We start from the raw sequence: 50,880 nt of genomic DNA, 5'->3' as shown, positions 1-50,880 counted from the left end.
AGCCCCCGAGGCCCGTAGTAAGCCTAACTGTTCATTAACCCAACTCAAAGGCCCATTTGGGCCCAATATCAAGAAATCAACCGGACAGAGTCCGGCCATAAAATGGACCTTTCAACGGGGAGTTTTTTACTCACCCGACCTGTAAACACGTTATATCATCAATTGGGGAGCTCAGCTCACCCTCCACATACTCATAACATCATAAAAATAAATGGCATAGCATATTAAGTTTATAAGTCCAAAATAATAATTTAGTTTACAGACCCAAATCAAATAAACATTTCTAACACATGCGGAAATTCTAAGATTTAACAAGTTTATACAAACATTAATAATCGACCTGCGAGGAAAAAAGCAGGTTAACCTTAAAAATATCCTCCTGTGGCCTGGAAAAATATTGAACAGGAGTGAGCGTTCGACTCAGAGAGTAAAATATCAATTTTAACCATAATCTCTATAACTATCTAAAACTAATGCACCCTGTAGAGTGAAATGCAACATCAACAACATTTTCACATCATAACATCAAAAAGGTAATTTGGAGCACTCACGCACCCTGTAACATCAATCATAATATATGGGAGCTGATCCCCTATATAGCCCTCTTAAATCCAACCTGGTGCCAGCGAAGAACTCAAGCCGGACTTTCGCTTAATAAACCAAATCGGGGGTCTCAGCGAAGAACTCAAGCCGTGACTACCCCCCGAAGGATCGGGTCCCAGCGAAGAACTCAAGCCGTGACTACCCGTCCTGTCCATAGTCCACACCACATCACACGCACGCCAACGCACGCACACTGCTCCAAATTACCATAACAACATCCATGGCACGTTAACAGTTATGAATGCAACATAAATCGTGCCTAGAGTTTAACTACATAAATATGAATATAAGTGATGCATGGGCATGCTTGAACATATAATAATATCGAAATTACAATTAAAATTAATATTTTACTCACAGACTTGACGATGGTCACTGAGGCGGCTGGGCGGAGGAAGAAGGCTGTCCCGGCTCACCTGACAATTTTATTACAATCATTTAATAAATTTGACTCCATACAAACAAGGAAAAAGACCAAATACGTCCTAAGTCGTGCCGAAAATCCGGCAGAGTCTCCCCTATACCTAGGACCTACCCAACCTGCAAAAAGGGCTTAAAACACACTTCTATATCCACAATCCACATATCCACAACTCAATCCACACGCCCCTCCCGCCCATCAAATCAATCATCCATCACAATATGTAAAATTTCAATTTAGTCCTTATAATTGATTATTTTTGCAAAACCGCTCAAATAAGCCCTAAAAATTATAAAACTCGCTCATGGTCCTTAGAAATATTACTAAGCTATTGCAAAAAGAATCGTAATTTTCTAAGCTACCACGAATATTTTATGGATTTTTAATCCTATTTAAACACTAGAAAATTACGAAAAAGTAAGGTTCGGGTTTACCTTTGCCGATTCCGACTTCGGGAACGCGCTCGGATGCCTGACAATGGTGGGGTAGCCAAAACCTCGATCCAATTCGGAGACTTTTCCGGTAGTGCATGCGGCGGAAATTCGCATCCGGACAACTGTCGAATTTCCGCGAATTGAGGATACCTACACGTAGCCCAATAATAATATATAAAAAAATCAGGGGTGTTACATTCTTCCCCCCTTAAAAAAAATTCGTCCTCGAATTTTACACAAGGCAGAATAAAGTACATGATTACACATTGAATAGATAAGGGTACTTGCTACGCATGTCCCGTTCGACTCCAGTGCACTCTTCCGATTGTGGCTCCTCCACAAAACCTTAACCATAGGGATCTGCTTTTGATCTTAGCTGTCTCACTTGGTAGTCCACTATGGCTACAGTTGCTCCTCAAATGTCAAGATCTCTTTTAGAACTATTACATCTGGTTGTAGTATATGAGAAGAATCTGGAATGTATTTTCTGAGCATGGAGATGTGAAACACGGGATGAACGTGAGAAAGGTTGGGTGGTAGCTCCAACCGGTAGGCAACTGCTCCAACTCTATCCGTAACCTCAAAAGGTCCAATATAGCGAGGTGCCAACTTGCCCTTCTTTCCAAATCTCATGACTCCCTTCATTGGAGAAACCTTCAGGAATACATAGTCGCCCACTGCAAACTCCACATCCCTCCGTCTGGGTGCGCATAACTCTTACGCCTCGAAAGTTGTTTTGCTCCTGATTAAAGGAACTACCTCTGAAGTGTACTGCACTAGGTCTACATCATGCACCTTCGCTTCCCCCATTTCCGTCCAACACAGAGGAGACCTACACTTCCTTCCATATAGTGCCTCATAGGGTGCCATCCCTATGCTGGAATGGTAACTGTTGTTGTAGGCAAACTCCACCAAAGCTAGCTGCTCATCCCATTGACCTCCAAAATCCAAAACACTCATGCGAAGCATGTCTTCCAGTGTTTGGATTGTCCTTTCGGACTGTCCATCTGTCTGAGGGTGGAAAGCCGTACTGAAGTTCAACTGTGTGCCAAGTGCCTCCTGTAACTTTCTCCAAAACCGAGAAGTGAACTGGGGCCCTCTGTCAGATATTATGGAAGCAGGAACTCCATGCAATCTGACTATTTCTCGAATGTAGAGCCGGGCATACTGTGCCACAGAGTATGTAGTCTTTACAGGCAAGAAGTGAGCTGATTTGGTTAGACGGTCTACAATTACCCATATCGAATCATATCCTCGCGTGGTACGAGGCAACCCAGTCACAAAATCCATAGTAATCATTTCCCACTTCCATTCTGGGATAGGGAGCTCTTGCAGCTTCCCTGACGGTCTCTGGTGTTCAAACTTCACCTTCTGACAAGTTAAGCACTTGGACACAAAGTCTGCTATGTCTTTCTTCATGCCATTCCACCAGTAATTATCTTTCACATCATGGTACATTTTGGTGGAACCTGGGTGGACATTGTACAGTGTATAGTGTGCCTCTCGCATGATTTCATTCCTGAGGTTGTCCACATTGGGCACACATATCCTAGAACCTTGCACTAGGGCGCCATCATTGGCAAATCCAAACTCACCACCTTCACCTTGCTGTACTCTTTCTATGATCTTCATTAATTGTTGGTCTCTGCGTTGGGAAACTCTAACTCTATCTCGCAAGTCTGGCCTCACTGAAAAATGAGCCAATAAGACCCCCTCATCTGAAAGATCTAGGATTAAACCTTGATCCATCAACTCATGTACTTCCTGAATCAACGGTCTCTTCTCTGCTGAAATGTGCGCCAAATCGCGGAAGATTTCTCGCTTAAAGCATCCGCTACTACATTGGCCTTCCTGTGGTGGTACCGATGGTGCAATCATAGTCTTCCAGAAGCTTCATCCATCTCCTCTGTCTCAAGTTTAAATCCCTCTGTTGGAAGATGTACTTCAAACTCTTATAGTCGGTGTATATCTCGCACACTTCACCATACAGGTAGTGTCTCCAGATTTTTAGTGCAAAGACTATAGCCGCCATTTCGAAATCATGGGTGGAATAGTTCTGCTCATGCCTCTTCAGCTGCCTTGAAGCATAAGCCACTACTTTTCCATTCCGCATCAAAACACACCCTAGGCCAACTCTGAAGGCGTCACAGTACACGGTGTATCCTTCACCGCTCATAGGTAGTGTTAACACAGGGGTAGTGGTTAGACACTCCTTATCCTCATCATTATAACTGACTCTATCGAGCTCTCTTCCTGTCCTTTGCATCTTATCCACTTCCCTTTTCCTATTTTTGGTATTGTTGGTATCTTTTCAACCTGCTGTACTTATTCCTTAATTTTAGTCCTATCTCATCCTTACACCTTTTCCTTCAAAGATGTCTATCCCATCATCAACTTTCTTTTTATTTCTTAGTCTTATCTTGATTACTAGTTCCATTACTTCGGGGATTCTAACCTTACGATTTTCTCCTACCAGCACATTCTTCACCTTTTGTAACACTTATAATTAACCATAGAAAATTCATTTTTGTAACCCCTTTCCCAACTTAACTATCAGAACATTATCATTCCCTACCAGCCTAAGTAGGAAATTGCTCATCCTGGATGGATAGGAGCTCCAGAAACTATAAGTTCCATCTGAACTAACACGGCTGTGGGAAATGTGTGTCATGCCTTAATTCTAAATAAGATACTTCACGTATTTATTCTCCTTAATATAATCACATATACTGCCCACAACTTTCCAAACTTCAACCTCAAATTACCCATTAGCAATAATTTCATCTATTGAAACTCATCCACAATTAGTATTTCCTCCAGCTCATAGTTTAAAACAGTTGCAAGCCTTAGTAGCTAACTCAATTTAACTCCTGTCATTACTCTGTTCGTCCTTTCATACTTAATACTAGGTATGCACTTACTGTCATTCTCATATCAGGAAATTATGTATGAATTTGTGCCTACCAAACTCTCAATAACTAGGTCTCCTTGACTCAGTTTCTGTTCCTTATATAACCTTCTAGAACCAAAAGCACAAGCTAAACTTGAAAAGAAAGAAAATATCCTCTTATATTCAACTACACCCGATTGTCATATTATAACGTTTCACCTAAGTTTCTTGGTCTTTCTCTCCAAATTTCATCATCTCCTAGCACAATTATGCTCTACCTATAAGGTATCATCTGCATGAACCCTTTACCGTACCATTTTCCTTCTTGACATAATATTTTATAATTTATTAACTTTACTTATACTCGACCTATGATTCATATCTATCATCGTTTTTATTGTGCCCTTAACTTTTGTTGATTCCTGAAAGATTTCTCTCACTAATAAATTCTTCCAACACTAATTCCACCCTTATCTAGGGTCATTAATTTGATCCTTGAACTTTCTAGTGATTTATAACCATCCAGACTTGTCACTTTTCGTTCTACCCCTACTATTGTCCTATCGTTATTGCTTCACTACAAAGTGATTCTGTTGATCACACTAAAAATGTTTGCCTGACATTCATAACGAACCTCTAATTACCTTCTTACTATCTCAAAAGTCTAACCTAAAACCTATGTGTCATTATCTATCATTCTTTTCCTCTCATCATACCTATTTGATCCCTTAGACTGACTTTTATTCAACTTACTGCTTACTAACTTCTCTTTCTCTACCTATTTAGGTAGTCCGCAATACCATCGCACACCTTCTAACATTTACTCATTATTATTGTATTTCATACCTCCATCACTTTTCTCACTAATGTGGTCCCATTTTGGGTTTTCCATCCTTGTCATTCTCCTTGCCAAGAATAACACTTAGCCTATCCTATATCTTAACTTTGTTCCTTTTATTATACGCTCTTTAGGTTGTCCTTTCATTTATTTCCTTTGTCTTACCCAAAATATAACTTGACTATTCTATCCCTGGTTCCATTCTTCTTCCTAACATAATAATTTGTACTTGCTAACTATATCTTTCAGAGTTTCTATCGCGTTATCATATGCCTGTGCTACTCAGATTTGGCCCTTTGACCACTCTAGCTAGTACTTCCACTAGCATTTAGATTATATTGCATCTGCAATCAATTGTCCAAACTTTCATTCTGCACTTTCTTTATCCATTGGCCTTCTGTGATTTATCTTCACTAATTTATTACTCTTAACACTATTATAATTAGATTATACTATTGTTTTGAATAATTTGAAATTAGAAAGGAACTCAGCAAATTACAGTCATACTTTTATTGTATGATCTCTATTCTTATCCTTTAGCTTACATAATACCCTTACTACCTCGAGAACTAATTTTGCAGTAATTTTATTATTATTATTATTATTATTATTATTATTATTATTATTATTATTATTATTATTATTATTATTATTATTATTATTTTCCATGTTTACTCAACTAGCCAAAACTTAAGATTCCGGGCACCCAAACCTGTCATCCAATTCAAAGGATTTACATCCATCATGATCTGATTATATATGATTCCTATAATGGAACTTGTATCCTCTCCAGGATACCCGAGCCAACTACTCTCTACCACACTCTACAGTCCCATCTGGGACACTATTCCATATCATTATCAATAATAACCTTTGATCCATTCTCAAAAGATAGGACTATATCCTAACTTGCTGCAACAAAGGTACTACATCTACCACCTTGCTAGAACCATGTCAAGTTAATGACTCTTTTATCATATCATAGCTCTATAAATCATCAATTCATAGTTTCGACCTTCTCTAGGTAGTAGAGTTGTACTTTATTCCATACTGATACACACAAGGTATACTATTCTCACTCTATAAGTGTCACCTTTACTTTGCAACTAGTCCGAAACCTCTGGTCTGATGGCAACTCTTGATGTAACTCTAGCTCATGCTGGGGTAACTGAGTTACTGACTCTAGTTATCACCCAACTGTGACCTTTCAATATTCTAACTCTAGACTCTTAACCAGGAGTTCCCAACTCCTCTGCAAATATAGAACTCTGTTCTGGCATTACTGTACCAAAACAGAAGCCATCTCAAACACCCTCATTATGGAGCACCACGGGGATGCACGCAGCTCTACACAATAATCTCATGTCGATCAGAATCTGCGACTACAGAGCGGACATCAAGAACATTGTATAGTTACTACGATACGTCTGCGGACTAGGTCTCCTAATTTCTTATCTCTCCGAATCTTCTATTATCACAAACTTATTCGACAGTGGTCATCTACCGATGACCGCCAAGAGTGGTATCCTCATCCTTATCTAGGCAACTGTACTTTTAAGACTCACTTTTATGTACTCGTGCCTTACACGAAATGGGCACACCATTTAAACCCATACTGACAAAAATATAACATTTCTTGGAGTACGTATCCTCATGATAGACCTCACATGTCTACTAACTCTATTTCACATTTCTGTGTACTCCACGAAAATCAAGACACTAACTGAGGTAATCTTATATTTCCCGAGGTATAACGTAGAATCTAGAAACAAAGAATTACAGGAAAAGACGAAACAGAATCCTATACTCCGCATGTGACTCCTAGTAGACTCTTTCCAACACTTAGATAATTTTTCCCTATGAATCTGGAGCCTAAGCTCTGGGCCAGTCTAAAGCCCCCGAGGCCCGTAGTAAGCCTAATTGTTCATTAACCCAACTCAAAGGCCCATTTGGGCCCAATATCAAGAAATCAACCGGACAGAGTCCGGCCATAAAATGGACCTTTCAACGGGGAGTTTTTTACTCACCCGACCTGTAAACACGTTATATCATCAATTGGGGAGCTCAGCTCACCCTCCACATACTCATAACATCATAAAAATAAATGGCATAGCATATTAAGTTTATAAGTCCAAAATAATAATTTAGTTTACAGACCCAAATCAAATAAACATTTCTAACACATGCGGAAATTCTAAGATTTAACAAGTTTATACAAACATTAATAATCGACCTGCGAGGGAGAAAGCAGGTTAACCTTAAAAATATCCTCCTGTGGCCTGGAAAAATATTGAACAGGAGTGAGCGTTCGACTCAGAGAGTAAAATATCAATTTTAACCATAATCTCTATAACTATCTAAAACTAATGCACCCTGTAGAGTGAAATGCAACATCAACAACATTTTCACATCATAACATCAAAAAGGTAATTTGGAGCACTCACGCACCCTGTAACATCAATCATAATATATGGGAGCTGATCCCCTATACAGCCCTCTTAAATCCAACCTAGTGCCAGCGAAGAACTCAAGCCGGACTTTCGCTTAATAAACCAAATCGGGGGTCCCAGCGAAGAACTCAAGCCGTGACTACCCCCCGAAGGATCGGGTCCCAGCGAAGAACTCAAGCCGTGACTACCCGTCCTGTCCATAGTCCACACCACATCACACGCACGCCAATGCACGCACACTGCTCCAAATTACCATAACAACATCCATGGCACGTTAACAGTTATGAATGCAACATAAATCGTGCCTAGAGTTTAACTACATAAATATGAATATAAGTGATGCATGGGCATGCTTGAACATATAATAATATCGAAATTATAATTAAAATTAATATTTTACTCACAGACTTGACGGTGGTCACTGAGGCGGCTGGGCGGAGGAAGAAGGCTGTCCCGGCTCACCTGACAATTTTATTACAATCATTTAATAAATTTGACTCCATACAAATAAGGAAAAAGACCAAATACGTCCTAAGTCGTGCCGAAAATCCGGCAGAGTCTCCCCTATACCTAGGACCTACCCAACCTGTAAAAAGGGCTTAAAACACACTTCTATATCCACAATCCACATATCCACAACTCAATCACGTCACACAGCCCCTCTTGGGCCCATCAAATCAATCATCCATCACAATATGTAAAATTTCAATTTAGTCCTTATAATTGATCATTTTTGCAAAAAATGCTCAAATAAGCCCTAAAAATTATAAAACTCTGCCCCGCGGTCCTTAGAAATATTACTAAGCTATTGCAAAAAGAATCGTAATTTTCTAAGCTACCACGAATATTTTATGGATTTTTAATCCTATTTAAACACTAGAAAATTACGAAAAAGCAAGGTTCGGGTTTACCTTTGCCGATTCCTACTTCGGGAACGCGCTCGAGATGCCTGACAATGGTGGGGTAGCCAAAACCTCGATCCAATTCGGAGACTTTTCTGGTAGCTGGTCTGTCTGGCCGGAAATTCACAGATCCGGACAACTGTCGAATTTCCGCGAATTGAGGATACCTACATGTAGCCCAATAATAATATATAAAAAAAATCAGGGGTGTTACATATGGCTTCTCTAATTGTCTTAGATGTGGTTCTAATCCCCTTAATTGTCCGGACAGACACCGGTTACCGAAACAGTAAAATATACCAGGCTATACAAATAGGGGTGTTACAATTCTCCCCCCCTTAAAATAAATTTCGTCTCGAAATTTTACCTGGTATCAATCTCTGAACAGCTGTGGGTGCTGTCTCCTCATGTCTTCTTCTCGTTCCCAAGTAGCTTCCTGGCCCGAATGATGGCTCCATAGCACTTTTACCAACGGTATCTGTTTGTTCCGTAGCTGCTTCACCTTATAAGCCAGAATCACTATGGGTTCTTCCTCATATGTGAGGTATGGATTCACTTCAATTTCTTCTACTGGTAGTACATGAGATGGGTCTGATCGATACCTCCTCAACATAGACACATGAAAAACATTATGTATCTTCTCTAACTCTGGAGGTAGTGCCAAACGATATGCCAAAGGACCCACTCTTTCCAGAACCTCATAAGGCCCAATGAAACGAGGACTCAGTTTCCCCTTTCTGCCGAATCTCATAATTCTCTTCCAAGGAGAAACTTTGAGGAAAACTTTCTCACCCACTACATACTCAATATCTCCTCTTCATATTAATGTAGGACTTCTGACGGTCTGATGCAGTCTTAAGTCGATCTCTGATCACTCTGATATTTTCCTCAGTCTGCTGAACAATTTCGGGCCCAATCAACTTCCTTTCACCTACCTCATCCCCACATAGGGAAGTTCTGCATTTTCTGCCATACAAAGCTCATATGGAGGCATTCCAATGCTTGATTGGTAGCTGTTTTTGTAAGCAAACTCAATCAAAGGCAAGTGTGTATCCCAACTACCCTCAAATTTAACCACACAAGCTGGTAGCATGTCCTCCAAGATCTGAATTATCCTCTCAGACTGGCCATCTGTCTGCGGGTAGAATGTCGTACTGAAATTCAATCTAGTTCCTAGGGCTCTCTGAAGACTACCCCAGAATCTTCAGATCAATGTAGGACTTATGACGGTCTGATGCAGTCTTAAGTCGATCTCTGATCACTCTGATATTTTCCTCAGTCTGCTGAACAATTTCAGGCCCAATCAACTTCCTTTCACCTACCTCATCCCCACATAGGGAAGTTCTGCATTTTCTGCCATACAAAGCTTCATATGGAGGCATTCCAATGCTTGATTGGTAGCTGTTGTTGTAAGCAAACTCAATCAAAGGCAAGTGTGTATCCCAACTGCCCTTAAATTCAACCACACAAGCCGGTAGCATGTCCTCCAAAATCTGAATTATCCTCTCAGACTGGCCATCTGTCTGTGGGTAGAATGCCGTACTGAAATTTAATCTAGTTCCTAGGGCTCTCTGAAGACTACCCCAGAATCTAGAAGTGAACCTAGGATCTCTGTCTGATACGATGGATACTGGCACTCCATGCAGTCTCACAATCTCATCAATGTACAACTTGGCCAATCTTTCTAAAATGTAGTCCATCCGGACTGGCAGAAAATGAGCAGACTTGGTCAGTCTGTCAACAATGACCCATACTGCATCATGACTCTTCTGTGTCCTTGGAAGTCCCATTACAAAATCCATTGTTATTCTTTCCCATTTCCATTCTAGTACTGGTAGTGGATGTAACAACCCAGTGGGTACTTGATACTCTACCTTTACTTGCTGACAAGTTAGGCATTTGGAAACAAATTCTGCCACATCTCTTTTCATACCCATCCACCAGTAATGCTCCTTTATCCCTCTATACATTTTTGTGCCACCAGGGTGCATGGCAAAAGGAGACTCATGTGCTTCTTTCAAAATGATCTGCCTCAAATCTGCCTCAAATCAACATCATTAGGAACACACATTCTTCACTGGTGTAGCAATAGACCATCATCTCTTATTGAGAATTCTGGTTTCTTGCCCTGTCGAACTTCTTCCATCAGCTTCTTATACTTCTAATCATTCTGAGCAACCATTCTAATCTGATCAATCAACACTGGCTGTACATGCCATGCAACTGCTATCTACCCATCATCATTAATCTCTAAGCTGGCATGTAATGATCTAAACTCATGTACCAAAGACAAAGGAGTAACCCATAGACTTGCCATAGTCTTGCGACTTAAGGCATCAACTACAACATTAGCTTTCCCTGGCTGATAGTCTATTAGACAATCATAGTCTTTTATCAACTCTAACCATCTCCTCTGTCTTAAATTCAGCTCTTTCTGGATGCCCAAATACTTCAAACTCTTATGATCTATGTAGATGTAACACTTTTCCCCATATAAATAGTGTCTCCAGATCTTAAGAGCAAACACAATAGCTGCAAGCTCCAAGTCATGTGTTGGATAATTCCTCCCATGCGGTTTTAGCTGGCGTGATGCATAGGCAATGACATTTCGATCTTGCATCAATACACAGCCTAACCCATTGTGAGAAGCATCACTATATACTGTATATTCTTTACCCGGAGTAGGTAAAGTCAGGACTGGAGCTTCAGTCAAACATCTCTTCAATTCATCAAAACTCTGCTGGCATTTGTCCGTCCACTGAAATTTCACATCTTTTCTAAACAGCTTGGTCAATGGAGATGCCAACATGGAGAATCCCTTCACAAATCTACGGTAGTATCCAGCTAAACCCAGAAAACTGCGAATCTCTGTGATAATTCTGGGTGGCCTCCAATTAAGGACAGCTTCAATTTTACTAAGATCTACCTTGATACCCTCTTCTGATACTACATGCCCCAAGAAAGATATTTCCTTCAGCCAAAATTCACACTTCGACAATTTGGCATATAGTTGTTTCTCCCTCAAAGTCTGCAGTACAATCCGCAAATGTCTATCATGCTCTTTTGCATTCCTCGAATAGACCAATATATCATCTATGAATACCACAACAAACGGGTTGAGGTATGGTCTGAAGATAGTGTTCATCAGATCCATAAAAGCAGCCGGAGCATTAGTTAACCCGAATGGCATGACTAGGAATTCATAATGGCCATAGCGGGTTCTGAAGGCAGTTTTAGGAATACTCTACTCTTGTACTTTCAGCTAATAATAACCTGATCTCAGGTTAATTTTGGAGAACACAGCTGCACCCCTCAACTGATCAAACAAGTCATCAATACGGGGCAATGGATATCTGTTCTTTATTGTCACCTTATTCAACTGTCTATAATCAATACACAAGCGGAGAGTGCCATCCTTCTTCTTTACAAACAATACTGGCGCTCCCCAAGGTGACACACTAGGGCGGATAAAGCCCTTATCAAGTAATTCTTGCAACTGTACTTTCAACTCTTTCAATTCTGCAGGTGCCATTCTACATGGCGTTATGGAGATTGGGTCCACACCAGGCATAACATTAATCTCAAACTGCACCTCTCTTTCTAAAGGTAATTCTGGTAATTCATCAGGAAATACATCTAGAAAATCACATACAGTAGGGATGTCCTTTAGTGCTGGACTCTCCACTTGGGTGTCTATCACATGTGCCAAGTATGCTTCACACCCCTTTCTGATCATTCTTCTGGCTAGTGCAGCCGAAATGATGTTTGATGGCAGTAAATGCCTCTCCCCGTGTATTACCACATCACCGTACAGAGGGAGACCAAAAGTGACTGTCTTCAGTCTACAGTCAATTATGGCGTGTTGCCTGGCTAACCAATCCATGCCCAAGATAATATCATACTCTCTGAAGGGCATTTCAATCAAGTCTGACAGGAACACATGTCCTTGGATCACCAAAGGACAGTCTCTATAAATTCTGTTGACTCGGACCTCTTGTCCTAACGGACTAGTTACTAGCACTTCAAAACCCATTTGCACACATAAAACAATAAGTGAACTGACTATGCTAGCACTAACATATGAATGGGTTGAACCCAGATCAAACAACGCAAATACATCTTGATCAGAGATAGAGAATGTACCGGCTACAACATCAGAAGTCTCAGCCTCTTCTCGCTGTCTCATTGAATAAACCCTGACCGAAGCACTCCCTTGTGCCGACTGACCAATTGTGCCCTGACTGCCTGAAGCAGTGCCTCTACCTCTGCCTCTTCCTCTGCCAACAGATTATGAACCTCTAGGAGCAGGACTCTGAATAGATCCCTCAGCAGTAGTAGGAGCTGGACCATATCTCGAAGACGGAGCACTAGTGCAGTCTTTAGCTATATGGCCCTTGCCTCCACAGTTAAAACAGGCTCCAGTGGCCCAATAGCATTCCCCCCCCATGAATCTTGCCACAAGTCTCACAGGGGCGGGCAGAATGTGAACCCCTGCTCGACTGCTGACCAGACCTAGGGGGTCTCTGTCTGGAAAATCTGCTCCTATCAAATCTTCCACCTTGACCCCTGTTGGGTCCACTAAATTTCTTCTTTTTCCCAGAAGTCCCACTAGAACTCGGCTCTACTGACTTTTCCCCCTTGTCTTTCTCTGATTTCTCAGCTTTCTCTGATTTTTCTTTTATTGGGGTTGCTTCTGATTCAATTCTTTCTAACTCGAGTGCTTGAGACATGAGTTCTAAGAAGTTGCTGTGTCAGAATCCCACAACTTGCATTCTTATACTAGGCTTCAAACCCGTCTCAAATCTCTTGCATCTTACCTTGCTGGTAGTAAGGAGACTCCCAGCATAATGACTTAAGCAGGAGAACTCCCTCTCATACTCTGCCACCGTTCTGTTGCCTTGTTTTAGACTCAGAAACTCTTGTAACTTCTTATCAACATATGCATCTGGGATGTATTTCTGTCTGAACTCTCTAATGAAGTCATCCTAGGTTAACACTGGTGGTTCAGCCGAGCTGTGGGGGATGGTCTTCCACCAATCATACGCATCCCCTTGTAGTAGCGACACAGAATACTCAAACTTTAGTTGATCTTGGCAGTGCAGCTTCTTAAATACTCTATCCATTCTTTTAAGCCATTGCTCTGCCTCTAAAGGGTCCACTGTACCCTTAAATTCTGCAGCCCCATACTTCAGTAATTTATCATACTGTCTGGCTAGAGACAGTGGTTATGCCACAGGTGTTTGGGGTGGAGCTTGAGCAGGCATACCCCCAGCCATTTGTTGAAACATTGCCGCCATCTGCTGTGCAAACTGTACAGGAAACTGCGGCATTTGCGGGGCTGGTGCTACAGATCCACTAACATTCTACAAAGTTGGGGCTTTCCCTTGTGCCTCAGCTTCAACAAACTGCTCAACTGAGCGATCCCCTTCTTCCATTTCAATCTGAAGTAGGGTATCTCCTGAACAAATAACACATGGAGATTTCTCTCCGTTAGTTCATATTTATGATGTAATGCACTGTATGTAACAAAAATGGACATTGAGCAGTTGTACTTAACAAAGAAAGACACAAATTTATAAGTTAAAACATACTTCAAAAATTTGCTCTGATATCACTAAAACATGTCACACCTTACCCCTCTGTAAGGCATAACATGATCTCGTAGAATACCTAATGAACTACCGAACTTCTCCTACCGGTAACTCATTAAGTATCCTACAAGGGATTTTAAAACAATTTTCTTACTTTAAACAAGTGGTGGGCATTTACAAATAAGTATTTAAAACATATAATTAAGTTGAAAGCTAGTTGGAAATTTTGGCCCATTTTATTTTTCCGTAAATTTTATAAAAATTTTGACAGAGTTCTGTCTGTATTTTGAACAACCAGTTCTTCAAATACCTGTAAAAAGCACTTCTAAAAATTTTTCTCAACAACTGCTTCAATTTCATACTCAATCTCAATCAATTTCTCTACGCATTTATCAACTTTCAAATTTCAAATCCACTATCCAATAATCATCAAAATACTAGCAATCCATTTTATTCAAATTAAATAAAATAGTTCCATTCATATTTCATTAGAAACAAAACAATTTAGATACATCATTACAAAATTTACATTAAGAGAATTTCAAACTACCATATATATTACAACTTTATACAAATTTTATACAAACTGCTCAAGACCGATTTACATATCCATACATTTATGTGCAATACATACATCAAAATAAATATTTACAGGCAGGGCATAAAATATACCCGATAACTTCAAGCTGATAAATCCTCAATCCTCAGCAGCTCATTCTGCTGCTCCTCTAGTCTCTATATCTGTGACAGCAATAAAAGCTATCGCTGAGTACTAGAACTCAGTGGTGCACAACATACTAAAATAATCTTTATGCAGAATTTAAATCACATTTATTTAAAAATTTGACTGAACATGAGAATTAAATACAAATCATGCATTATGAGATTTTAATCCCAAACTATTTCATTTGAAGTATCAAATCACATTTCATAAAACCCACAGTTAGATCATGCCATTCGAAACAAATAGAATCTCAATAGCCAGAGGCTAAAGTGAGATCACATCACAATGCTAGCTAGCTCAAATATATGGATATCCATTCACATCCTCTTCTACTGGCACACCTCAACACTTCTCCAGAGAATGAATCAAAATTCGAAACTAATTACCCCCACTAGTCGTGCTAGTGAGGTGTTCAAATATATGGTCATGACACTGTGGTTTCAAATCTTATCTTAACAATTTGCTAAACATTGTCATTTCAAATATACATAATAACTTTCAATAATTTAGATCAAACATCATAAGAATGCCATAATCCAATATTTCACATTATTCAAAACAGTATACAAAAGATGATTATAAAAAGTATACATTATGCACAAACCTCAAACGAGTAGCCTGTTGGCCTTGACTCAACTCCTCGGGTTCTGTCCCAGTATTCTTTTCCACTGAAACACACAATTTCACAGTGTTTCAGTACCATAACTTGGCATAAATTCAAAAATAAATTTAACTTCACTTTTACCTAGCTCTAACGTGCCAAACTCGACGTTCTTGAAATTTTTGTGTTTCGGGTTTACTATTCACTATACTATTTAAGTCAAATTGTTAACTTTCTAAGGCTTAATAGGTATGGGAATTCCAACTTCACCCACATACCACATTTTGATCACTAAATTTATTGGTTTTGGTCATTTTCTCAAAGCTTAAGTCCTTTTGGCAAAATTGTCAAATTTTCAGTTTTGGTGCTCCTAGTTGCACTGTTGCATTGATAATTTTACTGTTGGAATTTGACAAAACTTCCTTCATAGAAAATGTTCCTTATTGTCTTAAGTTTATTCTCATTTTTGGATCACCCCAATTGGAGTTTTGTAGCTTAAGTTATGGTCATTTGAACCATGGCTGCCGGATTGGAAACAACCCAGATTTTCTGGGCAAATTTGGTGCTGGCAGTTTTGGGTCACCAACTTGGGGTGGCCAAATGACTTAGTTTCTGGAAGAATTTGGGTTTGTGTTCTTCATGAAAGTTTTAGGTCTATATCTCATCTAACCACTGGTAAAATTTCAGGTCATTTGGACCTGCCTAGCTCGAGTTATAACCAAATGAACAGACACTGTTCATTTGGTCAGTTTGTACAGGGCAGCCTGCACTTATCCAACTTTGGTCAATTTGTTCACTAGGTTTTGGTCACTTTTTGAGCATGCTTCCTAAATGAAAATTGTGTCATTTAGTGCCTATTTTCATTCCCAATTGGTCTCATACCGATTGGACTTGTAAAATTTCATTTTTTGTCCCTCAAAGTTGACTTTTGGTCATGGTGCATACCCAATCTGAATTTGGCTTTGATTCAAACACTTCTAACACACTTAATTAGGTCACAAATGACCATTTCTCACTTTAGATTAGGTCAAAAACACCATTTACAAGTTTCTCACATTTTTTGTCTCCAAACCCTAATGTCCAAAACTCTAAGTTTGTCTAATCTTCACAATTCATGTAATCTAATTATACAATTCACATATCTAACATCTATTCATCAAGATTTCATGTTTAACCTAACTAAATACCATCAAAACCTTAGGGTTCCATGGCTGCCACATTCTCTCTTCTCTTATTTAAGCATGATTTCCTTTATTTCTAATGTAATTTCACCACACATAAGCTTAAATTCATGAATTCAATAAGAATTTAAACTTGAAATTGCACTTACCTCAACTTGAATTTGAATTCTCTAATTTCCCTCTTCTTTTCTTCTTTCTTTGATGATCAAGCTTCTTCTTAAGTGACTAAATCAAGTTTTTGTGAAGTAAGTATGGAAGGATTTGAGGTTTAATGGTGGTTTCAAAGCTTGAAGCAAGCTTTAATGGAGGTTTGCAATGGTGAGGGAGAGAGAAGGATGGGAGGCGGCAACTTTGCTTAGGAAGAAGACTTTTTACTTTTTTTTTTCCTTTTGTTTTGTTTTTATCCTTATGGAAGACCCAAAAATTCCAATTAAATAAATATATTAAGTATTATTTTTATGGCATCATGCATGAAGTCATGCATGATGTCATCACCTTTTGACTTTTTCATTTTCCTTTTTTTTCTATTTATTTTTCTATTAGTTCTTTTATTTAATTCTCAATTCCGAAATTTTCTTTTCTCCGATTTTATTTGACAGTTAGGTCAGGAGTCAGCTCTCAAGGTCAATTGACCAAATTGCCCCTCGTCTATTCATCCCGATTTGCAAATAATCCAATATTTCTTCCGGCTCCCTGACCTAATTATTTGATTGGCTTAACAGTTCTTTTTCATGATTTTCTCTTTTCCACTGTGTTCGTAATGGTCCTAAGGACCGCGGCGTCACATTTTACGGTTCGAAATTTGAGTTTAAAACGACTTCGCAATCCTTCCCGAGAAGGTCACCCATCGCTGTGACTCTCAGCTCGTTTAACTTCTTATGTTCTGTTTTTCTTATTTATACTTAACTAATTGAATACTAATTATTTGTGTTTATGGCTTCTCTAATTGTCTTAGATGTGGTTCTAATCTCCTTAATTGTCCGGACAGACATCAGTCACCGAAACAGTAAAATATACCAGGCTATATAAATAGGGGTGTTACAGTTCATCTCACGCCTTTTTCCTATTGCCTTTTCTAATATGTGAGATTGATTTTTCACGGTGAAGGCGCTTCTCATTATGATAGTGGGCTTGAAATAATTAGAAAATTTATAGGACAAGTTAAGGCTATATGCATATATGCTTATCTAGATGTTGAGCATCCCATAGTTGATGAACCAGTAATTGCATTACCAAGCAAGATCTAGTTAAGATTGGCCCTAGTGTGGGGAATGCAGACCTTAGAGTGAGGGGTGGTGAGATGTTCCTATATATCTTATAATGATCCAGGATTTGATGAGTCCATTCATGGCTTATCTAATCAAGAAAAAGTGAAATTTGTTTGGAGGGAAAGCATGACAATATCTATTATGATCCTTCAATCCAGAATCCCATTCCTAAGTTTAGAGAAGTTGTGTTTATGCATAGTGTGGCTAGAGGTGTTGCAATGAAGATAGCATAGGCCTACTAGGTTGAGAGCAAAATGCCAAAAAATTAAGGATGAAGAGATAGTATTAATATTGAAAAACCTTTTAGCCAAATTATAGAAGCTCCTGCCTTTTTACCTAAAATATTTTAAGAATAGCCAGACACCAAAATTAACTCTCTGTTTAGTTTAATTCTATAGTAAAATTCATTTCATTTATCAATGAATTTTATGATAAAATTAATTCACAAATAAATTTCTTTATTTGATATATTTTATATTAAATATGAAATTCATTTTAAATTAAATGAATTTTGTATTTGGAATAAGTAAAATAAAATAAAATTATATATAATAAGAAGATAATTTTATCACTTTAAATATATGTAATTTTAAGTTTGAAATTCATTTATAAATTCTATCAATTTTGATAGAATTTGGTTTAGTTATAATAAATTTCAAGTAATTGATTGTTAAAAATTTCAAATGGATTTTTATTTAAATCAAACACAAAAATTTTATATTTATATGAATTCTATAAAATTTTATAGAATTTATTTATGTCAATCATTACCTAAGGAGTTAATGCCGAAGATTATATAATTGGGGATTCATATGCCTATTTCTAAGTACAAGAGACTAAGAAAATTATCATGGTTGAATTGGATAGTGACTTCAAAGTTAAGCAAGCTAGTCTTCAAGTTTATACAGTTAAGATCAATTTAGGAGATCCAACTCTAGGACTGTTTGTGATATTCAGTTAGATAAAGAATTGAGGACTGAATAGCTTTGACTTTGAAAATTAAAATTAAAAATTAAAGAAATGTATAGAGAGAGAGAGAGAGAATTTGAATATGCATGCATCTCCAAAGTCAACCCTCCAATCTCCAATTCATCAATGTGCCCATATTGTATTTGTTAGGTCCGTCATTACTTCTTAATTAGCCTATACATGTAAGGGGCAAAAAAAATCAAATTTTTAATATTTTTTTTTTATCAAATTTAGTTTCATCTTATTTAATTCTTTTTTCCCTAGCTAATAAATTAAATGTAATTCGATTTATTAAATCTTGTCATGTCAATGTCTCCTATGTTACTATAGGTATATATGTACGAATAAGTTTTGAAAATAAATGCAATTGACAAATCACTCTGAGGTGGGATCTTAATTAGTTTCAAATTGTAATCACAAGCCTTAAATAATTTCTATTTAAACTAATTAATAATTAAAATTAAAACAAATTTCAAAGATTAATTCAATTAATGTGCACAAAAGTCGATATTCTAATCTTTAAAAAAAATATTATTAAGACAAATAATCATCAATTTCAAAAAATTAAATTTTTATAAATTATAAAACAAATATAAAGGATATCCTCATAAAAAAAATTGTGATGCTAACTTATAATAATAATAATAACAACAACAATAAAATTTCAAATTAAATTCTATCAAAAGAGCAACCACCATTGTTTAGCAGTGTTAATTAACCTCCTATATATATATATATATATAGACCCCAAAAGACTAAAAAATTTTATTCTATTTTTGCTTGCTACCTAACTCCTAAGTAAATACCGGTTTTGAATTGAAGAAAATTAATGAGGAGAAGCTACCCAGCTGCAGTAGTTAATAAATATGGAAAGTTTGTAACCTACAGTGTCACAGGATTTATTAGGAAGCTGTAGTCCTCCTTCCCATCACACCAGCACCCACCCATCTGCTCACACTTTACATTTATACACCATTTCACGTCTCAAACTTTACAGCTGTGTCTTATTTATCTGTCTATGAAAATTGGGTATTTGAATTTAACTATGGATGGCCCCTTTTCAGAATTGTAAATTACCTTATGATATATGTACCATATTACTTTTCTGTCATATATTCTTCTGAGATGGTCCCAACAATCACCTCAAGTTGAAATTGCCTTCACAAGTCACTAATCATGTAACAAGAACTAATTGTACCTTAATCTTTAACTAATACTACTTTCCTCTACAATATTTTCATAAAAACTGAATTTGACTCGGATTTTATTATGGTCACATAACAGCAGGCTATCTCATAATTCTTATCAGAAGTTGACCATGCACCTTTGGCCATGCAATAAAGAGTATGAATGGTTCAATATAATTGCATATATGGTTGCATGCCATACCACTTTCTCAGTGGCTTTCCCTTTTTTAATTTTCAGAGTTTGCTACAGAGATGAATTAGTCAAGAAGGATCATCTAATCTTTGGAGACGATTAAAATTAATTAGTGTTTTTTTAATTACTGAGTATAAGATAATACCACTTAATTAATTAGCAGTCTATCAATTCTTAAGGCTTCTGAAGAAAGCTGGAATCAAATCAAACATAATTACAGTAGTTTCTCTATTTATATAAAAGATGGGAAAGCAGGAGAGAATCACATTTTATCTGTCCATTAATATTGATATTTTGGAACAATTAGTAGACACCAAGCTCTCTGCTTCAGCCATTACTACTCCTCAACTACCTATGGTTAATGAGTTACACAATAAGAGATAACCTCTCTTTTGCCATAAAAATAATTGATCTCTTCAGAATTAATAGATGAAAAAACTCGATACCCCTCATCACTCCTGAAAAAGACTAATCAGCTTACCTGCTAATTGGCAGCTGCATACCATTAAAACCTGCAAAAACTACAAACCCCAAAAACCATATTTCTTCTTCTTCTTCTTCTTCTTCTTCTTCTCAAAAGAGAACTAAATGAAGCAAAAAAAAGACTTGAAATAATTATCGATAAGATCGAAGAATGGCGCCACAGAAAGTACATATAATAGCTTTCCAGGACTTCCAATAGAATGGTACATAACAAAATCTTGTGCAAGTTTTCATGTCGGCTACGCTGGCTCCACCGCCGCACCGTGAGCAAGTCCCCGCCGCCGGCTTGCTTCTCCGCACTTTCCGGGTCTGATCAACGAGAAAGCAGAAGAATACCATGGTGTACTGTAAATACCGTTTCGAGAATGAAAAGAAAAAGAAAATGGAACACGGCATCTAGGCATGGAAGATTTATATATATGCTTGAGAAGTGTTAAAGCTCGAGCAACTTCTTGGCTTCTGACCGTTGGATTTAAAAGCCTGTAGTTCGAATCGGACGGTTGGCAGTTGCAGGTGGAGAGTTGTCCACCGTTGTTTAATAAAGCCTTGCTCTAACGGCCCTGTAATGTCTTCCCACGCGTAGAAATACAGTTGGTTGGTGCCATTATGAGGAGTGTGATGATGGGGTGGCATCTGAACCGTACACGTGATTAAGAAAAGGAATGACCCCGTCCATTCGGGTGGCAGTTGTTAGATATGTAGTATTTTGTTAGGTATGTTAATTGCCACCAAAATGTGATAAATCAGAAAATAAATGTCTCTCCTTTGTTTTCACATTTTAAGGAAACCACCTAAATTTCTTCATTAAAAAAAAAATTATTGAAATTGAATCAATTTAATTTAATTTTATATTTTAAAAAATACAATTAAATTTTTTTTAAACTAAAATTAAGATAAATCAAAATCAAAATTTTAATGGATTATATAATTTAATTTTAAATCCTCAATCATAGAGATTAAAATCATTACTTTTTATTCAAAATTAAACTAAATTAAGAATTGATAAGTGTGTATATTATACACATATTATAAATTTTCATAACAAATATTATGTTTAGAGAGAAAACAAAAATTTAGTTGAAATCGAAAATTTAATTAAATTTATTTAATTCAATTATTTTTTAGTCATTTGTTTGGTTTAGTTTTATATTATCATCTTTTAGAAAATTGAACTGAATTTTGTTTAAAATAAATCTGATACAACAATTTCAGAAAAATTCAAATTGATAAATTAAATTGACTAGGGAAGCTCTTTTAAATTGCAGAGTTAATGTGGAAGAGGTGTGTCGGTTATGTGATATGGTTGTTGAATCTATAGATCATTTATTCATTTATCGCAGGCTTGCTCATGAGGTCTAGATGAATGCTTTCTCAAAAACTTGCAATGTTACTGTTAATGGGGAGAATTCAAATTGCCGTTTCGTGAATTAGTTAGTTAATGGGCGTCGACTTCCGTTGCTCAAATTGTTAATTATGCCCACTCGTTTCTCTTTAGTTGGCAAACGATGCAAGGACATTCTGTGGTTATGCAGCATTATCATCGTCGCAAGAGGTACAGATGGTATTATTGCTTGGTCCAAACCTCCTGCTGGTTCTTCAATCTTCGGGTAGTATTGGTGCTGGCTTGGTGCTTCGCGATGAGAATGGGCAGGTGATAAATGCTTGTCAAATTGTTTTGGATGGGCCAACGGATCTGTCAATAGCTGAGGCAATGTTATTTAGGAAGGCTCTAAGCTGGGTCAAGAGAGTTGATTCATCATGTCATTTTTGAGCTGGATTCCTTGGTAGTGGTTAATGCAGTTTGGGTGAAGTCTGTTAGTGTCTCATATTTCGGTAGTTTTGTAGATGATTGTTTGGGTAAATTACATTAACAGTACCCAAACTTAACATTACGTAACAATAAAATACTCAATTTTTAATTTACAACAGAAAACTCCATAATCCTTAATTTCAATAACATAAAAATCCCTAAAACCTATAATAACTAATTTTTATATATTTTTACTTATGTGACATTTATTTTATTAAAAAATTATATTCTCTTTCTTAATTTGATACTTATTAAAATAATTATAAATAAATTAAAAATATTATTTTATAATTAATTTCCCTCTCTACATTCTTTCTCTCTTGTTCTCTCTCTACCTTCTCTCTCACACTTATTCTCCTCATTCATCCCTCCTCCCCGGCGGAAAACTCACTTCCATAGAAACCATCTCAAAGATAAACTCACACAAACTTGTTCCCACTCCAAAAAAGATCCTCAAGCGGGCTCTTCAAGTGTCTCTTAGCACTCTCAATGATCCTATGCACAAATAAAGAAAATCCCTCAAAGTTCTTTTTCAATCTCTCCATGCTTGGTAAAGAAAGACAAAATGCTAAGAGAACAAAATGCAATTTGCATAGTTCACATAAAGCCCAAGAGCACAAAACTACACCATATAGTTCTTCCTCCAAGAGCACTGAAAGCCATCCTGTAACATAATCAAACTTTCACTTTACATTTTTCCTCCTCTCTCCCCCAATTGCAAATTCAAGATTTCGATATCAAAATATTATTCTGATTGGATCTCATAAATGAAAAAGTTACTCCTCCCTCTACCATTGTTACACTCCTTTCTCAATAATCTCAAGTTCAATTTCTGGCCCAAATACTCCAAATTACTTATGCACAGGCCATGTCCCCAGCCTTAGCGAGTTGTTGTTTCGCTAATTATTTCATATTAGTATCATTGTTGGTTGAGTCAATGTTGAAGGGGTTGGATGGGTATGAGTTAGTGAGGGACATGAGAGGTGATAGAGGTAGCAAGCTAGATTGATGAAAAAGTTAGGTATATGCTAATCGAATAGGGGAAAAGAGGAGGCAATGGGTGTGGGGTGCTAATGGAGATGGGTTTGCTATGGATCTATTTTTGCTGCTGTCTCGTTCGCTTGAGCAAATGCTGTGTGATTGAGAAGCTACCTGCAGAGATGGGTAGTAAATTTTTGGCATGGGTCAGGGGTTGGGTTTGTCAAGATGGTAACAGTTGTGAAGGTTAATAAGGGTGCTATTTGGTCTTGGCACAAGTTAGTGAGAGTGGTCAGTGTTGAGAGAGCTGAGTGAGATTTGAAACGTGTAATGGATTTTTGTATCGGGGAAGAGGAGAAGCTGAGTGTAGCCAAAAAGAGAGAGATGATGGGGAGAAAGAGAATAGGGGAGGAGAGAGAAAAGATGGAGAGATGTTAACTATGAAATATTTTTTTAATTAATTGATTTTTATTGTCAAATTTAGAAAATATAATTTTTTAATAAAATAAATGTCGTATCAACAAAAAAAAATAAAAAAAGGCTATTATAAGTCATAAGGGATTTCACATTAATAAAATTAAAAATCAAGTGATTTTCTGTTATAAACTAAAAATAAAAAACTTTACTATTATAAAGCCTAAATTAAGGTACGATAAGTGTGGTTTACCAACGATCGTTTGTTTTTCTCAATGAACTTACTTCTAATTCAGTTGCTTTTGCCCGTATGCCAGAGAACTCTGTCGCTCATTTATTAGCATCAATGACTAGTTCATACTCTGATCTAAAGGAGTAGGGTTATGTCCCTCCTTTGTTTATTTGTGATGCTTTTATCTCCAATATTTTGTAATGGAAATCTATTTGTTGCAAATTTTAATTTATTTAATTTTTTTTTTAATTTTTAAAATAGAATAGAATTAAACCGATGGATACTCGGTGACATATCCAATACTATACAAAAGAAGGCGGCTACTAAACCACCATTTCTTCGTACCGCCGAAATTTTCAAAAATTAGTTGCACTTCTTCTCCTCCTCCCCATTTTCATGAAGCTCTTCTTCTCAATTAAACGCCATTGCAGCTCTTTCAATCTCAAAGCCACCCAAATTCCTCGAACCAAAGAATTCAAAATCCTCCAATACTGTAAGTCTGGTGCTCTCATTGATGCACTTCACCTTCTTAACTCTCTAGACTCTAAGAAGCTCTCTAACAAGCCATTTTTATATGCATCTCTTTTGCAAACTAGTACCAAAGTTGTCTCTTTCAATCATGGCCTCCAAATCCACGCTCATTTAGTAAAATCCGGTCTTGAGACTGATAGATTTGTTGGCAATAGCTTACTTGCACTGTATTTCAAGTTGGGGCCTAATTTCTTGGAGACGAGAAGAGTTTTCGATGGCCTTTATTTTAGAGATGTAATTTCTTGGACTTCAATGATAACGGGTTATATTAGAGTAGAAAAACCCAAGAACGCGCTTGAATTGTTTTGGGAAATGTTGGGTTTTGGGGTTCAGCCAAATGCCTTCACATTATCTGCTGTGATAAAGGCTTGTTCAGATCTTGGGGACTTGAGGCTTGGTAAATGCTTTCATGGGGTGGTTATGATTCGTGGGTTTGACTCCAATCATGTTATTGCCAGTGCTTTGATTGATATGTATGGGCGGAACTATGGGCTAGATGGTGCACGCAGGTTGTTTGATGAGTTGCTTGAACCAGACGCTATTTGCTGGACATCTGTCATTTCTGCGTTCACAAGAAACGATATGTATGATAAAGCTTTGGGATTCTTTTTTTTGATGCAAAGGAAACTTGGATTAGCACCAGATGGATTCACTTTTGGGACGGTGTTGACTGCTTGTGGTAATTTAGGGAGGCTAAAGCAAGGTAAAGAAGTGCATGCTAAGGTCATTACATCTGGATTTAGTGGAAATGTGGTTGTTGAGAGTAGTCTTGTTGATATGTATGGGAAATGTGGGTTGGTCAATGAATCTCAACGTGTTTTTGACAGAATGAATATAAAGAATTCAGTTTCTTGGTCCGCATTGCTTGGGGGTTATTGTCAAAATAAGGACTTTGAATCTGTTATTAGGATTTTTAGGGAAGTGGAAGAGGTTGATCTCTACAGTTTCGGGACTGTTCTTCGTGCTTGTGCAGGCTTGGCAGCGATAAAGCAAGGGAAAGAGGTTCACTGCCAGTACGTTAGAAGAGGTGGTTGGAGAGATGTTATCGTGGAATCAGCTTTAGTTGATCTTTATGCAAAATGTGGATGTGTTGATTTTGCACGTAGAATTTTCACAAATATGCCTGTTAGAAATTTGATAACTTGGAACTCCATGATTGGTGGGTTTGCCCAAAATGGAAGAGGGGGAGAAGCTCTTCAAATATTTGACGAGATGATTAAGGAGGGGATTAAACCTGACTATATTACTTTCATTGGACTTCTTTTTGCTTGTAGTCATGCAGGTTTGGTTGATCAAGGAAAAAAATATTTTATGTCAATGACCAAGCAATATGGAATTAAACCTGGAATTGAGCATTACAATTGCATGGTTGATCTTCTAGGCCGCGCTGGTTTACTAGAAGAAGCTGAAAACTTGATAGAGAATGCAGATTGTAGTGATGATTCATCTCTTTGGGCAGTTCTTCTCGGTGCTTGTGCAACCTGCACAGACTCTGCTAGTGCAGAGCGCATTGCAAAGAAAACTATGGAATTGGAACCTGACTACCACTTGAGTTATGTTTATCTTGCTAACATCTACAGAGCAGTAGGCCGATGGGATGATGCTGTAAAGATAAGAAGATTAATGAAAAATAGGGGGGTTAAGAAGATGCCTGGTAGAAGTTGGATTGAGTCTAATAATAACATGCATTCATATTTAAATGCAGATGATTTCATTATGTCTATAGACAATGATTGAGCACGTGAGTTGGATCTTGTTCAATGATGAAAAGAGCAATGTATGGATAAATTACTGGAACCAACTGGAAGACTCGAGAAAAAGTTTAAATCTCTGAGCTTCTCTTGGTCACTATCGAAATACTTTGAGGCATCCAGAAGACCAGAATGACTGAAGAATATTGTTTATTGAACTCAGGAACTACGAAGGCGGCAGCCACCATTGAACCCGAGTTATTGCAGCTGAATTCCATGACCACCCAATTTTCCTTACTGGGAGATCACTAGGGAATTCCCATCTTCTGGTATTATCAGATGATGCTGACCTCTCCTATCTCTTCACTGATTAATTGATGGATTAGGAACACATTTCCATAGATTCTCTTGTATTGTCCCTTTTGGGGACTCCAACCAAAAGAAAAGAGTCTTCACACAATAATTTGCGAGACAACCAATTTTGGGATGGAACATTATTATTATTATTATTATTATTATTATTATTATTATACTAAAACGCACAATAATTAACCTATTTTATCCTTTTTATTTATTTTTTCTTTTATAAATCTCATCTTCTTTTTGTGCCAATTTTCTACAATGTTCTTTTAACCTATTTTACACTCTTCTTCCTTCATTATTATTGAAGGAGGATGTTGTCCTAAAATAGTCCAAGAGGAGGGTGAATTGGACTTTACAATTTTTCAGCCCTTGCTTATAGCTTACTGAAAAATTGTGATTTTGTTCAACTAGGTGCTCTTTTATATATATTGTAAAAGTAATATATGTTTCAATAATATGTCCCTAAATTTCAGTTTGAGTTTCAATCAATATTTATAGTAATTTTTGTCATAACATGCATCACAAGATTTTCATCCAATTTCTCAACCTACTCAATATATCTTCAAGTATATCAACTCAATCTATTCAATCAATCATTCACTATCATGCATAGGAATTAAATCACATAAAAGTAAGGAGATTAAGGTTAGAGAGATCAAACACAATTATTTTTATAGTGGTTTGGCTTAACTAGTCTACATCCACTCTCTCAAATAACCCTCTTTGAGTTTTTTCTCCACTATTTGCTCTTTTAAAGATAAGAGAACAAAAGCCTTTTACAACTTTTTCTATACCAAACTTTTACCAAGGTAGCTTGAACCCTTGACAAGTGCACTCTCAAGCATTCCCACTCTCAAACTTCAATAGGTGCTTGTACAACCTCTTTTAAATGTAATTTAATGTTTTAACATTCACTCTCACTTAATACAAATCAAACTATAAAGAAGAGATGAGTTGATTTGCCAATGGTAGCTCAAAGACTTCAAAACTCTTGAATGAAAGCAATAAATGAAAAATCAAGATTGGAGTGCAAATGTAAGCTTTCATCAAGTGTAAAATGAAGTAAAGAAAGTGTATTTATGGTCCTAAATCATTTTAAACCGTTTAAAATCTTTTTGGAACATTATACACTCTGTTCTAGGCAAAATGGCTGTTATTTTGTCTTTTTGTGTGAATTTAAGCAACTCTGATCATTTAGCAAACTAATAAAATTTTGGCAACAGTAGTAAACTAGTTAGTAAACTAATGTTTTAGCAAATACATTAGCAAACTAATATTTTAGCAAACAGGTTAGCAAACTAATTTACCAGATGCCTGTTTCAAATTGTAATCTAAGAAAAATGATTTAGACCTTAAGAAAAAATATATACTCCAATAGTAATATCCAAGGTCATGATGAGAGAAAATTTTATAAAATAATTAAAAAAAATTTAATTTTGAACTCCATTTGACTAAACTTTTATTTATTCTTTTTACACAAGTCTTAAGACTCAATTTCTAACTCTATGACTTTCATATCTTTACTTTGAGTCTTGACTTTCATAATCTTGTTCTTTCTCATCTTGGATTTGTCTTGAGATGCCTTTAAGTATTCTTCCTCCTTATATGTAACTTCAAAGGTTCTTTATGAATAAGAGAAAGAATCTACACATCACTTTAAAATTGGGTTAGATAGATTCTATTTGAGTTTTGTTATCATCAAAATCAATGCTTTATTTTGAGCTGCACGGGGTCAACAGAGAAGCATTCTTCTTCTACTTTTATTAGAAAGCAAGTGATGGAAGAAAAAGATAGGCTCTCTTTCATCATCATCAAAGCTCCTGTTAAGGTATTTTTCTTCACTTTTTTTTCTTAGCTTTCTTTATTTATTATCAAGTAAATTAATGATCCATTATTTATATTTTAATTTATCTATCGTTTGAAATAGATTTCAAATGTTTTTTAAAATGATTGGTTATTAATTTCTTGGTTGTTTAAATGTCCTTAATTAGTTTTACCTTTCTTTTGCATTTGGATTTATTGGGGAATCATTTTAATGTCCAAATTGAGATTGAAATTCTTCTAATATGTGTTTTTTTATTAGATTTTAAAGAGTCAATAATTTTACTATTATTTAAAATAATAAAAAAAAATTTTATCATTCACTTTAAACTGATCTTTGAAATCGTCCACTTAGCTAAACAATATATTTTAATTTTTTGTATTAATAAATTTAAATCGTTATCAATATATTATGTTAAAAAATTATAAATAAATATAAATTATTATAAAAGATAATAATAATAATCTTAAGAATTACTTTGATTGATAGTCATAAATTGTGATTGAAATTTAGAAGTTCAAAAAAAAAATATTTTGTTTCGGATTGATTGCTGTACATATATAAATTATGAAAATTTAAAAACTCTTCATATTTTATATAATATACATTTTGATATTTATTATTTTAAAACTATGAATGATCCAACCATTTATTCTTTTATTACTAAATTCTAAATTTTCATTTTTATTTTTAAAATTTTATAAGATTTTAGTTTATTAATAAGATAAAATATTATAATTTTCAAAAATTTTATACTTTGACTAATGATAATAAAAAAATAAAATCAGTTACTTTTGAAAATAATAAATGTATACTATAATACATTTTAAAATATAAAAATAGTATTATGTAATTATTCTTTTTATTTTAAATAAATAAGTCATTATATGTGAAAATTTTAATCTATCATAATATAAAATAACAAATAAAATTATAAAACATGTAACGTGTTAACTTAATATAAAAAATGTTAAATTGGGAGAAAATATTATTTTAATTTGAATTTAGATAATTCAAAAATTAACTTCTCTTTTAACAATACATAGAATCTAGCGGTGCATATCCAATTATCTCATAACTTTAAAGTAGAAAATAGAGATAAAGATTACAACTTTTCGAAATGTTGGTTTATCAACTCTGCGTTCGCTTTCTTAAGTAAAATTAATAAAATGTGATACATTAATTGATTTATATTTAATTTTATATATTTTAATGTAGGAGTATACTTTTATATTTTGTTGATCTCAACCTTTAAACATCCTATGTCATTTTTAAAATTTTCAAGCTAATAAAAAAAAAATCACCAATTTCACTCTACATTTGAAAATTAAAAATATAAAATTGTCTCTTGAATTAAATACAAGTAAATTTTAATTATTATTTTGTAATAAATAAAGATAAAATTTATTATCGAAACCACCTGGTTGTCATCTATTTCCTGAGGACCATTTTGAAAGTGTATCCTTTTTGCTGAAACCCCCACATTTTGCCTGTTCTTGAATTTTTGTAGTTCAAATCATATTTTCATCTCGTAAGATGCTCCGTAGAGGGAATTTTCTTTCATCCCCTTGCTCACTATTCTAAATCTGAAGTTCCTGTGTTTCTTCTTGGATGAAGTTGTGTATATTAAATGAAAATTTTCTCATTCTCTTAATCTGCATTTATGATTTATGCAGTTGAGAGGGTGGCTCTTCTCTTCTCAATGTCTCAACCTGATTCCAAAATGGTTTGGGCCTAAAGTAGATGAATAGAAATTCTATTTAAGTCGCTGTTCCTCCTTAGATGTCTATAGTTGTGTGCAGAATAGAAATAATTGCAAAGATAATCTCCCACTGACAACTGTTATCTAAGAATTGCGGTTAAAAAAGATCATCTTGAGGAATTTGTAGGCATAAAATGCCTGCTATTCGTCAGACGACACAAAGACCAAAATAGGTACTGATATACGATATAAAATTAACAGGAGCATCTCCATGTATATATTTACAATGATCTACTGAAACCTAAACTCTATTAAAATCATTTCAATTTAGCTATTGCGTCATACATTACATACAAAAAACCTTCAATGCTGAGACACAGCATTGTCCCTGTACAATTTACACAAAGGAACCTTGTCATCTTCTCCTTTCTTCTTGTTCTCAATTTTTTCCCTTCGAGTTCTCTCCTTAAAACATAAAAATTTTATGGACTCTATATGCCTGGCGATTGTCCATCAGACCCATCTTCAGCTTCAAAATCGAAAGAATATTGTTGTGAATCAGAATCGTAGTCAGAAAATTGTTGAGAATCAAAACCAAACCTCAGCTCTTGGTTAACCAATTCAACCAGGTCAGGCCTATTGGCATCTTTGTAGGCATCTACAACAGCCTTGAATAAAGAATCATTGGGCTTGATCTCTCCATATTTTATTTGGCTATAAATCCTCTTCACCCCTTCGACCATACCAGCTTTTCCATAACAATGAACCAGATTGATACAAGTAACAAGGTCTGGTTCAAGGCCCTCATCCTGCATTTTCATGAACGTGTTTAGAGCCTTGTCGATTTCCCCTGCTGACCCATAAGCATATATTGCAACATTATAGGCAAAGGAATCAAGAGCTACATCTGCCTCTGTGAAGATCTCACAGGACTCGAGTGCTAAAGCATGTAAACCCACTACAGAAAAAACAGAGGTAATGATAGCTTGTCTAGCATAAGGTTTTCCCTCCTGATAGGAGGACTCCAACTGCATTACAGCTTCAGTTGGAAGACCTCCTTTCTTCAACACAGTAAATAATATTTTGAAGGTTCCATCATCAGGCAACAGTTTCTGGCCAATCATCTCATGCAACAATTTACCGCACTCAAGCAGCTGACCATCAGAGGCAAAACATGCCATTACCTTGTTATATGACATATTGTCCCTTAGCAAATCCGACTGTTTCATCTCCTCTGCAACATCAATGGCTTCATCAAGCATGCCCATGCTCTTATACAGATACATCATGGTTGCATAGGAAACCCCATCTGCTGAACCCTTTTCTCTCAAATTATTGAAAACCAATTCAGCTTCTGATATCATCCCAAGTTCTGCATAGAGACTGATCATGCTATTTGATGCAATGATATCCGGACCACCCTCCAAACACATCATCTTCTGATACAATTGTTTTGCACTGTCAAAGGATCCCAGCTTGCTATAAACCTTAATCAGGGAAGTCAAAACTATTTGATTTGCCGAAATCCCACATTCTTCCATCTTGCAGAAATATTCAAGAGCTTCTTCAACTTTTCCAGCCTCTGCATATCCATTAATTATAGCACCATACACAACTTCATTAGGTTTTACCCCTGCACTAACCATTTCTTGGTAGACATCAACTGCATCAGAAAGCTGTCCCAGACGAGCATAGCATGCAATAATAGAAGAGAATGTTAGACATAGTGGTTTAAATCCTGCTCCTTTCATTTCACCTAATAGGTCCCTTGCTTGGTCCACCAAATCAGCACCAGAGAACATTTGGATGAGAGAATTATATGTGCACTCATCAGGCCAAGTCCCATGATTCCTCATACTTTTAAACAGGGAAAAGGCTTTCTCATAAAGCTTTCCCTTTCCATAAGCTTTGATCATGACATTATACTCCAAAATGTCCCTCCTCTGTCCTGCCAATGCCCTCATCCTGTGAAACACAGCCTCAGCTTCAGTCCAAAGCCCCTTTTCCGCATAAGCATCTAGAATTGCCGCGCGAGTACTTGATGACAATCCACCCTCAAGCTGACACTTATCAAAAAGGCTCTTTGCCCTATCAAGTAATCCTTTGTTAATATACATCTTCATAATACCAGGCAAAGAATGCTCATCAATATGCTGTGAAGACTTGTCCATTTCATCAATTATAGCCTCTGCTTCTTTCACCATATTCCTCTCAGATAATTCATGAAGAATAGCTCGGTAGGTTATAGTATCAGGGAAAAGACCCACCTCTCTAATCTTCCTATAACACTTGATGGCTGCATCAATGTTGCCTACACTTGCATATAAAGATAGAAAGATGTTATAAGTTCTGGTATCAGGAGTTATTCCCCTTTCTTCCATCTTATTAAGCAAAGACTCTGCTTCTGACAAATGACCGTGACTTCCACAAGTAAAGATCATAGTATTAAATGTGATGGTATCCATTGCCACCCCAGATTTCAACATATCTGCAAAGACATCAGCTGCATCACTGAGACGCCCTGCCTTACCATACAAATCAATCAATGTATTATATGTAGATGTTAGACGTGGCTTCCTAACCAGACTTTCAGGATCTGATGACCCCACAATTCTCCCTCCTATCTTGAAAAGTTCAGTTGACAAAAAATGCTTAAAGCTAACTGGCACAGAACCAGACCCATTTTTGAAATCACTCATAGCATCAAATTCAAGGTCCTCCAACTCAATCCGCCCACCACACCAGTCTTTATAAAACCTATGTGCCCTATCAAACTCCCCTGCATCTTTCAAAACCCTAACAACTGTATTCATTGTAACCTCATCAGGGAAAAGCCCTCTAAGTCTCATATGCTTAATCCACAAAAGCGCTTCAGTAACAAGACCAGCCTTTCCATACACATCAACAAGCATTCCATACGTGTTATTGGTAGGTAAAACACCAATTTTTGCCATTTCAATCCAACAACGCCTTAATTCATCCCATTTTTGAGCTCTGCCGAGCGCTCGAAGCACAATATTATAGTGAATAGCATTTGGTACATAATCTTTCTGCGATTTAAAAAACTCAAAAACCCGAACAACTCTCCCCCAATTTCTCTGTTCCTTGAGAATCACAGTCTGTTCTTTTGGACTCAAGCTCTCACAAAACGAATTAAGGGTTTTCTCAATATCATTTTCGGACTCGAAAGATCGTAAAATTGAAGGCAAAACACCTCCATACCTCTTCTTTTTACCATTAACCGAAGAACTCTTCGTGGGTAAAGTTAGAGTTTTTGAATGACACTGAAGCTTAAACCCTAGAGAAACCCTATATCCTTTAAGGTTATGCTTCTGGGGAAATGAGCATACGACTCTTCTACGAAGGGTTGGCTCGACAGGAAAGGCAGCGGGCAAAGAGTAATATTGTGTACTTGCAAAGTTGCGGTGATGAAAGTGATTAAACCCTGGAAAAACCCTTGCTTCAGAAGGAGAATGAAGAGAAAGAAGCTTACTTGAAGATGAGATGTGATGGTGGAGAATTTCATGGCTTAATTCTCTCGAACTGTGACTCTGATTGCTACTACAACCGTGAAGAATCATCTTTTGGTCAAAATCTGGGGTTTGGGTTTCAATAATTTTAGCAGCTAATCTGGTCAGGTTGGTGCTCTTGCAAGCAGTTCTTACCGTCTACTATCGCTGAACCAAAAAAAAAAAAACAAGAAACTTTATAGGGGAAAATTTAATCAAGTAAATATTTTCGTTCTCCCTTTAATTATTTTTGTGTAATTTAAAATTTAGTATCCTACATATAATAAAAATCACAGCTTAAAAATCACAGCTTAAATAAGTTATTAATAAAATAATTAGTGAATTAAAAGTTATAATAATTTAATTCATTATATTTTATTTTTTTAATAAATTATTCTCTATAAATTTAATACTTATAATAATTTAATCTTTAAAAATTACGCTAATTGTTTCAATTTTCATTTGATTATTGACTAGCATTGAATTTTAAAAAAATAACATTTTTCTACACAAACATAATTTTGAGATTTAACTTATTTCTCATAAAAATAAATAAATAAATTATAATTTTATCATATTTTAAAGATTATATTGTAAAATACTATTTTTTTAAATTGAATTATATATATATATATATATATTTCAATCAATAAATAATTAAATAATATTGGAGTCATATCTATGGTTATAAGGTCAACAACGGCATAAAAAAATCATTTCAATATATTCATGAACAAAAAATTGTCAAATAAAAATAATTTTAATTTTTAAATAAAATAACTGTTTAGCCTTTAATATTATATTATATTAGAATTGCAGATTAAATAATTATTTTATTTAAAAATTCCAATAGGTATAATTTAATAGCCCCATTAGCACTCAGCTAATGAAAGAATTAGAATGTAAATGGTTCTTAATTTACAGAATTATCTACTGTAATAAGTTGAAAGAAAGATGAGAATGATAATGTAGTCATGCTTAAAATAAAATTTCACGTAAATCATGCGTGAAATGAATGAAATAAATTCATTTAATGGTCTCTAAATTAATCCTCAAATCATGTTTATAGAAAGATATCACATAGTAAATGAATTTAGAAGTTGATACTTTAACAGAATAATATTAGAATTGTCTTTGAAATATCGAATTTGACTTTAAGTTAAAATCAAATTAAAAAGAAAAAAAGCCATTTTGAAAGTTTGGTTGCATTTCGGAACTGCAGTTTTCAAAATGTAATTCTTATTTGATTACAAGTTATAACCACCAGTATTACCATGCGAAGAATGATTCAACTCGCATTGCACCTGATTGCGCCGATGACAAATTGAGATGTGAGAAATGCCAATGACTCCATGCATAGCATTAGCATGCGTTAGATTAGTCTCAGCTAATGCCTCTCTTGGAACTTGGTCAGAAAATGTAAAAGAATAAACATAATAACATAGAAATTGTACATCAGGAAACATGTCAAGATCAAACCTTGAAGCTATCACAGCCACAAGCTCACTACAAACCTCTACTCAACTTTCTAATTTGTCTAAGATTCTTCACCTGATAATGTAAGTAGACACCACATCAAAAAGTTTTGCATCCTAAAGCAAGCCACGAAGGTATAGAAGGGAAAAAAAAATGAGTGAAGTATTGTTTTGGCTCTATCCATTAATAGTTATCTCTATTACACAGCAGTGCCATCAAAGTGCAGCCATCATTGTCCTTGTTGCAGCTTCCCGCTTCATTTCTGCAGCCTTCCCACTGCCTCGGAAATACATATAAACTTGCTGCAAATTGGAACCAAGGAAAAAAAGGAATATAAGTAAAACCACAATGAAACAGTACATCAGCTAAGCATGTACAGGTTGCAGAAGGATTATTGAACCTGTATAACCCAGATACTGAGCAAGGATTCGATGCAGAAACATACAAATCCAACTGTGTAGAATATCTGCACCGCAAAAAAAATAAAAATAAAAATAAACAAAGACTTAGATTTGCTACCATTAAACCATGTTGGCTACTTGGTTAAAAAAAATTTACATTTGGGTCAATCCATTTCAGTTATCAATTTTAAATCACCTCAAATGGTTCTACTAAGCTATTATTCTTTGAAATTCATAATTCCACAACTGCATTACAACTCTTATCACATAGCATAAAACATAATTCAAAGTGCAGACCAGTTTCACTAATGATATCAAAGACCATACAGAGTGGGGTCCATTGATGATATCCAAGAAAATACAGAGTTTTAAAAGCTAAAGACTTACCCCAACTAAAACATGTTTGCCGAGAAGATCTATAGCAGGAAAAATACCTCTGTCCACACGATCAAAACAAATATTAGAAGAATAAAGAAATCACCAATACCCATGTAAAATGGCTCCCTAAAAATAATGCTTTAGAGGAGACTTCAATTAATTTATGTAATATTTTCCTCCATATCAACAAAAAGGAAGAAATTGTAGTTAAGCACTAACTGAAGTAGCCATAACTATTGACATTTCAATACATCCAGGAAATACAATCCAATGAGAAATGATAGTCTAAAACTATCATAGTTGTTCCCCTTTCCTAAAAGCAATTAAATAGTTGGTATTTAGCAAACAAAACCCTTAAAAATAAAATAAACACTTACGCAAGAGACTTCCCCTTGAAAACAACTGGAGGAGCAACAGCAGCAAAGATGCAAAAGCCAATGTGGATCTAAACAAGGGAGTACATGAGGGTTTTGCAGCAAGTATTCAAAGTGGAAAAAGACATAATAAAAACAGGAATGAGCATACCAGGTAAGCCAGGAAAAACCACCCAAATTTCAGAGCACTATCAGTCCTGTAAAAGAAGTTGGCACACCATTTTACTGAAGGAACATTATATGTTAGGACGAACGGAAAAAGCAGAAAAAGACAAATGTGTTAGGCAAGTATATCTAAACCTATTTCATTATTTTTGAGTTTAATAAAAATTACAGCAATTCAGAAAATATATCTGCATTTATTATTAACCTAATTCCAACTTCTTATCAAAAGAAATATAGTAGTGGTTCAGCGGCCATAATTCTGGAAAAGAGATCAAAGTGTTCTACATCAGTTTCATGCACCATCTGTCAAGGAATCAATGGCATGAAAATTTCTAAGCTATCACCTAAGAAAGACGATGTTGATAGAGTTATGAATAAATTGTGGTATAAGAATGTCCATGGGATATGGCCATGGAAATATGCAGCAGAAGTGCTGGCTAATTAAATATCAACTGAACTTATCAATAACAATTTCCTCCATGAAGTATATAATCTATGTTATTTATTGTTTTACATCTATGTCAATGCAGATCGAAAAAGTACTTTTCAGCATTGACAGCAAAATTTTTCAATTTTAAAAATTTTCTTTACATGGTTCCCCTTCTAAGGTTAAAAAGAATTAACGTCCCGTGCTAGTAGGCATATAGACCTGTCCCGTGCTAGTAGGCATATAGACCAGTCAAATAAAATTACATAAGATCTATCCTATACAAAAAGAGAATTGCATGTGCTTTCTAATTTTTCTTCCTCTCTCCAAAAGTGTATCACATTCTTCAAAAATTTTTAACAAACATACAATTATGCTTTCTTCTTTTACATGATAATTTATCATATTACCAAATATCCAAAAGGACTCTAGATTCAGGAGTACAATTTTGACCATGCACATTTAGAATCAACCACAAATAAATATAAAAGATCAGGTTCTTACATCTGTAAATAAATATCTAACATTGTAGAATATACACTCAAGAAGAATACTTGTATAATCATCATTGGATATAAATTCCCGACCAAGAGTTTTCATAGAACATAGAAATCATAATAGACAGAACCTATTCGATGGAAGTACACAATGAATAAAAATTTTCACAGGCCTCCTATATACATAGTATTAATGAAAGAGAACGAGATCCAAACAACAAATGACCAAGTATTAATACCTCATTGCACGATATAAAGGACGATACCACATAACATAGGCTCCAGGAACCCCTGATATGAAGTAGATGATAGCAAGAAACCAAATTGTTGGACCTGAGAGGGAACAAGTTTAGCAAAAAAAAGTGTAAAACCAGATTGCTAGATCTAAAAAAGAGAATAATTTAGAACAAGCTAGTGCAAGACAAGGATGCATTAACTACGTTAAATTAATTTAAACCAACCTTCGCCTTTGATCCAGGCAGTGGTAACTGCCACAATATTCCACAAAAGGCACACAAATAATCCTGCACTTTCACACAAAATTAAGTTACTGCGCATCTGGGCTCAATGTATAAACGTTTCTCAATTAACAAAAAAGACAGTCCTCGATTTAAGCTACAAGACCTATCATTAGACAGACTAAACTACTTTTCATTATTGCTTCTAGGTTCTTTTTGTTAACAATCATCGACCCATTTAAAGCAGTTACTGCAAACTCAGGGATAATTGAGAAAGTATGCAAAATCCCCATACAAACAGCACCCATAGATTTAAAATACTGAGCCAAAATTACAGAAATAGGATTAAAACTTACCCAACAATGTTGTAAATGCAACATATTGCATCCTTTGGAGATGGATTGGTATTTCAGTTGAAATGTCATGATGGATAATGGGAAAAAATGGTGGCCAATTCTTCTCTTCTATTACAATTCCAGCTGCAGAAACAAAGAAGATTATGATGTAAAGCATGTCTCACAATTTAAAACATCAACATTTTATCAAATGTATAAAATATAAACATAATGTATTACCCCGTGCTATCGCATCTTCCCTCCGTTTTAGTTCCTGGAGAACACCAAACAAGCAGGCTTCAAATTACTAGAGGAAATTTATGTCCAAACATGCAAGAATTTACAAATGACATTTAAGAGGTACATCGGTAAAAACCCATAGATTCCAGAAGTTTGACATGAAGATTAAAAAAATAAAGATTTTGTAATATTTAGCAAAATGAACCTTTCTTTCTGAATATTCTTTAAATTATGAATATATTCTATATATCATATTATCCTGTATGATTGCAGTAGACAGTCACTACTAACACCTATGATTAACATGTACTTTGGTAACTAGCAAAGGCATCTCTTAACGTCAACCAGAAAATTAAAAACAATTCATAAACATCAAGAAACACCACTGATGTTTATTTCAGAAAGCAGCAACCAAGTTCAGAAGCTACAATGAGACAAGCAATCACCTGTTCCCTCTTCTTAAGCTCAGCCTCTTTAACTTGGAGCTCCCTCTCCTTTGATTTCAAATCCTGGAGTAAAACAAAAGGTAAATAAAAACAAAATTCCTCTTTAAAAAAGAATTCACGTTATGTAGACAATAAACATATTGAAGTCTTTAGAATACCTTTCCACTGTCAAGGGGAATATCAACCGTTGCACCCCGATCATAAGGTTCAGGAGGAAGGGGTGAAAGCCTTGAGGTTGCAGGAGGAACACTTCCAGGATTCTAGAAAGTTCAAAGGAATATAACAAGAGAAAACACAAGAAACTTAGTCATTAATATCAGTGTCAATATTTTTTCAAAAAAAAAAAAAATTCAGTGGATGGTAATGCATATACACCAAAGCAAGTAAACCTGTCACAGCAGATACAATTAGGACTCGCAAACAACATTCTTCATCAATCAAGAAAAAGAGCCACAACGCACACTGGCCAAAAAAGCAAAGCACAGTTTTTTTTTTTTTTTTTTTACCTAGAATGATAAAAGATAAACATTGATACGGCTACATCATGAGGAAATAGCAGGAAAAGACAAGGCAGAAGCGGTAGCTGCAAGAAAGCAATGGAGAAAGAGTTGTGTAGCAGCATCCACAACATATATATATTACTTTGTACCAGTCATTATCCAAGCACAGTTTCATTTCTCTTACTCAGTTCAATGCACACAAGAAACTAAACAAAAAAAAAAGGAATTATGGAAGTAGGAGGTGTACAATTGTGCATATTTATATATCCAACATTTTGAGTTGTCATATCCTTAATATTGTGATGTGAACAATTTCAAACCCCTAAACCAAATACAAGCTAAAAGCAGCCATAGCGTACAAGTAAAATTGCTAATATATAAAGTGCATTAACATAGTACCAGCATCTTACAAAATGCTATTCCATCTAACAAAAGTAAAGTCAGACAGGATATTACAGGGAAAAGCAAGCTTACGGTCATATAAAAGGAACCTCCACCATAATTTGATTGCCCTGATCCTTTCCCCTTTGTTGCTTGATCCTGACAGCAAATAAAAATTTTTAAAAAATAAAATATAACAAAATAAAGCAATAAGAAAAACACATTCTATCAGTAAATTCTACCTAAGCAACCAGGCAAAATCATATGCAGCTGATAAACGATTATGAAAATGAATCACAAAAATCAATAAATCTCAGAAAAAGAGAAAATTAATTTAAAAAAAGAAAAAAAAAACTCTAAATAAGATCCAAATTGTTCAATCTTCTTTCAGTTTCCTTTGCTTTCTCAGCAGCCAAATTAAGCATTATCCAAAAATAAAAAGTAGCAAAATTCCAATCAATACAGCTACACCATAATACAATATGAAATATCAGAAAATATATAATGTAACTCACGTCTAAGATCTCAAATCAGCCAGTAAATCAAGCATTTACAAACAGATCTAACAAATCCAACAAAATAAAAATAATATCAAACTGAACAAAATATCCACCGGCATAATCGCATTATCAAAGAATGCAAGGAACATACCGCGAAAGGATTAACCTCTTCTTCGTCGAACGGGTTAGAATCGTAGCGACTCATTAGACCAAATCAGAAGATCTAAACTCGAAGTGAAAAGACAGAGGAATAAATAAAATTCTAAAATGGAAATAAACTGAGGGAGATAGATGGGAAATTGGAGATTCTAAGGAGTGGATCGAATGAAGAGTTGAAAATGAGGAAGATAATGGTTGAAAGGGCTTTGAAATGGAAGAATTTCGATGTCAGGGCTGTTTGTTTCACAGGAAAACCGAGAAGGAAAACAAACAGAAAATTGGAGGGTGAGAGAGAGAAGTAAAGTAAGGAGGGAAAGAAAAGGGCAGGTTTATATAGGGCAGTGTGTCTAACTGGCAATTAGTGGATGGCTATTAGAAACATATAAATAAAAAATAATTTTGTGTAGGTTTAAATTATGAGTTGTTAGCGTGTTTCTACTTTCATTAGTACGTAGTCTCTTAACTATTAAGCTTTATTTGAAGCTATGATGGGAATGCTAAAAAAAGTTTTTTTTTTTTTTTTTAAGCATTGTTAAAAATAATTTTTTTAAAAAATATTTATAATTAAAATATTTCAAGCTTAATTTTAAATATCGGCTATATAATATATTTAAAGAATTTTTTCAACAGCTATGTCTAGATTTTCACGTGAGAAATTGTATGCACACGCATCACCCATATGGAGTGTGCCTTTGCTGGACCGAAGAGGTCCAAAATTTCAATGGATGTACTATTTCAATGCACAAAGATTATTTAATTTTTTTTTCTTTTTTTTATAATTGACTCGACTCACTTTAACTGGAGAATTCAAAGTCCTAAAGATTTTTTTTTTTTTTCTTAAAGGTGGTAATCTATAAAAGCTACACACACCGATTCACACTGGCTCACCCCTTAAGACAGCCCTGGAGATTTCACTACCACTAAAGCTTATTGGTAAGATTACAATCGTTGGTAACACGGCATAGCATATCAAGTTCACATAGAAAAGGTATTTTCATTTCACCTTTTGAACACAACCATTTGATGCACTTTACAATCTGTAGCGCATCCTTGTCCAAGCCGTTTTGGAGGTTCTCATGTCCTTTTCCCTTTTCTCTATCGATCAACCATGATATTATTTTGGAACTATTGTAAATATTGATATGAATTGGCAGAACCCAACATAAACATCATTATTATAGATGTTGCATTACAAACAAAATTTCATTATCAAGAATTAGCAACCAATGACAAATACAAAACAATCATGTTAGCTGATTTGTGCAGTTTACGAAGAGATTGCATAATTTAATCAACAATCGAATCACCAATAAATTAACCAGACGAATCAAATTTGTTCAGAGTTCCAACCACTTCATTTTTGCAGCCTATTCTGCGTGTCAGCATCTTCTAGCTGATTTCCTTGAAGGGTAAGAAATTGAGATGTGAACAGTTGAGGATGTTAGCATAGTGCATTTTGTTTACGGTAGATGCACCTTCTTGGGTTGGATTTATAGCAGATCAACATCTGCATCTTTGCATTCGTGTGCTTAGATGACAGGGTCTAGTTTATAATTTCTATCAGTCCCCAATTGACTCACTGCTGTGGCGCTCTCTCCGAATCATGTCTAGCAGATCCTGGACAACTTCAGACATTGGTGGCCTGAATTCTGGCTGAGCCTGTAAGATAAAACTTGAGGTCAGGGAAGCAATTCTATACGGGTAGATAACAAAGTAAACTACCTGATGTGAAATTTTCTCCTTTTCAGTACTCTACCAAGAAAACACACAAATACAAATGGTGATGAAGATGGCATGGCACAAGCTAAGAGAATTTTATGTGAAAGAATTGTTGTATTTTATTGTTTTGAACTTGCATGTGCATGTGCTAAACCATCGTTGTGATCTTATGTCTTCATGTTCATTTTTTACCCTTGTTTCATCAACTTATACCACTCTCACGTCTGCACCCATGATATATAGGACATGGGAAGTACGAACAAATATCCACGATGAAAAAGAAACAATTACTTTTCATCCTTCCCTCTCTTACACAATCTATATCCTGGCCATCTGTTTGATAACAATTCGTTTCATATTTGATAAGCAATGATCATTATGTTTTTGTACTATGCTCACTAGTGTGAAGTATAACCCTTGAAAAAACAGAATTCCGGGAAAGACAAGGAACCATTGCAGAAATTAAATACTAATCTTGGAACCAATAGTACCTTACTGGCATGGATCTTTGTAACCCAATACATGAAATAAGTCCTAGTGGACACAGTGATGAGATAAAAAAAAATGAAGAAGAGGAAGAAGAGAGAAATTCTCACCTGAACACACCGAGAAATAATATCAGCAAAGTTTGATAATGATTTGGCAGGGTACTCTCCATTAAGAGAAGGATCAACCATCCTGGACAATGCATCAATGTCATGAAGCTGGGGTATTGCCCACCTCACCAGAAATTGTTCGCCTCGATTTCGTGTCCTACAAAAATTTGACAAAAATATCTATGGCTAGAAAGAAAAATAGGCAATTAGTCATATGATAACAAACAGAAGATCCTTCATTTTTTTACCTGTCAAGGGACTTTCGGCCTGTTAAGAGTTCTAACATAACCACCCCAAAGCTATAAACATCACTCTGTGCAGTATAAATTCCTGACTCAAATTCTGGAGCCCCATAACCATAAGCTGTTAGCAGTTGCCCTGACAACTGAAAGTAAGTAAACAATTTCAGAATTAACACATGAAAATGGCAACAGAAGCTTCATACATCACTTATCCATCAAAACCACTTGCCACACATTGAAACTACTTCATTAATCAATCAAGCTTTCGAAACATATCAATCCAAAGTAATGCAACCCATGGAAATGGAGCAGCAGCTACAAGAATGTTCATCATGTCTTGGCAAAACCTTATCGTTGGAGATGGGGTATCAAGCGGGAATGCCCAACCATTTCATGGAGTGAACAAATGCAGCCACATCTTGATTCTTGAGGATACAGAAACTTGTAAAAAAAAAAAAGGATTCTTTTGTTGCAATCTATAAGCATGGAACTTTTAATGTCATTTACAGGATCCAGTTTTTAAAGAGATGACTCCAACTTGGGCCAACATAGCAAATAAGCTACGTACAGATAATTCACTTTCCTTCCTTGAGTACAAGAGTCCCTAAATTGAAGTGCTTACACCCTATCTTCAACGCTAGTGCCATAATAGAGTTGGTTGAAGCACATTAACAATTAACTGAACTGGCCCAAATGGACCCCAACTTTACACATGTTTTGTAGCATGAAGGTAAAAAGGTGAGATCAATAGTTCAATTACCAATTCCAGACATAAGATGGCAAAGGCCACAAGTCCAGTATGACCTAAAAGCTATAAGATTCTCTTCGATAAGCCTACCAAAATGGGCTCTTAAGCATAATGTGATGTTGGAGAAGAGTTTATTCATCTCATTCTAAAGGCCCCAAAAAACCATTTATTTTCAGATAGCTGCTTCTATATAACATTCCTAAAGCTACGTTAACTGATCATCAAGAGTTTTTTTCTCACTCATGCATCTTTACGGCACAAAATTCATTTCATTTCACTTTCCAACAGCACTTCGATATGACATAATAGATTCCCATCAACCAACTCAATCTAATACAAATCTGAAAGTAAATTCAGATTGCAGTTTGCATGTCAAAGGTTAATAACCCAAAAAAAAAAACAAAATTTCTATATCAGCATCAATTCTTTTTAAATATATCAATTATTTACAGCTAGCTTAACACTGGTGTCAATTACCACAAACTTAATGGAGATGTGTAAGGCTATGCACGGTTCCTGGGGGTTCCGAACTGAAAAACCGTACCGAACTGGAAATATGAAGGGCTATATAATTAAGAAATATGCAAAAGATAATATAAAATTTTTATTAAGAAATATATTTTTGTTATTAATATTATTAATTTAATATTAGTATTATTATTTTTATTGTTGTTTTCACATTAGAAATTTAAGATTGTATTTTCTATTTTAAAATGAACACATGAATATTACAATTTTAAGTATAAAAATCAAGATCTGAAATGAAATAAGAACCAAAATTGAAATGAAAAAAGAACTGAAACTAAAACCGGAACCATACCGAGATTGCTTAGAACCAAACCAGAACTGGAACAGAAGTTTGGTTCCAACTTCCAAGTCTAGTTTCTAAAATTCAAAGAACCGAAGGTTTGGTTCTAGTTTTGGTTCTGGTTCTTAACTAGAACCAGAACCGAACACCCCTAAAAATGTGTGATAAAACACTCCATATACTGACAAGAACTATACATATTAAAATATTTAAAATAAAAGATGCTTACTAATGTGACATTTAGAATTATTATGTATTATATTTGACTTACCTGACTAACATCATTTGATGATATTAGTGGAGCCAAACCACAATCTGAGACACGAACAGCAAGATCATCATCTAGGAGAATGTTTGCAGACTTGAAATTTCTGTGTACAACAGGTGGCTGACAGATCTCATGCAAATACCTTCACACAGGAGGAGAACGTAAGCACTTGTAAACAGAAGCATGCTTCCTATCAAAACTCCTCACTCCTAAAAATAAGGTTTATAATTTGTTTTATTTATCACTTTTCAACTCTGACAAGTCATAACTGCATTAGCATTTCTACTGATTCAGAATATACCCAATTGTAACCCATACAAGTAACACAGGATGGCTCACATTACTCACCTCTTCAAGAAGTTCTGTGTGCATGTGTGTGCACTTGTGTGTGGGTAAGGGGATTCAATTATTTGTAGACATGGAAAACAATATGTTAAAAATCTCCCATCTGACATGAGTTCTAAGCCCAATTCTCTTTTAAATATTATTTTTCTCACTGATTTGGGCAATATGGAATAGAGACGTTTTGCATGGTGAAACAAGATCCCTAGGATAATTTTTTTTATTCAATTATTTTTTAGCTCCGCATATAAGTATTTGAGGAAAACACAAATGGCTAAATATAATTTTTTTTAGTATATCACACAGTTATAATATTATTTTCCATAGATTGGATTGCAATGCATCATACAGAAGATGGACAAAAGAAGAATTTTCAGCCATAACTAACAAACAAGTTGGACATCTACCTAGCCAGCTGATTATAATAGGGATAACAAGCATTGGTTATATGATTCCATGTAAATGGTTAACTGACTTACTCTAAAGCTCTGGCAGCTCCAAGCGCCATCCTGACACGGGCATTCCAGGAAAGCTGCTTCTTCGATTCATCATCTGAATGTAGTGCATCCTGTAGTGTTCCATTACTGCAATACTCATAAATCAGAAGCCTTTGACCATGCTCCGCACAGAAACCCATGAGCTCAACAACATTAGCATTTCGGATCCGATCAACATTGTTAACCAGTTCAATGAACTCATCATCGTTCTGCTGGCTTGAAGCCTTCTTGTCCAGTTTCTTAACTGCAAGAAGCTACAAAAAGCATCCAAAAAATCATGCATCACAGATTTGAGCGATTCTAACATGCACTATAATCACTACCTAATCACATAGATGGCATCCAAGGAGAGAGAAGATTTCGCAATACATATACATCTATTTTCAACCCTTGTGTGACAAAGTCATCAACTCATCATTATTACAATTGAGAAGAAAGTAACAGTATCACTAAACTAAAATGAGATGGTGCAGTTGGGAAAAGAAGTATGCAAGAAAACCCATAAAAGGAGGCAAATAGTTGAAAGAGAAAAGGAACACAATCGATGAAGGAAGAAAAATGTAATATAAACAGCAAAGGACCAAAAGGAAGTCTCATGATAGACGATTCAGTCTAACATCCCCAGAAATAGTTCACATGCATTATAACAATCTTACCTTTCCTTTAGGAAGCTCCGCCCTATAAACATTTCCCAGCATACCTCCACCTATAAGATTTTCTTGAGAAAAGCTGTTTGTGTATTGCTGAAGGGATGCAATGGTGAAAGACCTGGCAGAAGCGAAGGGTTTCTGAGCTTTAGTGGGAGGCTTTGCTGTACTCGCCTCTGCAGGCACAATTGGTGTAACGATGACCTCCGCTGAAGGTAGAGGAGGTGATGAAGGGGGTGGAGGAGGAGGAGGAGGAGGAGGCAATGGTGGTGGTAGAGGTGGAGGGGGAGGGGGCATGACAAACGAATCTACTCTGCTCATATCTATTTCATAATCATCCCGCTTTGGTATTCTGGGCATAGTTCTCTCCTGCACAGTTTGTGGCTTTGGATGATCCTCCTTTGGCCGTACCTTAGCCTCCTTTGGAACTGTTAAAATAAATTTTACATGTCATTTACCAAATAATTCCAAACCTTGCAAAATAGCATATTGTTTAAATTCAAAAGTTGTTTGCCTTTTTCTGTTTCCTTAGCTGGTTGGACCAAGGACTCATGATCCCTTGGATTCTCTCGGTTGCCTTTATACGCATCAACTTGATGCCGCTCGAAAATTCTGCTGGCCTGCTCCCTTCTTCTGCTACATTTTGGCATAAAAAGCACTAGTCCTAATGCCAAAATTACAAACGACAATACACCAGCAATTGATATCCAAACTATTTTTTTGGTAGATTTTTTTCCTCCAGAACTAGATTCCTCAGATGAAGATGGCCCATCAACCTGTTTGCCAGGTGTTTTCCCAGATGAGGGTGAAGTTGGAGCTCCAGAAAGCCCTGGTGCTGGTGGTGGTGTCAGTGGGGATGTTGGTGAAGGTAATGGGACAGATGTATCATTGAATGGGTTCCCGTCTGTTCTGCACAAGTAATACTAATATTAGCAAATAGATAAGTAACATGCCCATCTACTAAAAGTTTCTAAGACTACACAGATATCCGCTTCCTGTTCAGTGGTAACAACATATGACAGACTTCTGTGAACTTAGATGCCAAATAAAGTAGACTGCAAGCACAGCTAAAAGCTTCAAGCAAGGCTACCCACATAATAATTACAGCCACAAGCATTAATTGCTGATTTAGAAACCATAATAGGCACAAAATGTCTTGGACTTGATGCATCAGAAGCCCAAGTGCCACGAAAAAGAGAAAACAATATATAATGATTTTTTTTTACAGCACTGTCAATTATAAGGTTGCAAGCACTGTGATAAACAATGCTGAGGCAACTATAGTAAAATTCCTAACTTGCTCTCCCATTTCTGTAAAGTTTTGTGTAAATTTTTTCAGCATAATTGCCATCTTTATGACTTGGATACACACTTCACCAAAAGTTTCAACATACTGTTATATATAAGCTAACGAAAAATTCCCACTATAAAAGTCAATCTGAATTCTTTGTCACATCAACCCACCGTTCCCAAGTCCCATTTGTTTCAAGTGACCTTGAATTTGGTTGCCCATCGTCCAAACACAATCATGCAGTAGAAAAGAATAGCTGTTTTCAGTATCATTACTTAATTTAGTCACTGGTTTATACACAAGTTTTCTCATAATAATTATTAAAAAAAAAAGTACCTAAAATACCAGCAATCTTCTATACTGGGGAAAGAAAGATATCATTGACAGAAATTTCTTACATTAGAGAAGTATGACCCCATAAATGTAAAAGAATGTTTCACGATTCTCACCTGAGATTTGGGATAGTCAGCATCTTCTCAGGTATGGGTCCTGAGAACAAGTTATTCTCTATGTTCCTGATTAAGATGAGGACAACATAATCAAAGAATTATCCTACAAAATTTTAGAAACTTGACAATGGAATTCCCCAAATAGAGGACAATTTTATGAATTGATAGTTGAATGTAAATTAAAAGAAACATGTTTGGGAATAATACAAATCTTTCAAGGGAAGATCTTGTAGAACATCAAGGGTCCCAGACAGCCGATTTTCCTGCAAACGTCTGCCAAATAAGTTGTTAGCTTAATTCACTGGAATTAAATAAGTGTAATTGGGATGGATAGTGACAGAAACTTACAAGGTTGTAAGATGAATCAAATTTTGAAAAGAAGCAGGCAATTGCCCACTCAAATTGTTACTAGATAAGTCTCTGCAGATACATAAGTTACTCCATTAACCATAAACTAGTACATAAGTTACTCCATTAACCATAAACTATCTCACAAAGTGAACTTGGAGAGGAATAGCAAGCCAACTTTGAAAATAAGAACCTACAGATTGATCAACCCCGCAAGGGACTGGAAGGAATCTGGTATCTCTCCACTTAAGAAATTGTTGTTCAGAGACCTGCATAGCATGCAAAGTAAAGATATAAGCACAAAACATATAAAATTGACACCAACAATCATTAAGCATTACTATAAATGACAGGAGACAATTTACATGGCTGTCAGTAAAGTCAGAGAGGATATTGAATCCGGGATGCTTCCAGTGAAATTATTTGCTGAGAGAAAACTGTCAAGAGGTAAAGGTTATCAAAACTTTTGCATAAGGAGGTGCAGAGAACAGGTATGTGAAATTATATCTCATATGACAGCCTCTGATAGATAAATATGACAATTTTACTTCATTTCCGGGGGCACATACAAGTTTTGCATAGTAACAGGTAGATTGGATGGAATGCTCCCCCCAATGCGGTTATTGCTTAAATCTCTGAAACGCAAAAACATCAAAAAGAAAAATTCAGAAGAAACTATAGAGCATTTACTAATATTCCAAATATATATATATATATAGGCAAAAGGATGCAGTTAAAAAGAGTGAAAAAAAAATATTTCTTGGGCTAAGACCAACACCAGAGGAAGGGAGCAACACTTACATTGATCTGATAGAAGTAAACATGCCCAAGTCATTACCAAGTTCTCCTCCCAAATTAGCTCCATTGAGAACTCTATAAAAACCAGCGTTTAAATAAAAACAAAAATCATAAGAGAGGTTTATATTATAAATATCAAGAAATGGTAACTGAGACAGAGGGTCAAAGGAAGCATTTCCATACATGGAAGTTATGCCTGAAACCTCACATCCAACACCTTGCCACCCTTCGCCACAAGGGTCTCCCCCTGAAGCAACCCACCCGGGCAGTACAGGATTTCCCAGAGAAGAGTATAAGCTATTAATTGCAGCAACTAATTCAATCAAAGCAATGCAGGTGATAAGATTCAGAGCTCCATGTAATAATAACATATATTAACTAGTAACTCTAATATAGTGCAAAGATAGTTTTTCTTTTGCTTTTTCCAGTAATCAAAGCATATACATAGTACATAAATGCTACATTTTCAGCTCAAAATTAAATTATGTTCCCTAATTTTGTTGCTTTCTTTACTGTTTTGCAAACTGCGACATTCTGTGATAGCAATGTCATTTGAAAATTAACATAAAAAGCTAATCTGCTCACATATCCCACATTTTCCCAGAAGCCAAACAACAAAGAGAACTCCAAAAATGAGGAAAAGAAAAAACAAGAAGAAGAAGCAAAGTGAGAGTAAATTACCATCACTGGGATTAGTAACTCCAAGAGAAATAGTCGCTGCGCAGATCAAAACAAACCCAAGAAAGACCTTAAGATAGATCTCCAAATTCAAGTACTTCCTACCAGATCTTTCCATTCCCGTTGATCTCTATCTCAACTGTCTCTTCCTCCGCAACATCAATCATAAACTCACCCAATCTGAAAAATGAAACCACCCAATAAAAAATTTTCAGAAAAAGAAAAAACCATGAACGTACAGTCAATAATCCTAGGAGGAGGTGAAATGGAAGCAAATTTGGCGGCCAATAAGAATGAGAGAAGCGCTTGAAGAACTTTTCAAAAGTAAAGAAGCTTAGGAGCTAAGATTCAATGAACTTTTTATCACAAACAGAAAGAGAAAAAGAGAGAGACGTAGACTAATACTGCATCAGAATTCTATAAAATAAATAAAGAAAAGCCTCCAACCTGTGGAAAGATTATAACTTGGTTAAAAAAAAAAAGAAAAAAAGCAGCAGCGGAAGAAAGAAAAAAGAAAGGTAGAAAATGTGGAAGAAAAGGTACGAACAGAGAGCTTAGCCCCCTTTGTTTCTTTCTTTGCTTCTTTGTCCACTGTTTCTCTCTCCAGTATTGCTTGCTTGCTTGCTCGTTTGTTTTCTCCCTCTAGCAAATTCTAGGAACTTAATTCTTAACTCAAGCGAAAATAGTGAGAGATAGAGAGAGACGGGCTAAGTTACACATATATCTCCAGTTGTAATAGTTTCTTTTCAGAAAAATATGAAATTAGACTTCACGCGCTATGGCAGCGCTCGTTGGCGTTTGTAAGCGTTCATCATTAGATAAATGCCAATGCCAATCCCAATCCATGAGCAAGAAAATGTGGGATATCAACAAGTAAATTATCGGTAAAAATTATCTTACTCAGACTCATTGATTAAATTTTGAT

General features: G+C 35.7%; 5 protein-coding genes across 9 annotated transcripts; 1 reads left to right on the top strand and 4 right to left on the bottom strand.

The window, feature by feature from the left end:
- Positions 1-20,511: 20,511 nt before the first annotated feature.
- Positions 20,512-21,137, bottom strand: LOC110668294 (uncharacterized). Its single transcript, XM_021829484.2, has one exon. The coding sequence runs from the start codon at positions 21,129-21,131 to the stop codon at positions 20,868-20,870; it is 264 nt and encodes an 87-aa protein (XP_021685176.2). The 5' UTR covers positions 21,132-21,137; the 3' UTR covers positions 20,512-20,867.
- A 3,121-nt stretch (positions 21,138-24,258) lies between these two features.
- On the top strand, positions 24,259-27,226 carry LOC110668196 (pentatricopeptide repeat-containing protein At1g03540). The gene has a single exon (XM_021829346.2). The coding sequence runs from the start codon at positions 24,566-24,568 to the stop codon at positions 26,435-26,437; it is 1,872 nt and encodes a 623-aa protein (XP_021685038.2). The 5' UTR covers positions 24,259-24,565; the 3' UTR covers positions 26,438-27,226.
- A 3,272-nt stretch (positions 27,227-30,498) lies between these two features.
- Positions 30,499-34,047, bottom strand: LOC110668310 (pentatricopeptide repeat-containing protein At1g73710). Its single transcript, XM_021829503.2, has one exon. It carries the CDS (start codon positions 33,857-33,859, stop codon positions 30,770-30,772), a length of 3,090 nt encoding a protein of 1,029 aa, XP_021685195.2. The 5' UTR covers positions 33,860-34,047; the 3' UTR covers positions 30,499-30,769.
- A 1,153-nt stretch (positions 34,048-35,200) lies between these two features.
- On the bottom strand, positions 35,201-40,861 carry LOC110668251 (secretory carrier-associated membrane protein 1). Its single transcript, XM_021829415.2, has 13 exons — positions 40,517-40,861; positions 39,959-40,024; positions 39,143-39,244; positions 38,985-39,047; positions 38,539-38,572; positions 38,320-38,442; positions 37,967-38,029; positions 37,745-37,838; positions 36,568-36,613; positions 36,420-36,487; positions 36,052-36,100; positions 35,664-35,729; positions 35,201-35,565 (listed from the first exon to the last, which is right to left on the bottom strand). The coding sequence occupies exons 1-13, from the start codon at positions 40,568-40,570 to the stop codon at positions 35,479-35,481; spliced, it is 915 nt and encodes a 304-aa protein (XP_021685107.2). The 5' UTR covers positions 40,571-40,861; the 3' UTR covers positions 35,201-35,478.
- Positions 40,862-41,708: 847 nt separating this feature from the next.
- LOC110668250 (protein STRUBBELIG-RECEPTOR FAMILY 3) lies at positions 41,709-50,657 on the bottom strand. 5 transcript variants are annotated; one of them, XM_058128427.1, is made up of 17 exons: positions 50,503-50,657; positions 49,959-50,135; positions 49,461-49,590; positions 49,281-49,352; positions 49,049-49,114; positions 48,845-48,916; positions 48,677-48,748; positions 48,480-48,551; positions 48,339-48,404; positions 48,132-48,197; positions 46,906-47,300; positions 46,401-46,819; positions 45,727-45,998; positions 44,909-45,047; positions 43,088-43,224; positions 42,840-42,996; positions 41,709-42,183 (listed from the first exon to the last, which is right to left on the bottom strand). In XM_058128427.1, exons 2-17 carry the CDS (start codon positions 50,071-50,073, stop codon positions 42,085-42,087), a joined length of 2,349 nt encoding a protein of 782 aa, XP_057984410.1. In that variant the 5' UTR covers positions 50,074-50,135; positions 50,503-50,657; the 3' UTR covers positions 41,709-42,084. The 5 variants fall into 5 exon arrangements, with proteins under 5 accessions (XP_057984410.1, XP_021685105.2, XP_057984411.1 ...); XM_021829413.2 differs by having other exon boundaries at positions 49,461-49,524; XM_058128428.1 differs by having other exon boundaries at positions 49,959-50,402; positions 50,503-50,627.
- Positions 50,658-50,880: the final 223 nt, after the last annotated feature.

The sequence above is a fragment of the Hevea brasiliensis genome, chromosome 10 (assembly GCF_030052815.1).
Source record: "Hevea brasiliensis isolate MT/VB/25A 57/8 chromosome 10, ASM3005281v1, whole genome shotgun sequence".
Taxonomy (NCBI): domain Eukaryota; kingdom Viridiplantae; phylum Streptophyta; class Magnoliopsida; order Malpighiales; family Euphorbiaceae; genus Hevea; species Hevea brasiliensis.
This window is presented reverse-complemented; position numbering and strand designations above follow the sequence as displayed.

What these genes read in the sequence shown, in the direction of transcription:
- LOC110668251 (XM_021829415.2), bottom strand. Translation starts at nt 40,570, where the DNA reads ATGAGTCGCTACGATTCTAACCCGTTCGACGAAGAAGAGGTTAATCCT. An exon ending in TTCCCCTTGACAGTGGAAAG is followed by an intron (nt 39,048 to 39,142) that starts GTATTCTAAAGA and finishes GTTTTACTCCAG; the next exon opens with GATTTGAAATCAAAGGAGAG. An exon ending in AGCTTAAGAAGAGGGAACAG is followed by an intron (nt 38,573 to 38,984) that starts GTGATTGCTTGT and finishes GGTGTTCTCCAG; the next exon opens with GAACTAAAACGGAGGGAAGA.
- LOC110668250 (XM_058128427.1), bottom strand. Translation starts at nt 50,073, where the DNA reads ATGGAAAGATCTGGTAGGAAGTACTTGAATTTGGAGATCTATCTTAAG. An exon ending in CCTGTTACTATGCAAAACTT is followed by an intron (nt 48,917 to 49,048) that starts GTATGTGCCCCC and finishes ACCTCTTGACAG; the next exon opens with TTTTCTCTCAGCAAATAATT. An exon ending in GGCCGAAAGTCCCTTGACAG is followed by an intron (nt 42,997 to 43,087) that starts GTAAAAAAATGA and finishes AAATTTTTGTAG; the next exon opens with GACACGAAATCGAGGCGAAC.
- LOC110668310 (XM_021829503.2), bottom strand. Translation starts at nt 33,859, where the DNA reads ATGATTCTTCACGGTTGTAGTAGCAATCAGAGTCACAGTTCGAGAGAA.
- LOC110668294 (XM_021829484.2), bottom strand. Translation starts at nt 21,131, where the DNA reads ATGCCGTGTTCCATTTTCTTTTTCTTTTCATTCTCGAAACGGTATTTA.
- LOC110668196 (XM_021829346.2), top strand. Translation starts at nt 24,566, where the DNA reads ATGAAGCTCTTCTTCTCAATTAAACGCCATTGCAGCTCTTTCAATCTC.